The sequence below is a fragment of the Dermacentor variabilis genome, chromosome 3 (genome assembly GCF_050947875.1).
Source record: "Dermacentor variabilis isolate Ectoservices chromosome 3, ASM5094787v1, whole genome shotgun sequence".
Classification (NCBI taxonomy): domain Eukaryota; kingdom Metazoa; phylum Arthropoda; class Arachnida; order Ixodida; family Ixodidae; genus Dermacentor; species Dermacentor variabilis.
The window spans coordinates 195,058,722-195,130,810 of NC_134570.1; the positions used below are offsets into that span (position 1 = coordinate 195,058,722).

The 72,089-nt window shown below is 46.3% G+C and overlaps 1 protein-coding gene across 1 annotated transcript; it reads left to right on the forward strand.

Annotated features, from left to right (window-relative positions):
• Positions 1 to 31,151: 31,151 nt before the first annotated feature.
• On the forward strand, positions 31,152 to 33,851 carry LOC142574378 (uncharacterized). The gene is made up of 2 exons (XM_075683475.1): positions 31,152 to 31,260; positions 33,208 to 33,851. Exons 1-2 carry the CDS (start codon positions 31,249 to 31,251, stop codon positions 33,622 to 33,624), a joined length of 429 nt encoding a protein of 142 aa, XP_075539590.1. The 5' UTR covers positions 31,152 to 31,248; the 3' UTR covers positions 33,625 to 33,851.
• The last annotated feature ends 38,238 nt before the right edge of the window (positions 33,852 to 72,089 follow it).

Below are 72,089 nucleotides of genomic sequence, written 5' to 3' on the forward strand. Positions count from 1 at the left end.
CAGGAACACTAGACTGCCTATGCTTAGCCACGAGATACCAGGCCTGCCATGGCAAGTAGTAGGGCTTGATATTTTCCACCACGATGACCAGTCCTACTTAATCCTCGTGGATTCCTACTCGTTCTTTTTCGAGATTCAAAAGCTACGTCATACAACAGCGACAGCGGTAAACAATGCGTGCACGCTCGTCTTCGCGACTCATGGAATCCCGGCAAAGCTGTGCAGTGATAACGGCTCACTTTTCAACAGCGCGTGCTTCCGCTCTTTTGCTGCGCAGCTCGGAATTGCCCACGTAACTTCAAGCCCGTACTATCCTCGTGGTAATGGCATGGCGGAGCGTGCAGTGCAGGAGGCGAAAAAACTGCTAACGAAGTGTCCTTTCGCAACTAGGGAATTTTACAGCGCCTTGCTGGAGTGGTGAAACATGCCAAGGGACGAGCAACTGAAATCGCCCGTTCAAAGGTTGATGGGTCGCCAAACAAGGACGCATTTGCCGGTTCTTCCCCAGCACCTCGAACCGCAGACTGTGCCACCACAAGCCGTTCGCAATCGCCTCCAGGAAATCAGGGAAAAGCAGCGGATCTTCTACAACCGGACGGCCAAGCGTCTACCCCATCTTCGTAGTGGGTCTCCAGTATCAGTGTGCGACACCATACGCAGAACCTGGTCGTCAGCTGTGGTTGTAGGCCCTGCAGGCACACCTCGGTCGTACAACCTACTTACAGACAGCGGACAAGAGCTGCAGCGCACCAGGGAGCATCTCAATTCCAAATAAATGGAACTGAGATGCTGAATGTAGCTTCAGGGTACGTCGGACCCTGAAGCTACAGTTTCTGCAGAGTCAGTATCCCAGCCTGACCAGGTGGCGGAGCTACAACCTGAAGACACCCTTCGTAGAAGCAACCGTCTGCGTAGACCGCCACTACGTTACCGCCTGCCAGAGAGACCGCAGCATTAGGTCCCTGACATGCGAATTTGTAAATTCTTTGTTCTCATTTTTGTTTTCTCTTCGAAAAGAAGGAAGATGTAAGTATGATGAAGAAATTACGGCCACTGACCAAGTCAAGGTGAAAGAACATACAGAGACGTTTCGGGACCCGTACGGGTTCCTTGATCACACTCTGTAGGAAATGTAGTCAAGAGTTCGACGAAAGTTCGTCTGGTCAGGTAACATGATGATGAAGAAATTACGGCCACTTACCAAGTCAAGGTGAAAGAACACACAGAGACGTTTCGGGACCCGTACGGGTTCCTTGATCACACTCTAGTGTGATCAAGGAACCGGTACGGGTCCCGAAACGTCTCTGTGTGTTCTTTCACCTTGACTTGGTCAGTGGCCGTAATTTCTTCATCATCATGTTACCTGACCAGACGAACTTTCGTCGAACTCTTGACTACAAGATGTAAGTATGCACACTGTCATGTTAACACATGCCCTTACGGTACGAAGTGCGCATGCTCATATTTGTATCTGTCCCTATATATGCAGCCCCTTGTCTGATAATAAACACACTTTGTTCCCTGCCTTCCGACCGTTCACAATGTTAATTATTTGTCTAGCCATAGAAGGGGGGGGGCGCACCCTACGCTCTAGGAGTGAAAGGTCCCACAGTGTAACTACTGAAATACATTTATTTTCTCTGAGTGCGGAGCCAGTATTGATAGGAAAGGGAGCATATGAGATGTAGCAGATAAAGGAGGTGCAGCACGGTGTTGCATTATGTCTTTTTAAACGTACTAAACTCGCGAGGCACCGAGGTCGGTCAAACCAGATTATTTTTGTTAGGGCTATTCGATTCCACAACACTTTGACGATTATATATATATGCGACAAATTTGCCTGGTGTATGGTGGTGGGGCGTGTTGGTTTCTTCGTCACCACCATTTTCGCCTGCTGCGGCACCTTTGCTTGACGTTCGACAAGCGGAATGAGCTGGCCACAATCAAAAATTGATGGGGTGAGTCCAGTGCTTTATACAGCACTCAGGCGTCAAAAGTGTTAATGAGATATTACTGCAAAAGTCATGTTGTAAGCTATTTTTCTAAGCCAATGAAATGCGACGCTAGGCCCCCGAATCAATCAGCGACAACTAATGAGTTGTACCTTGGTCATAGCCTATAATCTAAACACACATTGGAGATTATCCTGTCGCTTAACAATCCTGCATATTACGTCCTTTTTTGTTTTGTGTATCTGAGAGCTCACTGTACTTTATTTTCAGGAAAGACAAATGCATATCAGAGGGACATAGCGTTCCTGACAACAAAACAGCGAGCATGTAGCGCCCAATAAAAAAAAGTATGCACATAAATGATGATGATTATCACAAAGCGACCAGAAATTTATTTATTTTTATATTTATTTATTTATTAACTTATGAGGTCCAGCAGACATTACAGAGGGGATAGTAAAAACGAAACAATATTTTAGCTACAGAAAAGCAGTACAATGTTCCTAATTATGCAATACTAGTTATTGAGAGGCAGAGTAGAACACTTTGTTACAAGGAAAAACTATAATACAAAGAAGCCGTGCAATGTTTCTAATTAAGCAGTGATGCCTATACAGAGGCAGATAAAACAATATGTTACAAAGCATTGGTGAATAAAGCAACACATTTTTCGCGATCTAAAATTGTTAGTAACGATTTTGGAAGCCATTGCAATCATTTCATGTGCGTGGTATGTACGACCGTAGGAATGATTCGATTGTACACAACGGAATGCCATCATTGTGAGCATGACCAAGACGGCGTGAAGGGTAATGGGGAGGAAGCGTTAGTAAATCGCCCAATGTAGGGATGAGCCCAGGCTTAAGCGGAGCATCGCACGTCGAGAAGGAAGCGTGCGTAGTTTAAGGTTAGCTTTCATTACCACGATGATCGCGATTTATTTGTACTTAGAGAGTCTAAATGCACTGAATTTTCTAGCAGTATTACTAGTCAATGTACCAAATTATTGTGATTAAGATTTCCAACCAACGCGACATAAGCTAACTTAGTCCGAAGGAACATTTTAAGTAATGTTCGAAAGACGAAGCCGATTCTGCAAAGTTACGACAAAGGTATCCGACAATGCGATTTTTGTTACAGATAACACGGGAGGTATGAGTATCCCATGTTAGACTAGTACTAATGCGAACTCCAACGCACTCGTATGGAGACTAAGCTGTCGAGTAGCGGGTTACTTAAGTGATCAATGGGTAAACTAGCAATCTTTCTAGACACAGGGATGAAATTGAATTCTGCAATTTTTAGTTTCATAACGCCACGATTAAGGAAGGGGTCATTTGTCACATTAAAGAAGAGCGGCGTCGTTTGGCCCTGTTATTGCACAGAAAATTACGCATTCATCGGCAAGCGAATGAACGGATGAGGTAACACGAGATTATAAATCGTTAATACAAATGAGCAAAAAAAAAATTCTAGAACAGAGCCGCGGACTGAGCGCTGCGGTTCACCAACATGGACTGTGCATTCTTCCGAATTCATAACATTAGCTGAAACAAACTGAGAGTGGTTAGCAAGAAAACTTCCAATCCAGATTTAAATGCAGGGATCAAGCTTACGTAGTAGTAATTTATAATGAGTAGCTTTGTGACAGATTTTGTCGAAGGCTTTTATTTATTTTACTTTTCACCCGCCGTGGTTGCTCAGTGGCTATGGTGTTGGGACGTTCAGCACGAGGTCGCGGGCTCAAATCCCGACCACAGTGGACGCACTTCGATGGTGGCGAAATGGGAAAACACCCGTGGTACTCAGATTTAGGCGCACGGTAAAGAATCCCAGGTGGTCAAAATTTCCGGAGTCCTCCACTACGGCGTGCCTCATAATGAGAAAGTGATTTTGGCACGTAAAGCCCCATAACTTTCTATTTTATTTTTCAATACTGTGAGCCATTTCACGCTGTTATAGGCAAGAAAAATTGACAATACTAAGGGTCAATATACTAACAACGTAATGCGAGCAGCAAGATGCAAACTAGAAAAATATGTATAAGCAGCAAACAACAGCGTAAAAAGCAGCACCATAGAAACAGCGTAGTACAAATAATAAAAATAAAGAACTTCAAAATTAAGGAATTCATGGCTTTAGCTTTCTTTCAAAACACGCAAGCGAATTTGAGCCGTCATATATTTCTGAGTTTAGTTTGTTCCGCTCTTCTTAGCATTGATCAAAAACGAATGCTTGTAATCATTAACTCTAGGCACATACGATCTAACAACGTATGAATGACTGTACCGAGGTGACACTCTGCCTGGAGGCCGCAGTAGAGTTCAGGACTTATGTTTACCATGCCATTGTCAAGTTTGAAAAATTAGCCTGGCTACTTTCCTGCTTGAACTTAGATCTAAAAGATTTGTCTGATCAATCAATGCAGCAACACATTCATTCCTCTGGTTTTTGGGAAAAAAACGCACAGCAAGACGCTGTGACTCTCTCGATGTGAGTTATTAGAATTAGTGGGTGCGGGTCCCATACTATACTCGCGTGCTCCACGGTTGGTCGAACAGTCATAGTGTGAACCTTGAGCTTTACGTCCGGAGACGCTTGTTTTGATTTCCGTCGAAGCATTCCCAGCTTTCGCTGTTCCAATCCACAAATCTTGCAACATGTTCGTTCTAGCTTAAGTTATGGGTAACGGCAACACACAGATATTTCATCTTCATTGTTCGTCAGATTTCCTTACGCCTAACTCTGTAAGTAAATTGCAATGATTTTTTTTATTGCAACACTCATGTAGACCGATTCACCGAAGATAATTTCCATGTCGTATGCTGCACTCCAATAAGAAAATATGTTTAGGGAATCATTCAGCAGGGATTTGTGGTGGATGCTCTTCGCTCGACAAAATAACAGATTGTCGTCCGCGAAACGGCGAACTTCAATCTTTGGGTCCATATATTTAGCTATATTCTTTATGTAAGACAAAAACAGCAGCGGTCATATCACAGATTCTTGGGGCACCATAGATGTAACAGGCTATATTAATACTTTAGAACAGTCAGAAAAAATTCAGTGAACCAGGAACTTATTCTTAAGAAATGTCTTTAGTTTGTGAGGATGAAGAATTATTGAGTTTAACAAGGGTATGATTTGCAAAATGAATGGGACTCCAAAAAGTGCTTTGGTGAGAAGCCAAGATTTATCTAATATCTTACAAGGTATACTAGGGATCGAAATTGTTCAGGAATTTAGAGGGGAATGCTTATTGCCTGATTTATGGATCGGAATTACCTTCCCGACTTTCCAATGGGCTGGAAGAACACCATCGTTCAGTGGGTGCTAAAAAACATTAGTTAGGCCGATTGGCGTGTACCAAACTGTACTTTGAAGGAATCTCAAATTAATCGGACCACTAGCCGGCGCAGAGGATGGTTTTAGCGACCTAATGACGAGTGCAACGCCGCCATAACTGATAATGAGAGGAAACATTCTGTCATCGTCTTATTGCCGTAGGCGGGGCAGAGTACCCTGGCTGGGTAAAGAACGTTTGTAAAACCTCCATTCTGTATTACGAGACATCGGTTGCCTGGTGTAGCGTCACCAGCAAGTTCATCGAGCCCTATTATATCATTGCCTTCTAAATTAACCGTTCGCTAAAACTTTTTACGTTTATCTTTCAGCAGGTAAGGTAACGTTCTGCCTAGGAAGCTATCTTTGTCCGCTTTTAGAGCTTGCGCATATTTATTGGAGCTGTTTGTTGGCTCACCAACGAGCACTGCTATGGCTTAGTTTAGGTTGTTTAAATGGGCACTTTCCTTAGGTTAGAGGTGATCGGGGGTATAAACAGGAGTGTGCTTATTTGTTAATTCAGTAACTTTATTAACAAAGATATTACAGGTTGAATGAACAATGGCACAGACCAATTCACGTAAGTATTCACTGAGAAGTACCTTGAATTCATTGTTGATTGAAGGAAAGTCAGCCTTTACATCATTTCTTCACATCTTCACATTTTTAATCAGCTTAGGTCACTCGACGCAAGCTTTAAATAAAACTAGGCAATGATCGCCGATAGGTGACAGGCATGTTATTTCGGAAATAACATCTGGTTGGGTTGTAAAACAAGGTCAAGTGTATTGGATTCTTCTTGATTCCTCAGCGATTTGCGTCAGCAAAAAGATGCTGCACTGTTCTAAGAAATTTTGCGCCATAGAGGGGTCAGGATACACTGTGGGTGGATCATTTTTCCACACAGGTACTATCAGATAATGAATCCATATCCAGCAAGGCTTAGATTCACCTTAGATTCTCTAGATGGAGTGAACATTCTTCAAATGTAAGCGAGCATGCTGAACTCTCGGGTAGAAGCCACTTCTTCAAGCTTGGTGAAACAATGAGGTGCTCGTTGCTCATGTGGAGAATTTTTGCACAAGAGTACTTCGTATAGGGTGCTCAAGAAGCCCTCGTTGCAATTTTTCTTCGCGTGCCTTCTCCTCGTCCTCCTCCTGAATTGCGCCATAGTTTATAAGAAATAAAATGCTCAAAATTTACTCGTGCGCCCTATGTTCAAGAGGTTCCACAGCGCAGTTGCACGGCGTAACCGTTTAGGTCCTATGTTCGCTATGAGGAATTTAAGTGCCGAAACCACATTCTCACTATTAGTAGCGTCGTAGTTGGAGGCTTCGGAATAATTTGAGCACCTGCGATTCTGTAAGCGCCATCCAATGCGTGGTACACGGGCGTACTCGCATTTCGCCCCCATCGGAGAGCGGCCGTTGCAGCTGGAATCGAACCCAGGGCCTCGAGGTATGTGACTCGAGCTAGGTTCTTTCTAGCTACAGTGGCAACGACTTCTTCTGCTGCTTCTTTCTCTTTTTTTTTGGGTCGGACACCAAACATTGAGAAAGGTACAAGGTTGCTGTACCTCATAAATAAGTCTGTTTAGATTCAACTCGGCATTCGTCAGAGTATATATAGAAATTACGACGCCACGGACATATTTCGTTGTCATGTGCACCTCACAGAGAAAAAAGATTGATCGCTACGAAGACATTGTTCACAACTCGCTCCTGAAGCTGAGAGCATTTGAGGGGCTTCCTTCCTACGTGTCAACGTCACAACTAGCTGTTCAGTCTCTATCTCAGTAGGATGGAAAGTTGGGCGAATTGGTAAGATCTTGTTTAGTATTAAACGTGAAAAGCACAAAAGCTGCACGGGGACGAAAATGAAACAGCAGGAACGCTGATTTCCAACTGCGCACTTTATTGACAGGTAAGTAATTCGTACTGGACTGCCAGTGGAGATCCGTGTGGACCCATAATGGAAGGATTTTTGCGAGGCCGTCAGACACTTTTAGCGCCATATTCATAACTTGTGAAGAGGACCTTAATAAGATAACATCGGTGTAATTCGCCCCCCCCCCTCTTTTGCGTACAGTTCAAGCGTTCAAAATGGGCTACCATGATTTTGCCTTGGCCCATGAAATTCTTTCATGTTCTTCTGTGTACGGTTCTGTTTTGCATATTAACACGCTCTCTGCCCTCGCTAAGCGTGGCCAGATTGCTGATTTCCTAGACCAATTCTCTTTACAGTATAGTATTTTGTTGCTTACTGAAACACGGTATTGCGATTGGTGGGCAATGGATCTTAATGGATACAAAAACTTTTCTATCAATCGCAGTAGTCGTAGGGGCGTTGGCGTCGGTATTTATGTGAAAGCTTGTAAAGAATATGAGGAAATATCAGATTATACATGCATTACAAGCAATTATGAGGTACTAACACTGAAACGAAATGCTGACGCCATTACTGCCGTTTATCGCGCACCACATGGGATTTTTGGGCACTTTATGAATTTTTTGAAAGCTTGCAATTTATTTCCACAAATAGTCTGAAACTAGTTTGCGGTGGAGACTTTCATATAAGTACCCTTCAAGCTAGCACCTGCGTTCAAGATTTCAACAACATCCTTTCTTCCACAGGATTTGTGAATATAATCGCTACGTTAACACGCATCACTGTATTAACTTCATCAACACTTGACTTGTTTCTTACCAACATGGAAACAATAGTCACTGATACAGGAACCATAGCCTCTGACATGAGCGACCGCTGCCCAATCGTCATGATTTTCTAACCCCAAAGTTCATAAAAATAGTCGAAGGGTCGCAATTACAGTACAGTATGTACCAGACGATGCTTTACCTTTATTTAAACGAACCATCAGTGCTCAGGATTGGTCTCCTATATTAAAAAAAAAAAACGTGAATGATGCATATTGGAAGTTTATTGAAATGGTTCTGCGAATATATGCCATACATTTTCCTTTTACAACTTTCAAACCATCAAAAAGGACAAGAACACCTTGGGTCACTCCTGCCCACAGGAAAGTTATTAATAAGAAAAAGCGATTATTTCACACCTTTTTACGTACAAGAGCACTGTCTGACTTGAAATATTTTAAAACTTTCAGAAATAAACTGAACGCCGAGCTTAGGTCGGCAAAGTTAGGGTATTATCAGCGCTTGTTTCCTGATATATGAAACAGCAACCTAAATCCGCGTAAGTGCTAAATATGGTTCTCGGTCGCAAAAGTAAAACCGAAACGCCCTCAAGGATAACGCACAACCCTCGAATAGTTTTTTTTATTGCGATAAAGACTTGCCCTTAAGGCATAATTCTTGATGCGTATATGTGTGTTATATGTGTGCTGTGAGGCCTGTGTTGTGTATGAATTGAAGTAGTGTTTTGTGGAATCTGTTGTCATGTATCCAGCGCTCATAGCTGGTTGTCACACTGTAGCGGAGGCCGGCTTGCAATAGGAGACGCGAGCGTTCCGATTTTAAACCAGTACATGTCCATATTAGGTGGTATGCATCTGCTTCCATCACAGGAACGGAGCAGTATGGACACGTAGCACCCAGTTGTAAATACGACCATTTCCACCTTGAGATAACAGCTTGTGTAAGGGCCAGCCCGGCCCGAAGCCTCCTAAGCACAAATTCCTCCGCCATAGTAAGGTGAAGGGGGAGGGAGCAGACACACGGTGGGATAAGAGCGCGTGTGTCCTGCCGGAGAAAGTTTTTACGGGTTCGGATCGAGTTAAGGGGTTGAGGTGGGAGGGGAATAGGTGGAAGATCAGGATTAGGAGGGCAGCGTGCCTGCTGGTCAGCAGCAATGTTGTGAGGGTTCGCTGAATGGCCTTGAATCCAGTGTACCTCGACGCAAGTAGCTGTCTTACTATTCATAGTGTGTATTGTCTCGCAGATTTTCATCGCCTTATCAACCTTCTTGAGTTCCTGAATAGCCGCTAAAGAATCAGTGAAAATATCTAGTTGCTTGATGGTAGGCAGCTTGGATGTCGCATCTTGCACAGCGTTGTGGATGGCTTGAAGTTCCATTACTAGAGCTCTGGCTTCCGTAGATGAATAGCGCTGGTGGCCGCTGATTAAATTATGCGTAGTACTCAGGAATGATGTCCTTCCGCCTGGGATAATGGTAGCATCCGTATAGACTTTGCAGGTGGGTGTTAGCGCATGATGTATCGACGATATTGTGTTCGTAAATAATACCTGTTGTATCGCTGCGGCGAAACTTCGTTGGCTTATTAGTTGTGATGCTGGTGAATTCCCAGGGAGGCATTGGATAGGGCTGGTTGTCAATCCGAGAGCCGCGGTGAAAATGAACATGCAACGCAGCGACAGCCGGAATAAGTTGCTTTTCCATTTCACGTGCTTTTTCACGTTGCAAAATTAGGTCTGCAATTGTGTTGAGCTGGGCATGTTCCTGTGAGGTTGGTATCGGAGTGATGCGGGGCAGTGCTGTGATTGTGCGCATAGCATCGCGATTAATCGTCTCCAACTGTGCCAGCTGTGCCACAGTCAGCCGTTGAAATTGTGCTTGGTATAAAATTCGTGGCTGCAAGACTGCACGCAACAACCGTCGAGCTACGTCAGTACGAGCTCCGGCTGCTTTTGCTGCAATGCGACGAATAAGGTGAAGTGTTTTTGTCGAACTCTGTCTGGTTTTACGGAGCCAGTGTGCACCGCTGCCGGTGTGGTGAATATCGAGACCCAGTATGCGGACCTGAGAAGCCTCAGGGATTGTCACTGCGACGACTCTAAAAGCAAAGGGGTGCTGCGTGATTCTTGTGCGTCCTTTCTTGTTGGCCACCACAACATAGCTTGATTTTTGGGCGGAAATGTCCAACCCTGCTTTCCGAGCGTAGTTTTTTAGCACATCAAGGGCTTCTTGAAGCTGTTGAGTTTGTCTAGATATATCTTTATGCACTGACCACAAAGTGACGTGATCCGCATAGATTAAGAACCACACATCTGCAATCCGATGTAGTTGCCAGGCTAGAGGTATTAGAGCAATGTTGAAGAGAAGAGCAGCCAAAACCGAACCTTGTGGGACTCCTCTGTTCGATGTGAAGTATCCTTCTTGCCTTCCGTCTACTCTAATCGCAGATGTGCGATTCTGAAGGAATGAGTAGATGAATCTTATCACCCGCGGTGGAAGTCCCAGGTCGATGAGGTTGGATATAATGATTTCCTGGTCTATATTGTCATACGCTTTCGTTATGTCTGTTGCTGCTACCGGGCGCACAGCGTGACTGTGTGGAGAAACCTGTAAAACATCGTCTGATAAGATAGAAAGTCCGTCTTCAGTTCCCAAGTAAGAAGGAAATCCAGTTTGAGCAGGATGATATTTATCGTGGCGTTCTAGCCACCAGGAAACTTGTGTGGCCAGCATCTTTTCAGCGAGTTTGCAGGCAGTTGAGGTTAGTGAAATTGGGCGTAAAGACTGCAGTCTATTTGGAGACTTTCCTGTTTATCGTAATCGCGACAACAATTGAATGCTTCAAATCAGGTGGAACGTTTCCAGTCTCCCATACTTTATTAATAGCCTGAAGACGTGCGTCGAGAGCTGCTCCTTCCATGTTCTTGAAAACCTCATAAGGAAAACCATCGCGACCAGGTGTTGTTCGTTGCTTCGAAGTTTCAATCGCAGCTATTAGCTCGGCCATGCTGAAAGGGCTGGATATTTCGGATTTGGAGGTGTCAGACTCATCAATTTGGGGGCAGTCTATAGGTGACGCTTGATCGTATTTCTGGAAGAACGCTCTAGCAGCGTGTTCTGCAAATTGATGTGGCGAACTCTGCATCGCTAACCTAACGCTCGCTGCAGGGTCAGGTTGCTTATGACCGCGTTCCATTGACCGGAACGTACGCCAAAGTGCTCTGTTTCCAATGCCCGATCCAAGATTCTCGCACCGCTCATACCATCGTGGTCCAGAAAGTTGCTTTTCGTGCTGACGCGCCTTCGCCGCTATATGGTTAGCACGTGCACGGCTACCTGGTGCATCGGGATTCCTCGACGCATACAATTCTGCCGTACGTCGCTTTGCCCAAAGTTGCGAAAGGGTGAGGTCCGGTTGAGGTTGTTCCTCGTCAACTGTGGTTACAGTGGTGTTTCTCCGTAGCAGTTCTTGCAAAGCGGGGTGAATTTCTGAGGGGTCTGAGGGTACTTTATCAATCGATGATTCCCGAAACACATCCCAATGCGTGACTGTTACTCGTCGTCGAATTTTCTTTATGCACGTTCTGTGCAAACCAATAATTACTGGCATATGATCACTGCCCTATGTATCTGGTTCCACCCGCCACTGCGGCATTCCAGGACCCAACCACCACGTGAGGTCTGGAGCGTTTGTTCTAGATACTGCGGGTACAGCCCAGGTAGCCACAGCGTGATGGTTCAGCAGCGTAAAAGTGGCATTGCTCATGATGTTTTTAACTTAGTATCCTCTTCGGGAGTTGTACTTGTACACCCCATTCTGTATGTGGGGCATTGAAGTCTCCACCCACGAGAATAGGAATTCCCGGGTACGTAGACCGGAGATTGGCTATCCACCCCAAGTTCAAACGTGTGCGCTGCGGTCTGGCGTAGAATTACACTAGATTGACAGGAGTCTTCACTGGTCGTGTCAGGACCCCGACAACTTCTTGATTACCACTACACCATGGCTCCAGATCAGTCACTGTGGGAGCAATATGCAATGTTATATAAACTGCAGCGTTTCCCGGAGCTGAAGCCATTGTAGTAGCACGTCTATCTCTAATAGATGGGTTATGATACCCATTAAATTGGACAGGGAGCATAGCTTATTATGCTCTTGAATAAGCAGTGCCCATACATGTAGCTTATTGTATTGAAGCTTGGTTTTAATTTCTCCTAACTTGGAGTTTAGGCCCCGACAATTACACTGTAGAATTCCATCCTGTGCCAGCTGCTGCAGAGAATTAGCCATGATGCAGGCAATTCTGAATGAGCAACGTTAGTTGAGCAAGTTGATCTAAAACTGCTGTCCAAACAACTTGGTTGACCTGTGGGGCCGGACGGGATCCAGGCGTAACGGTGGCATTCGCAGTGGTTGATGCGTAAAGTGTTGGCCCTATATTCTGACGACGCAGAATTACCTGGAATAGTTGGTCAGGCGCTTATCGATCACTTTATTCAAGCGTCTCTAAGACACGCTCTTCCAGATAGTAACCTACAGGTTATCAGACCGTCAATCAATTGCCCTCTCAGCTGAAGTTTGTCGAAGATTTATAGGTCTAAAGAGCAGCAAGGATTTAGATATAGATAACCGACTAATGAAGCATATAAAACATATTATCGAGTGCATTACGCCTGCGCTCCCTCACATATACAATCTCGCTATCAAGTCAGGTCTAATTCCTGATACACTGAAAAGATCCACGGTAACAGTCATTTACAAAAGTGTCAATAAAAATGCGAAAAAAAATTATAGCCCAATATCAGTGGTACCAATTTTTTTCGAAAGGCTCTGAAAAGATAGTTTTCTCCGCTGACAAACTTCCTTGACAAAATAAATCATCTTTCCTACGCGCGGTTTGGTTTTAGAAAAGGACGCTCTACCGAAACAGCTTTGTTAACTCTTAAAGAAAGTGTACTACAAAACATTGACAAGAAAGATATAACGCTCGCTCTTTTCGTAGATTACAGTTAGGCATTCGATTAACTTAACGATAACATACTTATACTAAACCTCTCATAGTACGGGGTTCGTGGTAAGCAGCTCGAACTATTCCATTCGTACTTAGCCAACTGGACTCAGTGTGTGTGCATTGGCAATTACCATTCATCTCCCTTCCATATAAAGTGTGGTGTGCCCCAAGGCAGCATTTTAGATCCTCTTTTGTTTAGCGTACATATAAACTATATTGTCGGTGTTGACACAAGCTCAAAATTTATTATATATGCCGATGATAGCACCATTCAACCCTCCGGAACTGATGAAACCTATCTAGCGTCAAGGTGTAATCACATCCATGAGAAGCTCGTATTTTGGTTACATTCACACTGTCTCAAAATTAACCCAGCTAAAACGAAGGTACTTTTCTTCCGTGCAAAAAATAACTTAATTCGGAACAGGATATATAGAGCGACGGCCACAGGATTAAAAATCGTGCCTGAATATAAAACTCTCGGAGTAACATTTAGCTCGCATCTGGCATGAGATTCGCATGTCGACAACTTAAGCAAAAAACTTTCAATAACCACAGGAGCTCTATCGCGTTGCCGTGCAATTCTCCTAGTGGAAGCAAAAAAACAAATTTATTCTGCACTGTTCGTTTCCTATATTAATTACTGTAGTCTCGTATGAATGACCACCACACAAAGAAATATTACGATGATTTGTTGATTATAAAAGAAAGTTCTTCGCAATATCGGAAATATTTGTTAATTACTTCCACAGAATATTATTTTCAGTTTTACAACATTATGAATATGTAAGATATATATGAATTTAGTTTTTTGTGTTAACTCTATATGTCTTCACCCACTATATAAACTTCATTACGACAATATCACTGCTTCAGTAATATAACAATGTTCGTACACGTTCTCCTGACTTCGGGTAATACCACGTTTCAGTACTTTTTGCGAAGTGCAATCTTTGAAACACAATCTACCATTAATCCTCAATAAATACAAAGACAGAGCGAAGCCCGCACTAGCATTACTACGTCAGCTCTTTCTGTGAATCATACCTACAAATATTGTCGTTAAAGGGAAGCTGAAGGGCTTTCCAGAAAAAATGAGTGAAGAGCTGTACCTAATGGTTTTCAACCCTCCGAATTCGAATATCGCATCGAAATTGAGCTAAAGAAAGCGCAAACAGATTTTATTTCGACGAAAAATGCAGCAGCAGACTCGCGGCATCTCGCGCGCCTCGTGATGTCAACAATAGCGTTCGCCCGGAGCGACTGCTGCCGCTATACCCATGAAGCACGGTGCAACGTGGTTTGGCGCTGTTGTTTTGCTGAGACGGTAATGGTAAATTTCAAGAACTTGCGTTTCTTTGAAGAGTTCGGCTTTACACCCTACCTGCACGAGCCGATTGCTAGGAGCCGGCTTCTCCAAGAAGCAAACGATGCTGGTGGGAAGCAGTGCTTTTGACGCGAACGAAAGCGAAGTGTTAGCATCTGCTGGTGTTAGAAATGGTCTTTGGTATGTTTGTTTGCAAAGCTGCATTCCGGGATCCAGTGAGTTCGTTTCCGGGCAAACAACTGTGCTGTTATGTTCCTGCATGCCTCCTCGTGGAAAGTAAGCGGGGATGCGATCGTCGGCTTTTGTGCGCTGCCCCAAAGCTGTCCGCAATGTGCACAGACGATTTCCATGCGGGAAACGTTTTCCGGCTCTTGTAGCAAGTTTAGTGACTCATCTTGTGTGCTTGCGATAATCTATGAAACACCGGCAGGTAATAGCGCAACTTGCGTTCAAAATGGGCTATTTCAAGTAGTACCAATGAGCGGCAGCTGCAGCCCGATCGTGTTCCCGCCATGAATTTGAAAACTTGCGATGCTGCAGTAATCCTCGCACACCGCTTTATACCTCAGGTGGCCAAGAGAGATTTGACTCCACCACAATTCCAAAGAATCGCCGAGACCTACGGCAGTGGTCTTCCACCGAGTAGGCGCCGATATTTGGTTATTTTATTTCTTGTAAAACCATGGCTGTACTTTTTTTCGGGAGTGAGCTGAAGACCTCGCGGAGCCAAATACATGGAGAGGTTCAATGTTTCTTGAAGTCGTTGTTGGGTGATATAGCGCGAACTTGAAGGGCCCCAGATGTGGGTATCATCGGCGAAGATTGTGATGTGTATTCCTCGCGGCGGGTTTCTTGTTATGTGTATCAGGGTGAGATTGAATAGCAGCTGACTCACCACAGCACCCTGGGCTGCGCCCTTCTCTGCTGCGTAAGACTGTGTAGGACCGTTCGGAGTACCCATAAATATTTTCCGCTGTGTTTAATTGTTTTCTATCCACTGGTATAACTTTCCTCCAAGGCCAACACTAATCAAAGCTGCGAAAATGACGCGATAATTCGTTTGGCGTGATAAAGGCGGTCTTCTCTCTATCTCTCTCGTTGACTTCAATTTGCCAGTAGCCCGTCTCGAGGTCTATCGACGAGAAATATTTTGCATTGGAGAGCCAGTCCAACGCGTCGTCTACCCGTAGCAGGATGTACACGTCCTTCTTCGTGGTTTTTTTCAGGCGTCGGCAACCGATGCAGAAACGCAGAGTTCCATCCTTTGTTTTTTTCACCAAGACTACTGGAGACGCCCACATCTTTTCCTCGGCTGGATGACGTCTACGTGCAGCAGTTCGGCGACCTGTTGTGTTGCAGCTTCAGTTGCGGCCGTTCCAATGCAAAGTTTTTTCTCGTCGACAGAACTCAAGACGGGCTACCGGCAAATTGAAGTCGGCGATAATGATAGAGAGAAGACCGCGTTTATTACCCCAAACGAATTATATAAATTCAAGGACATGCCATTTTGTCTTTGATCAGCACGTGCAACTTTCCAGGATGACATGGAAACGGTATTTACTGGCTTAAAATGGCAGAACTGTTTAGTCCACCTTGAAGACCTCGTCGTCTTTGGCTTAAACTTCGACTATAAATTTAAGCGGCTTGCAGCATTAACATAGGCCACTAAGTCACCTGCGCTCACGCTGAAGACGACGAAATACCGCTTCGTTTACAACGAACCTTTCCTTAGCCACACAATCAGCAGTTGAGGAGTCCTTCCTGATCCGCAGAAAATAGCTGTAATGGCAAATTTCCGCAGACTGTCGACAAGAAGTCAGTGTGCCGGTTTCTTGGTGTGCGTGTCTACAAAAGTCGTTTTCTCAAGAACTTCTCTCGCATTCCCACATCTCTGACTCTTTTCACGAAACCTGACGTCCAGCTTAGGAGGGAAACACTACAAGTGGACGCACCTAAAGAGCAAAAACGACGCCTGCAATCCCCACCAGTATTAGCCCACTTCGGCGAAGAGGCTGATTTTAAAATCCACACCGACAAGCAGCGTACGTCTACGCGCTGTCCTGTTCCTGAGGTAACGCTGACTTGAAATGGTCATATCTTACTCTATCCGCTCACTTTTCAAAGCGGAAGCCAATTATTCAACGACGGAAAAGGAGTGTCGTGCCATAATTTGGGCTACCAAGATATTTCGCCCTCATCTGTATGGCAGGCCGTTCAAAATCGTAAACGACATTTGAGCTCTGTGTTGGCTAGCCAAATTAAAGGGTCCTTCAGGACGTCTTGCACGGTGGGGCCTCCGACTGCAAGAATTTTACAGAACTGTGATACATAAGTCCAGACGAAAACACATGACGCCGACTGACTCTCCTGCGCTCCTATTGATCCGCCGCCGTGAGACGACCAGGACGACGACTCTTTCCTAGGCACAAGAAGTGTCGACGACTTCGCCGAACAGCAGCGAACAGACCTGGAGCTAAGAAGACTTGTCCACCTCTTGGAAGGGAAGAGCTACCTTGTGCCAAGGTATTTAGGCGGGGACTGTTTTTGTATTCGTTGCTAAACAGCGTCCTCGCAAAGAAGAACTTCTCGCCATTGCGTGCAACTACCTTCTGGTTGTACATTCAGCACTACGGCCAGAGGTTCTACATGTCCTTCACGATCACCCAGTGGCATGGCGACTCGTCTTTTTGCTACGCTCGCGAGGATTAAGGAAAAAATATTGTTGAGGACGCCGGAACGCCGACGTCTTCCTTTATGTGAAGACGTGCGCGGAATTTCAGCGATGCAAGACACCTCTGACAAAGACAGCAGGATTACTACAGCCGATAGAGGCTTCTTGCCGACCGCTTCAGCAGCTCGGGCTTAATGTGTTGGGGCCCTTTCCGACAGCAAAATCCGGAAGCAAGTGGATTTTCGTGGCCATGGTCTGAGCTGACGTGCTCACATCGGCTCCGGATTTTATGACCAATTTTGCAGTGCTAATTATTTTTTACCGCGGTATAACTATTACCACTGTGTCTGTGAGAGTGCGGGTCATCAACCGGTACCGGTGGCTACCAAAGGTACGATTTTTCGCCAATTTCCCGGGACTTTCCGTGGAGGCCGGCGCCGTTCCAGTAAGCCTAATCGAACAGCTTGGATCTGCCCATAGCCAGGCCCATCCTCTGCGAGGAAAGGCCGTCGTCTTCGGGCGGCGGCTATACAAACATGTCGACTGAGATGGAGACGTCCATTGTTCGGGACCCGGCGAATTCCGGCGTTAGCCAGATGTGTGTTGAAACTCAAGGGGAAGAAATTTCTTCCGAGGAATTCAACGACAATGCAGACTGGTCGCATGTAGGCCGGCGTATAAAGACCTTGGCCAGCCAGGGGACTGCCACTCACCAGTCAAGACCTACGACGAAGAACTTTGCCAGGAACGTGAAAGCTTCGGTGACGAGGGCAGCAAGGATGCCGGACACTCTACCGAGGGAGGAGACCAAGGTGATAGTGCGGCCTCGGGGAGGCCTTAACATCGCGAGGACCCAGACCGCCACCGTGGCATCAGCCATCATGACGGCGGCGAACGTATCAAGGGAGGATGGAGCAGCGGACACCTTCTGCCCCAACTTGCAACAAAACATCATGGTGGTGAGTACCCCCGACGATATACGTGCTTCACGTTACGCCGAAATAAAATCGATCTGCATTGGTGGCAAGGAACACGTGGTTGGCGCATATCAAACCGCGCCATATGGCACCGTTAAAGGCATTATTAGAGGTATCCCAATAGAGGACTCCACGGCCGCAATCGACCGGAACATTGTAAACTCGAGAAATCCCTTGGCACTTGGCGCGAAGAGGATTGGTAGCTCGACCACAGTCATCGTGGTTTTCAAGGGCCTGAAGGTCCCGAATTAGGTGTGCTATGGTCCCGTTCTCACCATGTGCAGCCTATATCGAAAACAATTCGATGTATGTAAGCAGTGCGGAAAGGTGGGCCACCGCCGCGACGTTTGTCCAAACCCTCACGTGAGGGCTTGCTTTGCTTGCGGGGCCGTTGACCCCAAGGAAGACCATAGTTGTACCCCCCCTTGCCGATTGTGCGGAGGGCCACATCTGACCGGTGACAAGGTTTGCAAGAATAGGTTCAAGGTCCCATACGTAGTTACAAGGAGACAATGGGAGCGCAAGATGGCCGAACAACAAGCGCAGCAGCAACAGCGAACATCTCTCAGAGCTGAGGAATTTCCATCGCTGATGTCAGCAACTGCAACACCTGCCGGCCCAGCTGGTCGCCGAGCGTCACGTTCCGTCTCGAAGCGCAGGGCCAGGGAGAGTAGACAGCGTAGCCTTAGCCGCAAGCGATCGCAGTCACGTGACCGCGTGAGCTGGGCCGATGCAGCAAGGCACGGTGCCAAGAAAGCACAGGGGGGTGCCACCACCACCACCACCACCTCCAATACCGCAACGACCACCGCAACGCCCATTAGCACCAGCAAGACCGTCGATGGCAACAACAAGAGCAAGGCGAGGGAAGACGAGGCGATGAGGATGTTGCAGGAAGACAACGAGGCACTCAGGCGCAAAAACAACGAGCTCGAGACGAAAGTCAGTAGGCAAGAGGCCACTATTAGCAAGATGGCAAACGAGATCATGGAAATCAAGAAGCTTCTCACGACCCGTTCCACCAATAACGAAACGCCCCAAGCGGTATCATGTGAACCAACACCCAGCATCAGCAGCGCTTTACCATCAACATCCGCTGAGAAGGAACCGGCACCCAAGAGACGAGCCATCGAGAACCTCAAGGAGCGCAAGCTCAACGACCGGGTGGACAACCTGAAAGACAAGGTCGCCCAAATCGAGGAACACCTCGATGGGCTCGAAGATTATATTAAGACAACGTTCACCACGATGATTAACGACAGGTTCGCCGCCATCGAGCGGACGTGTCAGCAGTTAACGAACGCATTACAGCAAATAACGCGGCAGTACAATCAGCAACAATCATGGCCGCTCCAGCAACAACTACAGCAGTGAAGGGTATCGTGACCTGGCACTGGAACTGTAACGGTTTCGCTAGCAAGAAGGCAGTCTTGCAGCAACACATAACACAAGTAGCAAACAAGCCTGATATAATCATGATACAAGAGACTCGCACTGATTCAGTGTCGCTACCCGGTTATCGCGTATACGCCAAGTCTCCAAAGGTCAGCGGCGGCAGAGGGATATGCACATTGGTTCGCAAGGGACTCACCTTCATTGAGCACGAGTTGCACGATAGTAAAATCGAATACACTCTCATCGAGGTCGTTACGGGCAAGAAACAAAAGAACAGCACCTTTCTGCTTAACGTCTACAGTAGCCCTTCACACTGGAAGCAAAAATTCAAGACGCTCCTTCACAGAGCCAGCACCGTGGCGGGGACTCACAGGCTCGTCGCCTGCGGGGACTTCAACGCGGCACACCCGGCATGGGGATATAACAAGCAATTGGCCAAGGGGCGAGACCTGTTCCAAGACACATTAGACCTGGGCTTCACCCTCATCACAGACCCGACTGATCCTACAAGGATTGGGAACTCTGTGTCCAGGGATACGACGCCGGACCTCACGTTCGTGAAGAACGACGAGAACGGGAATATCTCCTGGCGCAACACGGGGTCAGAGCTCGGCAGCGACCACTACATCGTAGAGGTCATCATACCGGAAGAGGTCAAGGCATCGGAGGACACCAGAAAACATTATTTTACGGATTGGGATGCCTTCCGTAGCCTGTTACCAACGGAGATGGAGGAAATCAATAACATAGAAGAATGGTCAGCTCACATCGCGGTGAAGGTTAAGGAGGCGACCAAAATCATAGAAACGGATGAGCAGGTCGACAAGGTTGACAGCCGCCTCGCGCACTTATTCGAAGCAAAGCAATCTATCCTAAACATGTGGAAGAAGCAACGACTAAATCGGCGCCTAAGGAAGAAGGTGGCGGAGCTGAATCGCGCCATCGAAGTTCATTGTCGGCTGCTCTGCACGCAACAATGGAACGAAATCTGTAATGCTGCGGACGGGCAGATGCATAGCGGCAAAACCTGGAACTTGATGCGGCATCTGCTCGACGAGACTAAAACAAAGTCCCATCAACGCGACCGCCTCGCAAAGATCATTCACAGAGCAGTCAAGGAAAACGGGGAAACTGAAGTAATCAGACGCATAAACAGCAAGTATCTTCCGGTTACACACACGGAAAGGCATCCTGAGTACGGCGGTCAAGCCAACGAGAAGCTTGACCGCGACATCAGCGTCGAGGAGGTGCGAGCGGCCCTGCACGAGCTAAACAGCAAGTCGGCGGCCGGCCCGGATCACATCTCGAACAGAGCGCTCAAGAACCTCAGCGATGTGGCCATCGAAAACCTCACCGGTTACTACAACAAGTGCTGGAGTGCGGGGTCACTGCCCCAGCAGTGGAAGACTGCCAAGACCATACTCATCCCCAAACCAGGCAAGCCGCCAAACACGGACAACCTCCGGCCCATCTCGCTCACGTCCTGCGTGGGCAAGGTGTTGGAGCACGTCCTCATGTGTAGGTGGCAGGATTACCTGGAGGAGTCGGGACTATACCCCACCACGAACATCGGGTTTCGGCGTTCCCTCGGCACCCAAGACGCGATGATTCTGTTGAAGAAAGATATAATTGACGAAGATACCCTAACGAAAGACAACAAGGCCATTCTGGGGCTGGACCTGCAGAGCGCCTTCGACAAGGTGAAGCACTCTGCAATCCTAGCCCAGGTGTCCAGACTCAACATGGGCGCAAGAACATACAATTATATCAAGGACGTTCTGACGGGACGGACTACTGAGCTCTGCGCCGGCGATCTACGGCTCCAAGAGAAGAGGCTCGGCAGTGTCGGGACCCCCCAAGGCTCGGTCATCTCGCCGCTGTTATTCAACCTCGTCATGATCGGGGTGGCCAAGCGACTCTCTCGCGTCGAGGGCGTCCGGCACACCATCTACGCTGATGACATCACGCTGTGGGTTCCGGGAGGCAGCGATGGTCACATTGAGAGCACGCTGCAAGAAGCCGTCGACGCGATTGAAGACCAGCTGAACGGTTCTGGTTTGATCTGCTCACCGAGCAAGTCAGAACTGCTGGTGTTACCACCGAAATACGTCAGACGTAAGAAGAGCGAAGCGAGGGATTTCGAGGCCATCAAGATCGTGACGAGGAACGGCCACGTGATCCCGGAGGTCGACAAAATCCGGGTGCTCGGCATGATCATAGACAAGCGACGGGGCAACGGCGAGACTATTTCCCGCCTTACAGCCAAGATTACCAACGCAATACGTCTCATCAGACGGGTCGCCAACCGCAAGGCCGGGATGAAGGAGGAAAGCTTGATTCTGCTTGTGCACTCCTTCGTAATCAGCCACGTCACCTACGTTGCAGCCTTCCACAACTGGATGCAATGTGAAAGGAATAAAATCGACGCCCTGATACGCCGAGCTTACAAGGCGGCGCTCGGACTACTCGAGTGTACGAGCACCAACAAGCTCCTGAGCCTGGGGGTACACAATACCCTCGACGAAATTGCGGAAGCGCAATGGACCGCCCAGCTGGAGCGGCTCTCTATGACCGAAGCCGGCAGGCGCATACTTCAATACTTGGGCTTCACGCCCGGAGCGAAAGCGGCGAGTAGCGACCTTTCTGTCCCGGACGGAACCCGGCGCCGGATTCGGGTGGACCTCATCCCGAGAAACATGAACCCGGAGTACAACAAGGAGAGAAGAGCGGCGAGGGCCAAGGCCCTCATCGACTTTCACGCCAAGGACGAGCACGCAAGGTTCGTGGATGCGGCAGAATACCAGGGAGACTGCGCGGCGTTCGTAGCTACCGTCATCGAGGCGTCGTCCGGCGCGACGAGGGCAGCGGCGAGCTCACGGGTCCGCGAGGCGTGTCAGGCGGAGGAGGTGGCCATTGCCCTGGCCATTGCCGACCCCGGGTGTCAGACGGTGTTGTGCGATTCCCGAAGTGCAGTGCGGAATTATGCAAAGGGCAAAGTGTGTGGTGAGGCTGTGCGCGTTCTGTGCTCGGCTGACCTGCAACGACAGAATCGGTGTGTTAGAATCAAGTGGTTCCCGGCGCACGCGGGCAACGATGCGTCCGAGAAGCACGATAACCACAACGAGACGGCACACGCAGTGGCGCGAGCGCTAACCAACCGCGCTGCTGCAACCGACCGTCCAACGTGGTGTAGTGCCAAGGACCGCATTACGACGTTCAACGAACTTACCCAGTTCCACCGCCTGGCTCGAAGGACTTTCCCACCCCCGCACCCGGGGCTGAGCCGAGCGGAGGCGGTGCTGTTCAGACAATTGCAAACTGGTTCTGTACCCACCCCAGTATTAATGACTCATCTATACCCTAAATTATATGTGAGTGATGTGTGCCGCGTGTGCCAGCGGGATAGGGCCACCCTGACGCACATCCTATGGGATTGCACCAAGTTCCCCAATGAGGCTTCGACAAGTACAACGATTCCTCCGCGACTCGCGGCTGCGGCGGAATGCTACGACCACGAAAGCCAAACCTGGGCCGTCCAGCAGGTCTCGGCGGCTCTTGAAAGACAAAGGCCGAGCGAAACCGACGGAACGTTGCCCCACAGGGCGACCAACCGCGGGAGTAACACGCGCTGGAGTTGAGTAGAGACCACCCGCTGAGAAGACGTCAGGGCCAGCGTCACGGCGCCATTTAGTCATGGTGTCGTTCTGCAGGTGACTACATGAAGTTGTCTCTCTCTCTCTCGTGGCCATCGACTACCTTATCCGCTTCACTGAAACTAAAGCCCCGCTGAAAGGTGGCGCGGCGGACGTAGCGAAATTCTTCATTAACAACATCCTGCTGCGGCATGGTGCGCCATAAGGCCTTATTACCGACAGAGGAATGGCTTTTAGAGCTGACTTTACTCAAGCCATCCTGCAATGTTGCAAAACAAGTCATCAGAGGACAACCACCTACAACCTGCAGACGAATGGTCAAACGGAACGCTTGAACGAGACGTTCGCCGACATGCTAGCGGTGCACGTCCACGTCGGGCACAAGACGTCGTAGGCCATCGTTCCGTACGTGGATTCCGCTTACAACACGGCAGTGCAAGAAACCACGCGGATTACGCCCGTCAAGCTGGTTTGCTGAAGGGACAAGGCGACGACGCACGACCCCATTCCGGCCGCACGTAACTGACGAAGAAATTCTCGAGATCACCGCCTGTCGGCAGCGCGCTGAAGAAGTACAACGAACCTGCTTGCTCATCAAGAACCAGCAAATGATGGACAACCGACTGCAGAATCTTCCATGTCGCTACGTGGAATACCAACCCCATGACCTCGTTTGGATATGGTCTCTGATTTGCCGACGAGGACTTAGAAACTTTTGCGAAGCTATATCAAGCCCTACAAAATCAACCGATAAAATGGCGCGCTGGAATATTAGGTCGTGCCAGACGGCATTACGCCGTTGCAGCGGTGCCGCTCGCTACATCAAGTGGCCAATGTTGTGCGCCTAATGCCTTTCTACCAGCGATAACGAAGTCTGTGATCTTCTTTGTTTGTTTGTTGCTTTTCTTTACTACGTGTGGTTTCGTTTTTTATGTCGTGTTTGCAGCCTTGGGATTATGGTTTTGAAGAGGGGGGCATTGACACGTATATTTATTTGTCATTTTTCCGGGGACGTTATTTCACTCGCTAACGTCCGTCTTGGTTGCTTACTGACTTTGGTGCTGCGCAACTCAGCAGGAAGTGTCGGGATGAAATCCCGGCCATGGCGGCCACATTTTGATCGGGGCCAAATGTAAGAACATCCAGGCACATAGATTTAAGTGCAGGTGGTCATAATTAATCCACCCGGTCATAATTATGACCACCCGAGGTGGTCATAATTAATCTCGCGACACCCCTCCCCACCCCCCACCCCCCAATGACATGCCTCATAATCAGCTCGTCGTTCAGTCATGCAAAAGTTATCGTTTAGAGTAAGACGCGTCTGCGTGATTTGAAACGTACTAGCATGTTCTCTTTAATTATCAGTGAATCCGAATGGGCCTTAGGTACCTTCGGCTCAAGGTCAAACACTGCGCTCTACAAGGTGCATGATTCTGGATATCACACTGAGTGGTTGGTTAAAAGAGTGAGTAACTACTTCAAAATGTGTGCTTCTTAGGACTCACATGAAATTACTTATACCCGCAAAATAGCTGATTTTTTTTAAAAGTATGAATAATCCTAATGGTACTAAACTTAACGCATCGCAAAAAAGCCTCGATTTACCACATGCCACTATAAATTACACTGCGGCCTCTTCTGCTTCTCCACAATTTAGCACAATGTGCTCAAGCTGGGTTTAAGCCCTCGAAGATATTCACGATATGATATTTCGTACAGCGCAAATGTTTCAGATGTGCTATATCTCTCTGCCGGTATTCTTGCACTTGTGATGACAGCTTCACCTCCGAGACTAGGTAGTTTATTTCCTCAGATGTGTCAAGGTGTAGCATTTGGCCGACAACAATAAAGATGCTGTCGCCGTCCGTGAATGCTTTAGGCCTTTGATGCGGGAGGTCGTCTTTGCAGATGTAGCTAGCGAAATTCAGCTTATATCTCACTGAAGTCTTGTTGCTGTGCATGTCTGATCCAATAGTTTTCTGCTCCAGGGATTTCTTCACCTTGGAGCCAGTTTGGTTGCTGTTTCTCCATCGATAGTCCTTGATGAATCGGAATATGCCTATCGTGAATGGGGCATTGGGTTGCTCAGCACGCGGTCGCGAGATCGAATCCCGGCTACAAAAGCCGCATTTCTAGGGGGGTGAAATGCGAAAACACTCGTATAGTTAGATTTTGGTGCACGTTAAAGAACTGCAGGTGGCCCAAATTTCCGGAGCCCCCTACCACGGCGTGCCTCAAATCAGATCATAGTTTTGGCACGTAAATCCCCATAGCTTGGCCTACCATGAATGGGAGCCGTACGTCGAATCAGTAGAAGCTTTCAATGTCCACAACCAACGTTAACGTCTCCTCACCGGAGATAGCAGCGTGAACATCAGTCATATCAACGATTATCCTGTAGTTGCTGTTGATAGGCTGGGAAGATTGCAGTCGCCATACTGTCTTTTGGCTCGCATTGACAGTCGGGTGCTTGTCACTACACACTGTTAAGCAGTAACTGCTCCCCTGAAACTCCATTTGCCAAAAGGCCTACGGAGTCACCAGTCCCAGACAATCCCTCCACGTAGAAGGATCGGTTCTTTCCCTCATGTCTTCAAGACTCTGTCGAATACAATCATGATATGTCTGCTAAGTTGGTGCTCTCGGAACTTCCTTTTGAGACATATAATCAACTTTTGTCAGATCCCCTGGTGGCTACTGAACAATCTCCACTCGTGCAGCTCGCCGCTATTGTCGCGTGGTATATATATAAATCTCTAAATGTTCCTGTCTGTTCGGAAATTGGCGCGGTAGTTTTCAAAGCGTCGTTACTGCGACGTACTTGTTGTTCGAGAGCACGAAATCTTCTTTCCACGTCAACGTGACTTCATGTTATTGCAGGGTGAAACTGACGGCGTGCCGACCCCGTCAACGAAGCGCGGAACTTCAAAGCGGTCGCCGTCTTGGTTGCTCCGCGATGATGGTTGCTCCGAGATTTGTTCAGGGCATTCCAATCTTTTCTATAAAATATTAAGCTCCATGGAGAGAAACTTCAACAGGCATTCCAGTTCCGCAATAGACGTTGTATTACCCCTACCAATTGTAGCTCGAGTGGCACAAGAATCGAGGCACTGTGCCATTATGTCGTGTGTGGTAAAGCCCGGAGTAACAGGGGACGCAGCCTGAGAACAAGAACGCGTTGGTCCCTGTCATTTTTTCCACTCCTCTGACGTAAATGAAGACCATGTCTTAGAGTAAGCAAAAAGCTGTCGGATCGCTTGAATGGATTCAAGGCAAAGCCTGGAGAGGTTCCCCTATTCCAGTCTTTTCCTGCGAGCGAAGCGCATCTAGGGTAGGTTGATGGCATCGTAGTAGCACGCGTCTGTTATTTGCAGGCCTAGGCCGCAAATAACAGTAGCCGAGGCCGCAGTAGCCGAGGCCGCGGCACCTCTTAGGAAGAACATCAGCTCGTTGAGCTTGTGCGTCGATGTGAGGCTTCCATCGCGCTAAATTATCCGATAGAACTGTTCACAGAAATCGTTTCATAGACAGAAATCTCAAGGAAGAGGGGAGATGATGCGCTTGGCTAGCTTGGCGCGACATGCTGCTCGGGTACTGGCCACCGACGAAGTCCGAAGTTACGGTGTTGATGACGTGTGCTGGCTTCTAGGTTACTGGCCACCGAGGAAGTCTGATGCTACAGAGCTGATAACGTGGCATGCACAGCGCGTTCACGCTTGCTAAGCAGCTAACTCATGCTCCTTGTAACGTTGTCCTCGCCCTCGAGAACGCTGCTCCTTGTCAATTTTGTTCACGTCATCGTTGTTCGCCTTGAGACGTTCGTAAATAGTATCGAGCTGATCTAAGGTTGCGGTTTTACCTCCGAGGAGAGCTGTTGCCTCGCTGATAGTCCTGGTGTTGAGAGATAACGCGACGTCCGCTTCGATTTGAGTCCCTCCATGATGGTCGGTTCACTCGTAGCCTTCTGTGGATTTCGGTGGTACCTCCAGGCTCTTCGGCACCAAGTGATTAAGGTGGCATGTGGTCCACCGGCGAGATGCGAGGCTTCGCGAACGATATTTATTCTTATCACAACAAAGGAATTAAATCAATTATTCAGCCATTTCGGTAGATGCTGGTTGTGCGAGCTCGTTCGCGCGGACACGCTCGTGCTTCTTCTTCTATCCGAGAGAGTGTCCAGTGTAAGGCAACAGTGCTAAAGAGCGTTACGACACAGCCTGAAAGCTACGTTATTGCCTAATGTGGAGCGTCACACCTGGAGCCTGCCCGTAAGAGGAATTCATTTTTGATGCGTTTGCCCTTTCATCGGTTGTGCATAAATGACATTGTAGACTTTTACTAGTTCTAATTAGACCTGGCAGCAATGTTCGGGCGATATCTTGGCATATTGTTATACCAAGGGAACATGGCCTATTCTGCATGGTAACACGCAGGTGAATTGAGGTTTTCATTGTCTTGGATTGGCGCGGCTTGAAGCAGCGCGCGCTGTCTATTTGTGGCCGTACACATAGGCAGAAGCCTGTGAAAACATTAAATTTTCAATATATGCAATGCTTTGAAATGAACAACGAGTAAAGGCACGCGCCCTAGGCTCTACACGTCTCAGTAATGCTACAATAGGGTCAAGGACGCATATGAGGAACGCATATCTAAGTGTTAAGCTTTCGGCTTTCAGTTCCATGTGGAAGCGAGAGGCTTGAGACTATTGAAAGCTTCATTTGCGTTCACATATGCACAGAAGTGTCACTGGTGATCCATTCCCTTAGATTAAGGATGGGATTGGCGTTTCTTAAGGCAGCATATTAACGCGTGTAATTGTTTGTAGGGTGACCACGAGTCATGATCTAACAAACGTTCTTGCGCAGCGCAGGATGGGCCTTGAAGTATCGGAAGTTTCTGGAATTTTATCGATGGTTCTATGCGCCGACTGTTGTCATGTTACCTTGTGTAACCTGATTGCACGCATGTGCGACACGAATGGCGTGGAACTTTCTGGACAACACACGCGCACTAACGACTGCTCTGGAACCTTCGATGATTGATGTTTAAAAGCCGACGCGCTTGACCCGCTGATGAGATTTTCGACGATCGCCGACCGTGTTCGCCGTTATTGCTTTGCTTTTAGTGTAACATGCTATTGTGGGCACAAGTTCCCCCTATAAATGTTAGTTTCGTCATTCATAGTTTTACCGCTGTATTATTCACCCTCACTAATACGCAACAATATACCAGGATAAACGGTGTTTTCTTGATCGGTAATCAAAATTTAAAAAAAGTGAAACAACCAGGGCATGTAGCACAGCAGTTCTACATTACGAGCTAGATAATTCGCGCAGGCGGACATCATTTGCGGACGGACGGACGGACAAGACACTTTATTTGGTCCTAATGGACAACGTTGTCGTAGTAGTGGGCCGCACCCCCGCCGGGGGCGGACGACTGTGATCTTCAGCCCTACCGCAAGCCCTTTGGACAACCCGAAGCTGGACTTGTAGGTCGTCGCTTATGACGGCATCTTCCCACTCTTCTTGCCTGTTGAAAGGCGAGTAGCACAACGCAGAAAATTGCCACAGCATTTACTAAACACCTGTTGTTCTTCCATGTCAACTCCATGCATGGTACACGGCCGTTTTGCACTTCGCCTTCACCTAAATGCACCCCCTAAAGAGAAAAACCAATGTACAACTTAGCAAGCAGGGGAAGTCGCATAACGGGCAAACTAGCCGCTGCTTTATTGATTGCGCGTCGTAACATGAACTTTCCATAAGAAACAGCGGTTTTGCTCATTTGCCTGTGCATTGTATATTTTGGATGTACGCTGCCTTGCTTTGGAGAATCAGGATTCTGAGGAAAATCGAGAATTAGAGTGTAACATAAATGACGGAACCGTTTTATATTGCATCGAGATGGAGCGCATATGTATTAGTGAAACTTGTTTGTTTAGCATGCATGACATGTTGCGGTAACATAATCATCATACACACGCACGCCATTTAGAGATGAACACATTCCCACGTCGCACGCTAAGTCACGCGATCTAAGCCACACATTTTTCATACACTCGTGCTGTAGCACACCAGCCACGTTTTACCCCGTCACATGGGAATTCCCAGCTTAGGAATTCAATACCATACAAACCCTGCATTAACGCAAAATAGGGAAAAGCTTTTTTTATGAAGTGTCGACTTCATGGAGCAGCTTGATCTTGTGCACCTATCAAGCTTCTCTCTTTCTCTTTTCATTCCGCCTCTTAGTGCTTGTCGAGTAGAATATAAGGCCATTTGCTGTAATAAATGTTCTTGCATTTTACAATACATACCCTTGTGTGTGCATTGGTAGTTGCTTGACGGCAGGTATTATGTAAATATTCATTTAATTTTCTATTCTTGTTTCTAGCATAGATTTGACCAATGGGGACGATAAGAAGCGCGAGTACATTATAATATATTATAAAGTTCGGAAAGAATGCTTTGGTAACACTCGCTGCGACTATCCTGCTCGCACGTCACCGATACAAAGCGTTCTATACTCTATAACAGGCTACGCCAGAACTAAGTGATCCTCTGTTCCTCACCACACTTCCTGGCCCGCCATGGTAGTGTAGTGACTTTGGCGTTGCGCAGCTAACCCATAGGGGGAGGGATCAAGCTTAGGCCGCAGAGGCCGCATTTTTATGGGGACGAAGTCTGCATACGCCCGTGTACCGTGAATTGGGTGCACAATACAGAAACCCAGATAGTTAAAAAATATTCCGGAGTCCCCCATTACGGCGTGCCTCATTAACATGTCATCGTTTTGGCACGTAAGAACCCGTAAGTTAATTTATTAGTGAGAAAGCACTATATACCCCACTGAGCGAAACTCCATCGCAGTAGGCGTGACCGGAAGATGGAGGTGGATGACTCCGATGAACTATCCGCCCAAGCCGCAGAAGAACACAGCTACTAGAGCTCGATAAAATTTTCACTAACAAACTCCCAAAATGGCCGACAGCGCAAAGAAGAAAGACACGTAAAGAAAATGCTGAGATTGGCGTCAAATTTCACAGGAAGTTTCCAGCAAAAAATGTAAATTTATGACTTTGGAAATGAAATTTGGTAGATTTCGGTCTGGGTGGGAATCGAACTGCAGCCTCTGGGGTACGACGCGGGCACGCTCCTGCGACTCCACGGCAGCTCCGCGGTTCTGCTTCACTAAAGGTGTGCCTAGTGCGTCAATGCACACGTCACGTCGTAGTCATCTGGCTGATTAAACGTGTGGCCTAGCATGCGCGTTATTGGACAGGTGATGATGCAGCCAATGGGGACAAATTGGCGCCATGTTAAGAGCGTGTAACATCAGCGCGTTCGTGGCGTTCCGAGGTTTATAGACTTTATAATGCTTTCGCACTCCCACACGTAAGCCCTTTGAAGTGTCACTGCCGAGTGTTTTCTTTACAGATTTTTTGTACATTTCTTAGTAACTGCAGTTTAATTCTGATGTTTGGGACAGTGGAATCATCATTGAAGAATTTCTCACTTGCTCATCACTGAATAAACAGCAAACAAGAATGGAGAATAAAACGAGCTGATCAAGAATTAGGCCCTTGGCGTTGTAGCAACGCGTGGCACGTTTGCCGTTTTTCACGTCAGTAGAGCAAACTCCCCAGGCTCGCGGTAAAACTAAAACTTCCTCGTGATATCTTTCTGGCACATGCTTTGATGATACAATAAGGCTTACACTGTAAATGTTCCATTTGATATGATTCCTTCGTGCATCAGTACCGATAAGTTTTCCTCCTTCCATACTGCTCAGTGAATGAAAATCCTTTTAAGCTTCCGCACACGTCATTGGGCGGGAAGGGCCCAAATGTGCGTTCTTTTTGCCTGTATTATTTGCAGTGATGTGCCCCTAGGGTTAGATTAGGAACCAATGCCCCGCCCCCTAAGCGATGCAAGCCGCACATTTTGGCAACCGCGTCTTCTGCTTCCGCTTGCGCAGCCCGGCGAGCACCGTAAGCCTACGGGAATGCCCTACAAAAGAAAAGATGGCACTGAAAACGCGGCTGTTCTTCCTCCGATTGGAGCTGGGGGCGAGAGCACGGTGCACGAGATAACACAGCTGGCCGGAACGCGTCGCCGGCTACGTGACCCCCGTTGCTGCCGCGCCATGCCTTCCTTGAGCAGTGCAGCGTATATAAGGAACCTGCGAAGGCACGTAGAAACATTGTCTGTTAAGCAGCAGCCGTCGCACCTACAGCCACCATGAACGCACTGGTGAGTTCGTCAGCGACACCGTGTTACAGTGCACGTGTGAATTAATTATTCCGTAGCAGTGTCATAGAGAAACATATTGGTAAAGAGTGGACACTCCAGCAGGGCCTGGCGGCCGTGTTACTGTTCTGCCGCCAGCGCTATGAGCGGCTTGTCAGATCACTAATTTTTTCTCCCGAGATTTTAAACACGTGGTTTAGCTTTGTTTTGAGTTCAGTTTCGATAAAAATGCTTTCGATTCTGGCTTACCATTGGCTGCAAAAATCTTCAATACGTCGTCTCTAGTAGAGCACAAGAGTTTTCATATTTCTTTTTGATGCATGTCGTACATATCAATCTAATAAAACGCGGATCGCAAAGATCTTACTGGAAAAGCCGCCAAGCTTCTCGAAGCTGCCAAGAACCAGCAAAGCTGAATTACCTCGTGCAGATTCGAAAAATAAACTGATCAGCGCTCTCTTTATTTCAATTCATTTGTACCTTCTGAGCTACTTTACTGTGTTGCACACAATAGGAAGCAGTGCCTACATATAAAAAATGTTATTTCTTTTTCTTGTTTACATAGGGAATTGGACAGAAAGAACACTGGATCATACACTTGATAAGTAAACAAACTACAAACAGAGTGTTTTAGCAATAACAAGCAACGAGTCAAGTAAAAGTGATCCTTGCGAACCGGTCCAAGCGCATGCAGCGTGCAGTGAGGTAAACGTCCTTCAGAAAACGATACCAAATGCGCATTACAATGCTCGAGCCACGCCAAAGGAAACGATTGTCAGCTACGGTGCGGATTAACCGCATATAAGAAATTCTTTGCTTCAAACCGAAGCTCTTGCGAGTGAGTTTAGGAAAATTACGCGTTGGAAGTAATGCAAATGCTCTTCCTGAAAAGAAAGGAGCCAAAACAAGCGGGGGGCTGCGCGGTAAACGGGTGCCACGGCTCAGATGCTATGTTACACGTACAAAATACGCCCACCCAGCATAAGAAACGTCTTGCTAACAATGTTCTTAACGCAAGAAACAGCAAAATTATCTCTGCAGATAAAAGGAAACTCCTTACCGCACGACCGAGGCGGCGTGTGGAAATGCGCAGTAGGGTGGGTGTAACCAACGGACGATTACTGGCGGAGCACCAACGTCTCTATGGAAACGGGATGCGTGGACCTAACCGCACAGGCGCATGATGAGCTGTCTACGTATGGGGTGAAGTGGAAGCGCGAATCGCTACGCTACCATGCGGTTGGTAAGACCCTTACTTGCTGGGCCGCAAACCGGATCGAGTGCCCGTTGTTTACTTGGGTATGTTTCTCTATGGTAGTGTTCTAAACGGGAATGACACCAACAAGATAAAAACTTTAAAATACGTTTTTCGGTCATGAGACATATGCAGTTTTATATTACGCAAATAATACAATAAGAATGTACAAATGCATATTTCTAAAGCGAAATCTGGCCGGCAAAAAGAAGTGTGCCTGTGAAGAGCGGCGAATTTCGGCCGCCTGGGATTACATAACATGCACCTGAACCAGCGCTCTTGTATTAGCGATGAAACTGTGGTGAGTTGACGTAGCTTCGGAGTGGGGATGAACCACATAAAGCGCTGGACGCAAGACTACTCCATTGTCTCCAGAAGCGAAGCGTCATTGCTGCTGGGTTATCTGGCCTAGTCGCCTAATCTTTTCTCTGGCATCATTCAAACGAAAAAAAAATTATTCAAAGTGGCTAAAGGCATTTACTTTGGCAAACTGCCTGCACGTAGCACGTATTGTGAAGATAATCACGGCTACGCGAGGTTGCTCATAGCTCAGGCCGACCGCTTTAATTTGTTCGTGGTAAATGTTCCTCCTCATCCTCCTTTAGACTCACATGGAAATAGCTAAGGGGGCCACAATGTGCAATGTTTTTTTTAAGTAATTATTTTCTAACTTCGCTCACTTACCTCTCATGCAGAGCATCGTCGTCGTTCTCTGCGCCGCCTTCGCCACCGCCATGGCTGGTAATGTTGCCCTTGGCTCTGGTCTCGGCTCTGGTCTCGGCTCTGGTCTCGGCTCTGGTCTCGGCTCTGGTCTCGGCTCTGGTCTCGGCTCTGGTCTCGGCTATGGAGGCTCCGGTCTCGGCTACGGGCTCGGTGGTGGTTACGGTGTCAGCGGCGTCGGCATCGGCAGCAGCGTCGCCCTCGTTCACGGTGGCCCTGCCTTCGCCAAGGCCGTGGCTGGACCAGCCTTCCTCGTGAGGACGGTGCACCACGTCAACAAGCTGCATAGCGGAGGCGCCCTGGTTGCTCACTCAGGCCTCGGTAGCGGATACGGAGTCAGCTACGGTGGATACGGAGGATACGGTTATGGCGGCTATGGCTACAAGGGCTGATGCTCACGCAATGTTTTGTTGTTCCGCTAATTGCACTCCACGCGATACAATATGAAGCCTCATCCACCGCTATCCCTATGTTGGTCCGCATATCCTGTTGCCTCAAGTACACAAAAGCAGGTGACCTAAAACTGTAGCTGCTGTACATAATGCCAGCTCGTAGTAACATAAATCAAAGAAGACACAACAAGCAACCTCACAAGAGCTCTTCGACGCCTCGTTTCTACCTCAGGAATCAATAAAAAGATTCTTTATACATGGCTTCTTCTGATTTTTAAGGACAGAAGACCAGTTTTTGTAGATTGCCGCTTGCAAAAATCATGCAATGAATTTCAGAAACAACAGAAATGTATGGGCAATGACTGCCAACTGGCGAATATTCGAAGAGACTGAAATGACCATATAGTGCTGGAAGCTAGAGCTATAACAACGCAGACGAAGTGAAAGGCTAGATGCTGCATGAAACGCTTCCCGAAATATTGATAACTTGACCCACGAACGACAAGTTATAATATGTAAGCGCCGACAGGGGGCGGGGGGGAGAACTTGTAGATTACCAACCACGACAAGACTGTAATGGAAAATATTGTGAACCTGCAACAAGAGCAATAAAAAAGGAAGAAGAACGAAAGTAAACGTGAAAATGGCTGAAGGTTAGCGAATTCTACTAGACACTTACTCCTATTATAAATCGTAACGGAAGGTTTAGTACGCCGCTCACTGAGAATTCCTAGTAAGTGAACCTTATCAATAATGAACGAGCATCCGCATCAACTACGACGAAAAGCAAGGGCACTGACAAGTGTTGCGTTGAGTAAATTGGGTTCATCGCGCAAGCGGTCATTTCGGCACGTTTCATTTTGTTGCGTGAAATATAGATATATAATAATGATGAGATATACTATAATGCATGAATAGAGGTATGTAAAGAACTAGCATGCGCGCATCTTCTTTCTGTGTAACCATTAATTTTGTCTTGCGTATTTTCTTTGCTACAATTCAAACGTTTCGCCCACTGCCCCATCAAAACAGCACGACGTGCCAGCTGTTGCTGCTGCTGCTTCGGTAACGATATATTGCTAATCGCTGCGCGCACTTTGCAATTCTTCATCTCCAAGTTGTTGCCACTCTAGTTCTTTATTAGCGGTGTGATATGTCCTTTTCATCACTATCACCCCCCCCCCCATATTTATGTACGCTCAATTAGAGGGCCGGCAATACCGATTAATGATAACGCGATTTCCCGGAGAACAGTAACGTTTTCCGTGTCTGTCATCTGCAGTTTGAATGGTCACTAACCCCCTTTGTTTAACTCGTGACATTTTGTCGACCATGTAGTATCTTACTATCCAATTACCAACTGGTATATTGCGCGCGGCCTTGATTGCATGTATTATATTGCTAGATCCGCTATCGTTGTAACACAAAATACAGCAATCAAAATGCGTAATTTCTTATCTGCTAAGCCAGGTAGGCTGGCTATTGCGTAAAATTTTCTCGAAGTTAGCAAGGAATATTGATAGTGCCGTGGCCATTTTGGTCCTTTTATAAACTTCCGGCGCGATTATCACATCCACACCACAATGGCACTTCTATCCCCTTCAGGCGCGAATAAAATCTTTGCATTAAAGAAAATATATGAGCATCATTTTGTGCTCTTCACGCTTCAAATGACGAGTCTTGAAGAAGCTACAACAAAAATTTTATTTCATTGTATTTCGCGCTGTCCCCGTTCGGGGACAGCGCGCCTCAATACAGAAAAAGTAAAGCACAGCAATAACAGAACGTACGGTAGTGTTCTTAGCAAGATATTTGGAACAGAATGCGATTAATGGATTATGATTTGATTGGTAAATTAAAGCAAAGCCTACTTGGCGTGAAAAAGGTAAAAACAATTGATGTGTGCCGACACGCACAAAAACACGTGGCATTTTCGACAGCGAATCCGGCACTTCGCTTTGCATCCCTCACGGCGACAGCGTTGCGAGTTCGGTGTGCTGACATACTCCGGCCAGTGATTGTAGCCATCATACCTGATGGTTACGGTCGGTAGCAAATGCGGTCTTGCCTTCTTCGCAACAGGCTCAGGGTATTCACTGCTTGGCCGACCACGCTTTTTTGGAGGAGCTCTGCTGCATGCGATTAGGCTGTTAGCAATGTGTGTTTGGAAGGCCATCATGTCCAAAGTACTTTTCTGTGCAAGGTTCTCGGCACTTGCGTCTCTCAGGTATTCTATCCAGCTGTTGCACAACGCAAAAGACACAAAGTGAGAAATGACCCTCACTGGCCACTTTCTGGTTCTTGCCGTAAGGGGGTACAGCTACATTAGGAAGTCGAGTTTATCGACCCCTCCCATGTACAAGTTGTACTTTAAAATCACTTCTGGGCAGTCAATTTCAATATGCTGCTTTGTTGCCTCGCTCCATCGTTTCACTTTTCCAACATTACCAATTCCAATTTGTGTGGATGCCATGTTTACGACTCCGTTATCTTGCCATCTCACAATAGCAATGTCTCCTTTCGTGGAAACCTTCTCATCCATGCTTCCCCGATATTCTTTCTTCAGTTCTTTGTCACTTTTTAAGCAACACTTAAGGAAGCGGTTGGCTCGTATCGTACCACTGGCAAGAATGCCCATTTCCTTCAGCTGCAGGATGAGTGGCACTGAGGTGAAATAGTTGTCCATGAGGCACTTCAGGTTCTTTTCTTTAGGCATTGCCTCGACAAGACGCATGACGACTGGCCCGCCAAGTCCGAGATGTGCATGTTGCGCACTGACTCCTGTTCCCTTACCCTGGTACAGCTCAAGGTCATGAGCTAAGCCATCGGCGCTGCAGCGGAGGAACACCTTCACCCCTTCTGGATTTGGCTTTCACTTCACTAACTGTTTTGCAGGACACGGTCTGTGAAAGGAATCATTTGCTCATCTATACTATTGTGCTCCAAGGGTTCCAGCTGCAAGCATCGTGACCTGACGGTTTCTATGACAGGGCGCACTTTCCAGAACTTGTCCTGGCTGGCTGGGTCACGAGGAGCATTTGAGTCCGTAATGTGCAATGCGGCTCTAATTCTAAAAAATCGCTTTGCTGTCATAGATTCCGCTATTGCTGGAATTCTTGTCGAGGCTTGCCAATACATGCGAATTCTCGGGAATTTTAGAATTCCCATCAGCATGAAATTTCCACAAAAAAACTGATTTCTTCTGCAGAAGTTCCTAGCACACTTACATCTGTCTGGAGCACGTACATGTTAGTGAATGTTGCTAGATCACTAAAAAGCGTGGGTGAAAAATACCGAGTGAAGTATGCCATGGGCTCTTCAGGTACTGTTCCACCTTGAGGCTTGTAGGTGCAATCGGTGTTCTTAGGCTGAAAAGCTTGGGCCACCCAATTCAACGCAATCATCTTCTTCGATGATGCATCTGACACTTGCTTGTCCTGCGTGCAAGGTGCCCTAGGCGATGCTCCTGCACGCTGCACAGTGCTATCTGTAGCAGAAGTCTGAAAAGAAGCACAAAATTATTTCTTAACCTGGGATCACAAAACATGCACCATTACCGTATGCCGTGTCTCTTGCTCGGTGTGCTCGTCATCAGAAAGATCTGCGTCAGAAATATCGCCGTTTTGAATTCTTCGAGATATTTTTTCAGCTGTGTCGTCATCCAGCTTCTTTCTTTCTAAACCATGATTGGAATTCCCTGGAAAAATGAGAGGTTTTCTTCATGTCAATGAGGGAGCGACACCGCGCACTGAGAAAAGGAGCGTGTTGGCAAAGGCGGGTTTGAGGCGCCATGTCCCCGGGGAAGGACGCCAATATTCGGAAGCACGTGCAAGGCTGAATATGTTGACGATAAGAATGACAACGGTTATATCGCATACATAGGACCTTCTTATAATAAATAAATGTCAATGTGTCACTCAGCGTACACTCTTAACAGTGAAAAATGAAAGAAAACAAGAAGCACTTACGGTTCACTCCGTAGAAGATAGTCGCATCCATTTTTCCCGCGCTTCTCCGGCAGCATTTTGTTCACTTGGCGTGGGATGGCGCCACTTGTCCATTAAAGTGACTGGGGGGAGGCGTGTAGCGGCGCATTCACGACGTTTTTCTTTGCACTTTTACGCGACTGGGCGCGCGAAGTTCACGTCCCAGCGTGGGGACACGGCGCCCGAAGGGGCTATTCGGAATCACTTTAATACGGGATGGTTAAAAACTAATTCGAGGGGGATTAGGACGACAGAAAGCTGAGCTAGTTGGTAAGGATCCAAAATGCAAAAAAGGGGTAAGGCGTGCAGACACGGACACAAGTGGACAACACGAACGTCGACTATCAGCTGAAGGAAGCACCAAGCCGAAAAAAGAAAGAAGACACAAGACTCATCTCCGCATGCAGATGGGGGATCCAGAGGGGGATAGCATGATAAACCCGAGAAGTTTAAGTAAGACTTTTTAAAATGTGAGAGCGGACAATTGAGAAAGTAAAGGTTATATTTAGCCACGAAAACTACACAATGATAAAGCTTAGAAACCAAGAAAGATCCTTGATAGACAAATCGATAATGAAGCTTACACACTAAGAAAAAAAAAGTATCTCTTACTCTTTTCGGGGAGTCTGGACTCGCCATGTATACGAGAAACTTTGCGGGAGACACCCGAATTCTCTTTCGGCAGAGTCCCGAGACTATCTGTGCTCGATACAAGGTGGTTACGTGACCCCACACACTATAGTCATGCACACTCTTGTAGTAGTCTCCTAACCCTCTCAATAGGGTTACACGACTAGTGCTGAGGGAGTCCTTAACTATTCTGCATGAGTAAGACGACTCAAGATAAAGGATCACATGACCACTGCTGAAGGATTCAGGTTACTATTCTTGATGAGTCTGATGACTCCAGCAGTATGTGTCATTACCCGTAGTGCGCGGTGCAGGACTCTTGCAATTAGAGTAAAATAACTAATCCATGTAAGTCGTTTGACTCTCCAATGGCAGTGTCGAGCTGCTTTTCAAAATGTGTCACCAACTTTGGCTGTAAGTAAGCACGAGTACGGTTAGTTCTCAAGATGACTACTGTGAAAAGACCACATATAAGAAAGAACCCATAGCAAACTTGCCAAAAAGGACATCGCAGGTTAGCAACAAAAACTTAACATTTCATCACCCTTTGTTGTCTTGTGGAAAATTCAAATCTATTAGTCTATTAGCACAGAATCACCATGAAAGCAAGACAATTCTAATTACTATTAAACTGGAATCCATAGCCAACCAAGCAAAACAGTCTTAAATAAACATCCAATATGTAGCCTGCAGGTGCATATGCATGACACTGCAATGCAACTCAGAACCATAATGAGACCACAAAATATTATGTAACTCATGTAGAAGTTCAATTCAGCACTTCACAAGTCTCTAATGTCAAAACATTTATAAGTTAAACCTATTTTGCTATTCTTCGAGACGTGTTTTTATTTAGAAATCACGATTTAACATTTTAGGCAAGTAAGCTACACATAACAAATAAAAATTGCTGCACTTATGTACAAAGGAGACCCAGATAATGAAGTGCAATAAAAACAATATTACAACTTAGATTACATAATCTATGCGTTGTACTATGCTTGCTGAAAAAACTGGTTGGCAATTGATAATCCAATCTAACAGTAAAAACAGCTGCCTAAGCTTATGGTAATCTTGTTGGCACTTTTCCCCCACAACTTGTGCGTGTTAGCGTCAGTTGAAAATTGATTTGAAAAATACCATATCAGAAAGTTGTGCACCAATTTCATTCTGTCATACAACATGCAACAGTGTATAAAAGCTTCACAACAGATAATATTACAAAAATAAATACAGCATACAAACATAAATACATAAATACAAACATACTTTTCCAAAGACGAAGTATAATAGCTGACACAGACAATTTCACAAATTACAATAACCACTAATATAAAACTTGCCATAATGCAAACACGCTGTCAAAATATGTAGCACAGATAGCTGTATTTTGTTACGGCAAAGCTAGCACATGAATAATGAGGACAATGGAGGAAGCAGAACACATAAACAAACTATACCCAGCTGCATGCATGCAGCTTTAACAATACACATGGTGCACCAAGATACAAAAGAAACAGAGGAAGATGTGAGGAAGGCTTCTTTTACTCATCACAAGCTATCTTGTAAGAGCAGATTATGCGCTGGCTGTAATCTACCCTCAGCACATACGTAAATAAGTTACATTAGCTGCCACATTTACATATCACTCATACGATGTTCTTGTCATTGTCCTTATTCCGATTTTTAACTTGGAAAGCATGACTGAGTTACGCAAAGCCTCCCTACGGCTTGGCACATATACAGAAAGAAGTGTTTCTATAAACACTGGAGGTCTTGGAAGGATGTCTGACACATACCTCTTTTAATTCTTTTGTCTTTGTCTTTATGATTATCTACCACAGTAGTCTTTTGTAGAGTGAAACACATCCAGATAATACACTGTGGGCAACAAAGTGTGAATACCTGTTCTTGATTTCTACCTTTCTCTGGTGTCCCGCTAAGGTAAGATTGGTGCAAAAAATTGTCTTCCCAATGTATGCGCTACCACAAAACAAAACAGGAGCAGATGATAAGCCACATTAATGGTGCATGAAATAAAACATCTGTTCTTAACTTACCACTGCCATTCCAATCCGGTGGGATTTTCTGCTTTGTTGTGTACTCTAGCACAGGCGCTACGCAGATCACTTGGTGCCCAAAGCAACTCTCACACCATAGCAGGATGTCAATTTTGTTTTCCAAATTCTAAGCGAAACTCTGGTTATGGGGGCAATTGCAAACTTATAGTTTTGCTTTGTATCTTCAATTATGTTGTAGAGCAGGGTAGAAAGCAATAACAGATATTTATAATTTGGGTTCCCACTGTGCATTGCATGGATATGTTTCAATGAATGATAAAACTACTTGGTAGATAAACATATGAAAGATAAGAGAATTAAGCTCGAAGTCTACTATATCAGTAACTCGGAATTTTATGTGTAATTGAAATTTTGCGCTTCCCAGTGATGAATAAACAGTTTTGACAATATGTGCCAAGGCAACTAAGTCACTCAAGCTCACAAAGGAAACAAAAACAAGCAAGATTACAAGAAGTTCGAACTTGCAACCTAAAGTGAGACACCTCCCATGTTTGATTTATGTATTTACTGAGCATAAATTACATCTGGCACATAATCTGCTTGTATAAGGTGACGAACAATAAGCTACTGTTGCTTTCTCTCTGGGGCATTTGGCTCTTCTGAACACATGCATATTGTGTGGCACAGCTGCTTGGACGTAGCTGGGCACAGCAGTTATTCAGCATCAATCTGTTTTTAAGGTCCTGTACTATTATCGTCGTAATTTATAATTAGCAAATAGCCTAACTGTTGGGTTGATCAGCTCCATTTTAAACAAAACATATTGACAGATTTCCCTGTTTATTGCTAACAAAGAGATGGGTAAATCATTTCAGATTTCAAGAAACAGCTGTGGAACAGAACAAATGCTGAAGACAGAAAATCTACAATGACCAGTACCTTTTTTTATTAAATGCCATATCCTAGCTCTTTCAGCAATGAATACCATTATTACCAAAATTTTAGCCTGAAAAAATAATTGGGAAATATTTACAAAAGTGACAGAGATTAGAACTGCATGTTAATTTCAAATGTCTTCTTACACAAGATCCGAATAATTGAAGTTTAATTAATTTCAGCAAAATGCTGACATCCCATTATTGAAGCTAGTCAGTGCTGAAGGTATTGTTCGTTTGTAGGAGTCCTCAGACTGGCAGCTCTGAAATATTTGTCACAATACTTGATGGAACATGCTTTGCTCTTTCAGATATTACTTTGCCAAAAAGCCTTTTGTAATCCTTGTGGGACAATTCTGTGTGGAAGAGAAATCTACTTGAGCATTACTTTTTGGCTATGTGTATCTCACAACTGGTGCTAGGGTGAGTTCTTACAGAGTAGACGTTATTGAGTACTGTAATTCTAATGCCTGTCACTGCGATAAATTTCTGTTAGTGAAAATTGTCGCACTGTCATGAAGCAGTTATGTTCAATAATTAGTGGCAGTCACCACTGAAACACTCACTTAAAAATACAAAATATATATATTGAGTCAAAATTTAAATGTCCAACAAAGTTATAATCAAGTCTGCAAGTCTTTCTGTTAGTGTGCCGATATCAATTGCACATTCACAAACATTTTAGTATTGCACTTCTGGCAAATGCATGAAAATTCACCGTCTTTAACAGAAGCCCTTGGGAAGACAGCCCAGATTCGCTTCGACATGAGGACTTGCCTTAAACTTTGCGTCGCTATGTTATAGGTCACTGTATCAAGGTGAACGTTTTGCTGATTGAATATTCCTCGAAATATTTTTATTGTTCATACTAGAGATTTGAAAAGAGAGCCAATTGTAGAGTTCTTCATGCAGATTTCATATATTACTTTAGTTTTTGTTTAGCTGCTTCTTGAGTTATGTCCTACACAACGGCAAAATACGTAGTGATATTTGCGGGCACTTTCTTGTGTATTAAATCTTCACAAGAAGCAGTGTGCTGCAGCTAACTCAGCTCCCTGTAGACTGCAAAGTGTCAATATCCATTCAAACAGCCTATAAAATTACTAGAAGTATGCAAGATTAGTAGGCAGGCAGGCAGGCCTGCCTACTAATCGCGCCTACCTTTCATGTATCCTGAAAAAAATTACTGAGAATACTTCAATAATTTTTTCTCACAATAGCATGAGAATGATCAAGGCAGAAAGCTGGGCTAGTTGGTGTGTCATCATTATTCAAAAGACTAGCGCAAAGTAGCAGGGACAAAGACAGAGAAGACGACAGGACGAGCGCTAATTAATTAGCGCTCGTCCTGTCGTCTTCTGTGTCTTTGTCCCTGCTACTTTGCGCTAGTCTTTTGAATAATGAAAGCATGAGATGACCTTGTGCACTTATAATAGTCCTATACAAATGAAATTTGGCATACATACTCTTCAAGATATGCAGAATACCAATATCTAATTGAAATTGCAATCTATAAAAATTATTTAAAATGGCCTAATATTTTTTGCATAGTTCCAGTAATTGTACAACCTGTTTGGATAGGTATCGCCACTTTGCGGTATACAACTAGCTAAATAAGATAAAGCATGAAACTATTTGCAAAAGTTTTATACACAAGAAAGTGCCCATAAAAATATATTGCTACTATGTAGGACATAACTAAAGAACATCAGCTACACAAAAACCAATGAAACTTCAAATCTAGATAAAACTCTATGAATGGCAGTACATTCAAATCTCTCGTACAAATAATTAAAAAAAGTCGTTTCGAGGAGCATTTCCCTTTAATAAGGGGTTTTCTGTTTCTACCAAAGGGTTACAAAATTCCTTGAGGCATACCATAGGGAGTTTTATAAATAGCACACGCGCGCATCTGCCTAAAAAGCCCCATGCCCTGCTTGCATTCCTTAGACATTTTTCTGCATTCTTCTGTATGTCACCATTTGCATCCCTTAACACTGAGGGTGCAAAACCAAAAAACAGCCTATTAATACACTGAATTTTTAGCCTGTAAAGGGGTTGTGTGCGAATGGGGGCAGCCAACTCTAGCAGGGGAATAAACAAATAATTGTTCTCGCAATAATGAAACCAGCCAAAATATAGTCTCCCGAATCTGGAACTGAATGCACAAAGAACCTTGCTGATTGTTACATTAGTGTCCCGAACAAGATCTTTTGATGTTTGTAATTCCTAGTTTCATTCACTTTCCTCTAGTAACTGGGCTCTGACCTAGAATACTCAGTGTACGAGACTAACCCAGGCCTGGAAGCCAATATTTAAATCTGAAATAGACAGTCATCCCCCGACCACATGGCACTGCTGCGTCATCAGAAGAAGCATGTATCCATGGACATATAGTCTGTAAAATTTTTACATGATCTGTAGCGTTACTCTTGCACTAACAAATTCTGAAAATTAGGAAATACCTCTGCTATTTAAAGCACTGCTGCAAACCTGTGTGTTTGAGAAATGCAATATTCAAAAGGTGTAATACAACCAATGTGTGCATGAAACCTATGCTGCCTTAGACATTCTTCAGTGTGGCAAATAAGCGCTGAGAAATGCCAAGGGTATCATAGCTTTCCTGTCTCAAACCTTGTATGCGAGTACCAGTATCTTAACAGTGAAAGGAAGTCACATTATTACCAGACTTATAGGGGAACCCATGTTTCTCTAGTTCTATATTTTCTTTCTTGTGCTCCTATATCCTTGAGTTTGTCAAAAATAACGGCTGCTTGCAATAAGTACTCTATATTGCTCTTAAATTTATCCTGCACCAGAGCCCGTGTTATGTTACATTTCTTGAACAGATTCCAGTGCTGTAGACTATCAAAGGAAGAAAAAATGCCGTAAGTTCGCATTTTAGCCTTCTGTACAACAAGAATTAAGCACCTATCAATTACATCCACAAGTACAAAAGAACTACGAGAAACAGGGCTTAAAAGCAGGTATAAATTATAATAGCAGGAGTTGATGCTGAGAATTCTAAGAGAAAGAAACTATTAAAAACTAGGTACTAAAGACACATATGAAACATAATAGAAATATTTGCAAAGAATTTGAAGAGACAAATAGAATGTCTGTTCAAATCACTCCACCCCAACATTCAACCATGGTTCGATAAGCGATCACAGCTGGTGATGCTCTTTGGATAGATGGTAGTGAGGCACAGCTGTGAAATTGGTAGAACATGTAGAGGGGTCACCAAAGGTTACACGCTGGTTGCACAGCAGGTTGCCTTGATCTCCGGACTCACTCGACACTGATGCGTTCAGCCTGGTTATACGTCGTTCTCAAGAGGCCTGGCCCGAGTGTGCGGCATGGCTTGGGTAAAATTTCGAGGCAAACTGAAAAACACAAATCCATATATTTAATCACCAAAATATTCTGTACCATCGGGCAAATCTGAAGTTTACCATTTGCACATAGCAGATGATGAAAACAGACACAAGTCACCAGACTCAAGGTATATAAATGTGCGAAAGTGTAAATGAATGTGAAGAGCTGCTTATAGGATGGAATCCTTCATTTTGTCTTTTGTGGATCAATAATAGTATCTTTACATAAAGTCTAGTGTACATGACCCTCCCTATTTGTGTGGGTAGGCTATTCCATGCCAGCTGTTCCAACCTGGCATACGACCACTTGGAATTTCTTTTTGAAAACTGAGGTTCCTTCAGTAAAGAACAAATCTCAATTTCACGCAATACTTTAAGCAAAAAAAATTACTGGCGTAAACATTATGTCAAATTTTGTGTAACGCACCAAAGTATGCGTCATAAAATGGCACAGCCAAAAATTTGCTTCCTTCATTAAGAGGGCCAAATTTTTATCGACAATGAAGAGAGGCCTTACACCAAGAACTTAACTACTTATTAGCCACTGCTCAGCTTATTATGGCTGATTAGAAATGGACAAAATCGCTTATTAACTTTATTTTCACAGAAGTGACCTACAGCAAAAGCTGCAAATTTATGCAATCCATGTGTTTAGGACTTGTGCTGTGTGCAAGAATGGTATCAGAAAGATACATTATGCAGCAGCGCCGAGAGAGGAGGATGAACTTGGAAAAGAAGTCAGTTTTGGTGTACGTTTATCGGCCTACTTAGCAATGAGGCAGCCCTAGTAAATTTATGCCAAGTACCATGTATGAGAGTACATTGTATTGTTTTTAAATTGGTAAAGCTTTATCAAAGTAGTTTTTGTGTTAAGCAAGAAAAAAATTGTACAAGTGGTCTCTTGTAGTTTCAAAATTTGCATCGCATGTCGTCTAATACACATGGCCTCTTGGCAGCTAAGATAAAATGCATGGACTTGAGCATTCCTGCACAGATAGCAGGGAGTCTAAACTGCTTCGAAGTTACTTCTTTCATTGCTGAGTGACTACAAGCCATTTCTCTCAAGACGACGACGCTTAATTACAGGTATTTACCTGAATGTTTTTGTCGGCTGTCAGCCTGCTGGCATCATCACTAAGGCTGCCAACTCCCTAGCGAACGTGGTCTGGACATGTTTGTGGCAGGATGCAGTGGCTGAAGCCGCCAAAGGCTCCCAACTACCTAGTGGACGTAGTCAGGACAGGGTGGTGGTAGGACGCTGGGGTAGGAGCCGCCATAGTGTACGTGCAACAAATTTGCACAAATGTTCTTAGTCTACTATGTCACGATTTACAATAAAAATTGAGCTGTCTGTGTAACATGGCTACCAATACAAATAAAGGAAACAGTTAGGTCCTACGACACAACTAGAAGCCCGACAAAAAAGAAACGGTATTTATGTTTATGAAAATCCAAACAATGAAAAAAAATATGTGCAACCGATTTGTGCATGGAAGCTCGGTTGGAACCTAAGCTCATACCATCAAGTGATTGCTAGTCAACTGCAAGCCTGCCACCTTAAGATGTCATTGTAAATTTTTCTGACATGCATTATTTTAAGCTGCATTAATACAAGTTCAAAATCTCTTAATATAAGTATATCATCAAGCTAATTCAATTAACGAATTCCAATGGTCATTAATGCAACAAAGTGCAAGCTCGGAATGAAGCTGGTCAAACTGGGCAGTGAAAAATAACAATGTGGTTCTCTACATCCTGTTTTCCTGGCTTTCGCTCTAGGACTGGAATATACAACAATTTTGTCATTCCTGATATTTCACCTTGCTAATTTTTATGCCATAATGCATAATACTTCAGCAAGAGCAATAATGCTTTCATCTAACCGTAAATAGTGATAGAACAAGAAAATTCATTGGAGCCAACGTTTTCAGAAGAAAAATCTCCTTCTCTTTGTCGAAATATTGGCTCCAGCGATCCTTGTTCTACCCCTCTTTATCAGTTCAAGTCTCTGTCTTCCTGTGTACCTCTGTACTTTCAATGTTATGTCAATGAAATTGTCATAACGGGTCATTAATAAATGTAGCTGATGAGGAACTTGGGCTTGTTGGTAGATAACGACAGAGTAACTGCGCAACACAGAGATACAGACAAAGGAGGCTTGTGTGTGTTGTCTCCTCCAGCCATGTCTCCCCTTTGGGCGATTACTCTGTCTCAATGCAAAACTGTTACCCTTTGCACAATAATAGTAAAATGCATAAAGACCGGAAAGTGGACACAAAAATTACAACAAATAGCATCATACCACAGATATGCGAAAGTGCCTGCTACAATTTGTGTCACGCATAACGTGCTGGATAAGATGGCGACTTCTGGCTGTTGCCATTTCTTGAATACCTAAAATAAAATATATTCCAAAATTATAAAAATACACAGGACAGCAGCAGTAGCCGAGGACATAACGCATTGTTTAGTAAAAGAAGGTAAACTAATCTCTGTTACACGGCAGACGAAATTTCCTTTATTAAGTTAGTAGGAAAATACACCACACTTCATTTCATTCAATACTGTCAGCATTTCTTGGTACAGGAAAAAAGGTATTTCTGCATGGAAGCAGCAAAATAATAAATGGTCCTCTACTTTTACAAAATATGCTGCAGCGACTAAGCCAACTACAGCTGTATATACTTAATATTGTTGTATGCACATAACAATAGCCAAGACAGGATAAGCTTGGGTTCATATGCAGCTCACCGGAAGGTGCAACTTTGCAATCAACTCATTTCTGCTTGGCAAATATACGCACTAACATAAAATTACAAATAAAAGGTGCCTTTTTTTCATAGAACACTGGACTCAATATAAAAAATCCAGTAGGAATATTACAATTTCACCACATAACGCAGCCAGGTTTTGCAAGCCTAGTAGGATTTACTATATAAATGTTGCAGCATATTCATGTTTTTAAATATTTACAACCGTGAAAATAAAGATTACGTAAAAATAATACATTATATATATAGGCATAGATTGTGAGCTAATGTGTTTTCTACTTACAGCCAAATGCACATAAAATTTGTTCTGTTTCAGCGCTTTTAAAGCGGTGTGTCTGTTCGCTTGTGCATGCGGCCGCTTTACCGCTCTTAAAATATCTGTGCTGCCACATCGCCTGACACTGCCATATAGCGTTGTAGCGCTTTTATTATTCGCGGTAATATACCTGAAGCGGTAGTAAATCTCAGAATACACAAGCTGTCTTTGCGACTACCTGTCTTCGCCAGCGAAAGTCACACTGGCGCTAGTATTGCATTTACACTTCATGTTACGCAGTACTTGATATTCTACGAATTTTTCGATGCGACAGGCCACTCGTCGCTAGAGTCGTTAAGAACGGCATTTCTCCTGACAGTACAGCTTTGCAATAATTTCAGAAGCTCTCCTGAGGCTTCCGTCTGCCAATAGTATTTTCGCATACATACGCGCACGCATGCCTAAGAAACGGCTGTGAACTGCCAAGAGAAACGTGGCGCAAAATGTAGCCATACCGGAAGGGCCTTGTACGCGCCGTTTGTAAACTCGGAACAAAAGCTGATATGCTTACCTGAGACGTTAAGAGAAATATGGCACAGGTCACTCCCGGCTGGTAGTCGTTCGTATGCACCTGGCCGTCTCTGGCCGTTGCGATCTTCCATATCACAATGAAAGATGCAGTGCAAACCCAAGCACTTCGGGCGCTTGTGACGGTCCGGCGAGCTGCACTTGCTCGATGTCGGCAAAGACGAAATCGGCGACACGCTGCTGCTGGCGGCGGTCCCCCTCGTCGCAATCACACAGCACGGACAGAAGTTCCCACCGTAACTTGCCGCAACGCCTGGTTGCAGTCGCCCCTAACGCAGCGATTTCAGAACCACTCAACGACAACGTACTCGCGCGTGATACAGCGCAACTGCAATATGGCGTGATGCTATTGACGGCTTCGGCTTTGGATCATTTTGTATCTGCACAACTGAGCAAAACAGTTGCGCTAGTTTCGGTTTTGTTCCCTCGCGTTGAAATAAAAACTGTTTTCCTCAGTGATTATTTTACGTCACTTAAGTAATGTTCACGAATGAAACAGCCATGAATTCACCACGCGTCTTGAAATACCCGCTACGTTCACTTGGAAGAAGCAAAATTTGCTCGTCCGAGTGTGGTTGCGCTCGAAATTTCTATCGCTGGGCTGTCGGAGCGTGCTCGAAGTGTGAAGACGCGGCATAATTATCCTTAATTTGCTTAGCTATAACGGTGCGGCTGCCCTTGATTTCTGTCGAGTGCAGTTTGCTCTGATGTATGGTAGAACTACAAAGCCGCCCATGTTACTGAATGATCTAGTGCACCTGAAGCTGCCAGAACTCCGGTATTTCCTCCACAAGTTCTTGCGACTGTGTGCCGCTGTCACCTAATGCGAGCGTAGTCATTTGGCGTAGGTTTAGCAACACATTTCCTAGAACTATCGTTCACCGCTCTATCACGACATGGAGAAGCAGCGCGGTTGATCCTTAGTGAAATTTTCTGTTTATTGCGAATTTTGCGATAGCAATTATACGCGCACAACCGCCGAAATATATCTGTCGGTGTTGTCGTGAGCTTACGTATAAAGTCAAGTGCGATAACATCCTATCCTGCGCCGTTGGCTGCGCGCGTTAAAGGGACACTAAAGGTTACTATTAAGTCAACGTGGACTGTTGAAATACCATCCCAGAAACCTCGAAACGCTTGTTTCGTGCCAAGGAGAGACTTATTTTACGAGAAAATGCGTTCTGAAGCGTCCACGTACCTCTAGCCAGTTCAAATCGCCCGCCCTCCGATCGAGGAGTGCTGACATCATGGTCTCATAGTGAGTTGCGCCATCGGTGAGTAGAACGGCGTCCGCAGACGGCGCTACGGCTTTTCTGCGCAAAACGCAAGCGCGCGGCCAGAAACAGAGCCAAGACAGAGCCGACAGCAAAGCGAAAGCGGGAGTATGGTGGCTAGCGGAAGGAGAAAGGCGCGACCATAAGCTGGTACTTCATTCTATGACGCAAACTTCGACGCTCGTCGCAATGGACCCTGACAACGACAGATTGGCTCGCGATGGTGGGCTCAACTTCAGCGATTTGAGTACTGACGAGCGCGACCTGCTGCTGAGGGCTCTTGCTGCCGGCGTCATTCCGCACTACGACGGTGGCCTCGACACCGGCTCTCCGGATCGGGAAAGCAACGATGGTTTCCCGCGACATCACATGGACGTGGCATTCTCGCTGCTTGTTCCAAATGAAAGTTTCGCGAACCAGCAGAAACCTCACAGCACGACGCGATAACGAAACTACTGAAACTGGCGGCGCTGAGTCGAGCGCGCAGAGTCGAGCGAAAACGAAACCATTCGACCACCCATATTACTGAAGGGTAACGTCAAAATGTTATTTTTTCTTAGAATCGAATACACGTAGACAAGTAACATTTTTTTTCCTCTTATAATCGAAGGAAATGATATTTTTAATACGAGTAGTTGAGTATTAGTAACACAAATTATGAGGAGTGCTTTCGTCATCGGGCTAGTACCGGAATGTAGCTGGGGGGTCTTAAATCGTGTCATGCATTTACCTCAATTTCACGGTTACTAAAGTTCTGTTCGCCATTATATTGACGCCTTAGACGTTCTAGAACATTGCTCTACAACTTTAACTTCAGTTTCTGGTAACCTTTAGTGTCCCTTTAAAGGAAGTGTACGAGGGTGAGCCGAGATGTATAGTGCCTCGATGGGTGCCCCAAGAATCTATAGGTGGTCGCGTGATAAAACGCGCGCAAGCCGGGGGAAGGAGGTGCTGGTTTACCACGCGTCTCCTCTGGCCGTTGCTCTAGCCCGGTCTGGCGCCACTCTCGCTCTGTCTTGGAGATAAATTCCGATGGGTGCAAAGCGAGAGGGGGAGGTTGGGGGGGAGAGGGGAAGGGCGCTTTTATAGCGCCATTTCAAGTTTCGGAGACGCTTTGAAGGATGAGGCAGCAGAAGCGTTCTGTCCGCTCTTTTCGCGCCCTTTATCACGCCGACGCTGTGACAGCGAGTGTTCGCGGTGATTGTGTGAGATCTGTTCATGTTTGCACGTGCGCGCGTGACCCCGTGCTTGCTAAGTTACGGAGTAAGCGATTGTTCACTGCAGTTTATTCAGGCGATGAAACTACGAACCTTGGTTCGTGCATTTGTTCGTGCAGTGGTTCATGCAGCATTGGGGGGAAACTGCTACATTTTTGTTTTTACATTTCTAGGGGGTTGAAAAGCAGTGCTTAGTACGCTAATGTTTTTCTGTGCCGCTATATTGTAGCGATGCCTTATGCCTTATTATGTGCTACTCTTATCGTCCACCACACACGGCCGCCTGATCCCGTTGATAATGTGGGCAGACCGTCGCTCTGACCAATGGCCAAACGCGAAGAGCCTGAAAAGGCGTAGAATCGGAAAAGGCATCGCTACAAAATACCGGCCCTGGTGGCTGAACGCAACGCACTGCGGTAGCCCAGTGTCTTTGGTGTTGCGCTGCAGAGCTCGAGCTGACGGGTCCAATCACAACCGCAACAGTCGCATACCAATGGGGGCAGAAAGCGAAAACGCGCGTATACTGTGCATTCCGTGCACGTTAAATAACCCGAGCTGCTGAAAATAAATCTTCTGTTTTCTATTACCGTGCGCCTCATAACAAGATCTTGATTTTGGAACCTAAATACTCAAAATTTAATTTTACGTACCGCACTTACATTTACAGTCGACACTGTTGAGTGCGCCTACTGAACTTGTTATCTCGTTGTTGTGCTCTCTTTAGTAGCCAATGCTTTGTTTTTAGATTTACTTATGGTCAGAATCCAGCGTGACAAATGCGGGTCTTCATTAGTATAAAAAGCCAGCTATCGCTTAAGCGTGTGAGATATTAACAAACATGTTCAAGGAAAATCGATATTTAGAGTTCGATGTAATTGCCGAACATGACCAGGACGAAAGAGTGACACACCGCATTACAACCAGGACAGGAACACGAGGGCCAGCCTAAAACAGAAGGCGTCATCTGGTATTTCTTCTCCTGCATGTTAATCTTTCTCTTGCCATACTCATCTCGAATATCAGAGGAGTCGCGATCTTGCACGACGACTCTTCGCGTCCTATTAGGGGTCAAACGACCCATACACAAATTTTGTCTCTTGTTTTGTGACTCTACCCGCGCGAAAATGGGTCTTCGTAAGAAAAAGGAAAGTCAAGGTGCCGTGACTCACTTTTTACTCTCTTTTTTCTTAGAGTGTAGTTCTATAACAATCACATGCCATGTACGTGTAATGCGAACCTTCGTGATGGTAATTTAGGGCAAGACTTAGGAAATCAGAATTAAAATTTCAGCTAAAATAAGTTTAGCAAAGAACAAAAACGTTAGCATAATCGTTCAACCACAGCAATTCCGGACATCGCCTTTAGTTCACAGCTTTAACACCACGTGGCTTGCCGACCTTCAAGATTCAACATTCGCGCCATGACGTACGCAGTGTAGTGAACGAAAACAGAACACACATACAAAAAAGCACGGCCACGCCAACAGTTTTCACAAATGAGCGTGAACTGGGGATCGTTGATCGGATAACCACCGCGCGTAAAATACGAGCGGCCGGCTGGTCTACTATGAATCAGCAGTTTTGCTGAAATTGATAGGCGTTTTGAGGCTCAGTCGCACATCAAGAAGGCGGGTGCAGAACCTTCACAAAGTGACGCGCCGTCTCCCCTCTCCACCTCAATCCCATGCCTCGTGCAACTTTTTCGTTGGATCGGATTCTCGTGCGGCTTCCCCGGGTGTTTCAAAAAAAGAAAGCAAAATCAGCCTATTGTCCCTGCAGCGTTCTTAAAGGGACACTAAAGGTTACCATAAAGTCAAGTTAAAGTGATAAAGCAATGCTCTAGAACGCCTGATGCGTCAATATAATCGCGAACAGAGCTTTAGTAACCGAGAAATAGTAACCTAACCCCCCAGCAACATTCCTGTACTAGCCCGATGACGAAAGCACTCCTCATCATAATATATGCCACTAGTACACAGCTACTCCTATTAGAAAGATCATTTCATTAGATTATAAGTCGGAAGAAAATGCTACTTGTCTACTTCGATTCTAAGAAAAAATAACATTTTGACGTTGCCTTTGAGTAGTATGGGTGATCGAAAGGTTTCGTTTTCGCTCGACTCTGCGCGCTCGACATTGCGCCCCGCGCGCTTTGGAGTTTCAGTTGTTTCGTTATCGCGTCGTGCTGTGAGGGTTCTGCTGGCTCGAAAAACTTGCATTTGGAACAAGCAGCGAGAATGCCACGTCCATGTGATTTCGTGGGATGCGTGAACGGTCCGCGGAACTTGGCCAAGGGCAGTTGCAGCGGCGAATCCAACGTTACTTATCACTGTGTGTCAACGAGTGAACTTCTCCGTTCGAAGTGGTTAAGTGCCGTACCTCTGCCACAGCGCACTGGCAAAGAGCCGAAAAATCGCTTAGTTTGCTCGCTGCACTTTCGTCCAGAGGATTACCAGTTCAACGCCGACTTACTGAAGTCGCGTGGAGTGCCTTTCAAAGCAGGCCGCCGTCGTAGTTGTACGCAACGACGCCGGGAGCGCGAGCCCTCAGCAGCAGGTCACGTTCATCAGTGCTTAAATCGCTGAACTCAAGCCCAGGATCGCGAGCCAATGTGTCGTTACCAGGGGCATCCATTGCAACGAGCGTCGAAGTTGGCGTCACAAAATAAAGAACCAGCTTATCGTGGCGCGCTTTCTCTTCCCCTAGCCACCATAGTTCTGCTTTCGCGCTGCTGTCGGCCCTGTATTGGCTCTGTTTCTGGCAGCGTGTTTGCGTTTTGTGCAGAAAAGTCGTAGCGCCGTCTGCGGGAGCCGTTTTACTCACCGACGGCGCAACGTCACCATGAGACCATGACGTCAAAACTCCTCGATCGGAGGGCGGGTGATCTGAACTGCGCTAGAGGTACGCGGACGCTTCAGAACGCATTTCCTTTTAAAATAAGTCTCTTCTTCGCACGAAACAAGCGTCTCGAGGTTTCTGGGATAGTATTTCAACAGTCCACGTTGACTTAATATTAACCTTTAGTGTCCCTTTAAGCTGAACATATGATTTTCAAAAATTAAGGCAAGCTTGCTAAATGGTGGTGATGGGCGCATGTTTCGGGATAAGCAGACGCAGGATAGACGTCCTTAATTGCTAAATTAACGCAAGCTTGCTCGACATAGCGCCGCGCGCGCTTTCGAGTTTCAGTTGTTTCTTTATCGCGTCGTGCTGCGGTGGTCCTGCTGGCTCGCAAAACTTGCATTTAGAACAAGCAGCGAGAATGCTACGTCCATGTGATTTCATGGGATGCGTGAATCGTCCGCGGAACTTGGCCAAGGGCAGTTGCAGCGGCGAATCCAACGTTACTTATCACTGTGTGTCAACGAGTGAACCTCTCCGTTCGAAGTGGTTTACGAGTACATTTATGCTTTTGCATTCAGGCATCTGGTGGCGTCGCGGTTCACTGCAACTGAAATCTATTTTTTTTTGCATAGTTAGCGCGTGCGAGCCGATTAGGTTCTTTCAGGGTTTGGTAAGCGACGGGATTGAAGGCTGAAATCCACCTTTAACTGGGCGATGTCCAAAGACATGCTTTTCTGAAGCGATTAAAGTAGGGCGCATTAGTTTGAGCAACCTAGAATATCGCAAACTCGCAATAAAGAGATGCGTCCAGTCTTTTTTGTCCTTGTGTACACGGAACGCGGTTCCGCGCCCTTACCTCTTTGCTAAGCATTGGTGAAACCGTAATAAAACGGAATTTAGACTGATGTACAGCGCCAACCTAACACTCGGAATACCCACTGCGTTGGCTCAGTGGCTATATGGTCTGCGGCTTCGTATGAGGTCGTGGGTTGAAATCGAGTTATTACCGTCGTCTTCAAAAAAATCTGCGGGAACGTGTATCTTTAGGGTGCAATGAACGTTAAAAAAACCCTAGAGGAAAATTATTCCATGCGCTCTACTACGGCCCCATTTCCTCCTGTGCAGGTTGGGGTCATTAAGTTAAGTAACTAAAAAGTACTAATATTTAACTACAGGAAATATACAAGTCAAGCAATATTTTCTCTTGCTGTGTTTGTGTTTTGCGGTCACCTCACAGCCTGGAATACCTACTGCATGATTAGGCAATTAATGCAGGCCTGGCTGATTTCGCTTACCATGCCGCACCTGGGCTAGTTCAAGCAGCATTTATTCATTCATTCAGATATGTTCATTGAGTGCCCAGCGATTTGGTGAGGTGGGCCTGGACCCCGCCTAGGTTTCTGTCAAGGGTTGTTGGCTGTTGGCGGCCTCCTTGGCTCGCTGGACGGCCCAGAGTTGGTGTTGTAGGTCCGAGCTGAGCAACGCAGACTCCCAGCGCGCACGGGGGCTATCGCTGTTTGAGGCTGCTTCACCGTTATTGAGTATTACACTCTTACATTCCCATAGGAGATGCTCCTCGCTGGCTCTATGGTTGCAATGTCTGCACTTGTCAGTCGTGCATAAATCTGGGTGTATTAGGTGCATGATAGCTGGGCTCGGATAGGATCTGGTTTGTAACTGCCGCCATTCGACAGCGTGACTTTTGCTTAATTTTGCTTTCGCCGGCGGATTATGCACATGCGCAATCTATGGTGTTCTGTAAGTGTGTAACCAGCATGAATGGAAAGTTTTCCCGTTTTCATTTTAATAAATATGAACATTGAACCATTAAAATACACGCTGCATGCATTGGTAATTACACAAGAGCTGCTTTGAACTATTGTGGCTAATTTCACCTCGGCTTATGGCCAGAATTGCTATAGGCTACGCGAAAACCAGGTAAATAGTTATTCAGTTAGCTAAGACACGCCTGTCAATTCTCTGTACATGGTCCTGCTTCGAGGAGTCAAAGAGACGCCTTTGTTAACGTCAGAAATAGTATAACGATCAGGGGCGTAGCCAGGGGTGGGGAACATATGGGTACTTTGCCCCCCCCCCTCCCCCTCACTCTGAATACTTTCTCGCTGTCCATGCACTGCCGACCAAAGCAACCCCCGGCGCTGGAAATCATTCTGGGTTTTGTCTAGACTATCTTTTTCACGCTCGAAAAGACATTTCAGCGCGTGCATAGCGAACTCGCGCTGGATTTCGCGGCAACGTCCACGCACTGGGAGTCGCATAAAGCAAAGAGTTCCATCCGAGCACAAAGTTTCAAGGGCGTTTTGATGGTGAGCGGGCTCTTCGCGGCTACTCACGGAGGTCGCGTATATCTAAGGTGGACATGGATTTCAATTCCGATACTTTATGGGTATGAAGTTCTCATAAACTTTTCTTGCGAAAGGTGTACTAACAGTTCCAAAGTCGTACTGCAGATTTGAAATTCCGGAAACCTTGTGAGTTTAATGTTATAAACCTTTGACGCGAAAGGCGCATTGACATATCTAAAGTCGTACATAGGAACATACAACGAGACAAGCCAAGTCAACACACTATCAGACAAATTGACAAAGCACGCAGCGAGGTCCGATCAGACGATGCTTTTTGGTGGTTCATTTGTGCCGTCTTGCCACACAAAAAAAATATTAGCATTTTTTTTTCACCTGAACCAAAGCATCTATGTCAATAAACTAAAGCTAGCAGAGGTAACTACGTTCTTATTTATTTTTGGACTTTGAATTTTATTTGCGAGGACGCATTGAGCCTCACCACTTTTCATCTTCTTGCTACCCGCGGGCTGCCAGATCCAGCCAGAGCGCATGCATTTTTCTCGTGTCGCCCCGACCACCGCGCGGTGCACTTCGGTGCGCTTTCGTTTTTCTCTGGCCGATTGTATTTTCGACCTGGCAGAGCTTTAGACGGCTTCTGGCTAGCAGAGGGGAAAAAAGAAACAATAATGGCTGGCCGCCATCACTGTGGGGACTCGACGTATTGCAATGCGTTTGCGTGAGCGCAACCTCTCCGCAACGTCTTGCCTCGCCGGTGTAGGATGCCGAGCAGGGTGCGCGATAACGTAAACTATTCCAAACCTTTCTATTACAATTCTGCAATCAGCCCACCGCGATTGGTCAGTCAGTCAGTCAAGAACTTTATTGAAGTCCTGAGGAGTTTCAAGCCGTTGGAGATCCCACGCGGGGAACTCCTCTGGCAGACACCGTAGGCGACGCCCAAGTCGGAATCGGTCAAAAACTTTTTTGGACCACCCGCACTTCATCTGTCTGTCACGCGACGTCACGAAAACCGCGATAGCTCCCCATCTGATATGACGTGTACACACTGATTATGCATAATTTGACCGAACAAAACAAAAATTGTTATTACTGATTCGACGCCTTTTTGCCATTAGCCCTCGGTTATTGGTCAAAAGTTTTCGGGCTGCACCCACTTGACCTGCCTGTCGCGCGACGTCACAAAACCGCAAAAACTTACCGCGTCAAAGTGACGTGTACGTGAGATTGCATTCCGGGAAAGTTGGTAATCCAGTGCTGAAATGGTATTGCGCTACAAAAAGAAAGAAAGAAACGACACGGACGTCGCCTTCTCTCACGTCCGCGTCGTTTTTTTTTTGTCGCGCAATATCATTTAAGCGACGGGTACGTGTTAAAGAAGCATTAATATGCCGAAAAAAACTGCATTTTTCTGAATAGCCGCAGGCTGCCCCGTTTCGAAAGGAATAAAAGATGGCTACCACCGATCGCTCCGGCACTGGCTACTCGCCCCTGCCGGAGAGCATGGGTTTATTTGCGTACATGTAATAAAGCTTTTTGCATGACCATGTAACGTTTTCGAGAACTTTCGGCACGTTTACGACCTCGTTCTGCCAACTCTGCTGAGGATCCATTTTAGCGTCATTCTTAAGCTTCTGTCGTATCCAGCTTTTCTGGACATGAGGGTTTAGTTCGCGTGAGTGCCACCACGTGGCGTACTAACCTTAAGCTTTTCAAACTTCCCGCGGTGACGCGTGATGACGTCAACCAAACAAAATAAAAAAAAAATATAAAAGCTATCCCTGCCCATTGAACTTCGCCACAATGCTTGTCCCACCGGTGTTATCAGTGTTCTTGATCAAGCGTATTCGCTCGTCGCCTAGAAATTACTCGTCATCCTAAGAGCGTTTAGTCGCGACGAGCAATGGTTGATTCTGGGCTTTTGATGCGGTTCTTTTTCTTCTTTTTTTTTTCTTTTCCTTTTCTTTTTTTTCATTCTACGTAGTAAAGAAGCTAGCCTAATCGTCAGAAGTACTTCGGGGCAGCCTTTCTTCAGTCGGCATACATTGTTAACGTCCGAACATCGCACAGCGCCTACTAGAGACGCCGTCGTGGACGGATTTTGATTTTCCACTATCGAATTCGTTAAGGTGCACAAAATTATTTCACTAGCGACATTGCAATGCGCACACATGGGCCACCGCCGCAGCTGCAAATCTAGATGTGCTTAAGCATTAAGACATATGCATGGATAAGTTGGTTTTTCACCTTAACACAAAAGTCACGATACAAGAGTTGAGCAAACTGTCCCTGTGTCGTCGCAGGCTGTGAGACCGGGCTAGTTGGTATTCCATGCTAAAGTGACTAGCGCAAGAGTGGACACGGGACACTAGAGGCGACAAGGATAAGCGCGCAAACATCCAACTGGGCGCTTGTCCTTGTAGCGTCTTTAGTGTTCCCTGTCCACTCTTGCACTAGTCACTTCAGTTTGTGTCGTTGTCCGTTAGCACGCTATAGCCGAAGCTGTTCGCAATATTACGTCTCCATTTACTGGCCACCAGGCCAGGTACACCATTGGGTACGACATATACAGTACTTGCAGTTAGTTTCCAAAGTAGTCTCCTATGGCGGTTGTCCACGTGCGTGAAGCAAGAACGATATTTAAAATTATTGTGCAGTAATATATGCGGGATTTGTGTGTTCTCCCCATTATCTACCATGTTGCCGTTCCGCCTTTATTATATAGCCGCAATGTAGACTAGCAGCTATCGAACGCCATAAAGGCTATCCACATACTCAAAGACCTCGCGCACAACTCCTGACGCTTAATTGTACTCAAGAGTTGTGCGACTGCCCAGGACATCCTTAACGAATGTTACATAACACATTATGAGGTTTTACTTGCCAAAACCACGATTTCATTAGGAGGCACACCGTAGTGGAGGATTCGAAAATAATTTAGACCACTTGGGATTTTTTAACGTGTGCCTAGCCCTAAGTACGCGGGTTTTCGCATTTCACACCCATTGAAATACCGCTGCCGTGGTTGGGATTCGATCTCGAGACCTCGTGATTAGCAGCCGAACCCAATAAAATCTAAGCAACTACGGAGGGGAAGGAATGTTGGCAGTAGGAGAAAGGTGACAGCCGGAAGGTGAGACAATTTGTTCCAATCCTCATTACGCGAAAATCGGTACCATCTGTTTTGTCGAAGAATGACACCGTAGAATGCACTGTATTCAATGAGTGAAAAAATTATGCGAATCCTATGTATGTGCGAATCGATGTAAGCAAAGCTTTCTGCGTTTGATGTCATTGTCATGCGTAATCTCCACAGAGTACGCAGGCACTCTCTAATGAAATGCTGTCAATGTTTGCCTGGTTACGCCTGCCATTGTGATGCAAATAAACGGGCGCCTTCAACTCTTTTTCTCAGAAAGAAACGCTGAATGAAATGCTGACGTGATCCTAAAGAAGATCAACAAGCGCCGAAGTGCTCGATCTTACGACGCCCATATTCGTAAGCTTATATTCGTGATTTTTTTTTTGGGGGGGGGGGGGTTGTGCTCTTGTACCCTAGAAATGTCCCTCGGACGTCTCTGACGTGCTCGTTTTTATTCTCAAGTACGCAATGAAAACTCTCATCACTGCAAGTTCATGATGTATTGGTGGCAGGCCACCATGGCGTGTCGCGCAAGTATGACCACGCTGATTCGTTTGGGTTGACATATACTATTTTGTGCGTCATACTTCCCCACATTCATTTTTCAAACTATGCCAGAGCTCGAAAAGGGCGGCCAACTCACTACGTCCCTTTCCTCTGTTTACTTCCGCAAAATGTGTGTTTATCGCTGTGGTTACCAAATACGCCCAGCGGTATGCTACGACACAAGCCTTTCTGGCGGCTGAGCAACTGAAGTCGCAGGCTTTATTCAACATGGCGTCGACGTTTTATATGGCTATCCTCAATTACTTTTCGCGGACTTCGCTCACCGCCTTCTCTCCAGTGTCATCTCTTACGCTACTAGCTCCTGCTAGACACAACACAAACACGCAACGACCTTAATGAAGTATCAATTACACGCTAATTGACACACTGTCGACGTATATTTCCGCTGAGCACCAGGATGGGAGCGTTGTCCTGTCTATGGTGACATTATCCGTCTACAGCCTCGCTCAACAACACCGCTCGTTACTCATCACGTTTTTTTTTTTTTTGTCGGCAAGAGTATAGTGTATTTCCTCCGAATGTGCTTTCGGCTTTAGACGTGACCTTGCACGCCCGCTTATTCTGTTACGTTGACGGCGACCGTTGTCGTCAGGATGCCGCCTCATTCTGAGCTTCGCAGTCACCAGAGACCACAGAAAGCTGTCTTCACAAACAAACCACCGAGATTCGAGCCCATCTCCCAAATGCTCCATCTTGCATTTGGGAAATGGGCACGCTAACCATTACGCTACCACCTGCCTCCACCAATTTCTGTTTATCTATCTGCCTGGAGCAATTGCCGGACTTGTTCGCCAGGCTAAACCCGCCTGCTGCTACAATTCACCACCACCACCACCACCATCCCACTTCACGTTTTTGCCGCAGACGCAGGCAGAATGGATGCAGAAACGAAAAAAAAGTAAAGATTGCTTGAGCGGCCAGCTGACACATGACCTTAACTTTGGCAGGTTATTCTCAGTGGAGCGCATGTAGGCTTGCGGCTGTGTGCAGATTGTGGGTCGCCTTAGCTTTATTGTAAATTTGCTTTCACCGACTCTTTTCAGCTAGAACTCAAATGCCGGACAAAAATGATACCTACCGTTGAATATTTTTTTCTTGGTTTCAACCAAAAACGCTGATTTACACAAATAGTGATCTTTTTAAGAAATGACATAAGGATACTACATTTCGGGTCATGTCGTTGTGTCAGTACGGGCCGGCACCACGTATCGACGAAAGGGCATCACAATGCCGATGCACGCGGCAGGTTACTGAATGAAGAAATCAGGAAGCGACTGTTTTTCAGTTCTCGCAACACATTGTAACAGACACGAAAGGCACGGACAAGAAGAGAAGAAAGAGAGGACGAAGAAAACGAGGAGTTAGAGAGGCCGGGCTGCGCTACGATCACGCTACCATCATCGTCCAATTCTCCTGTAAATAAAACCATTTCTTCGCAACTCCTCGTAACAGTTGTGGTGAAAGGTGCTGCGTAATCGACACCCGAAGACGGAGGCTGAACCACAAGTTCTTCGACGGAGCCGTCGCCTTGCTGGACTCCCACCGAATCTACCGGAGTTGAATATGTCCCACGACGCAGACGAACAGCGGCCCATTCCGACTGCTGCCCCAAGTTCTGCTCTGCAACTGAGAGATGCGCGTCACTTCGCCGGAAGATCGGAAGAAGACGTCGAGGAATGGCTCATCCATTATCACCGGGTGAGTGCCGCCAACAGGTGGAACAGCGCTTCTCAGCTTTCGAACGTCGTGTTCTTTCTAACCGATACTTCATTGGTGTGGTTCGACAACCACGAGGAAACATTCACAACATGGGGAAGATCTGTTTCGGAAATCAAAGAGCGATTCGGTGACTCCGCGACGAAAAAGAAAAGGGCAGAACAGACGCTACTGCAACGTGCGCAAGTACCAGGCGAAACCTGCACGACCTACATTGAGGCAGTAATAAAGCTGTGTAGGATGGTGGACTCTGGAATGTCCGAGGAAGACAAAGTCGGGCACATCCTAAAAGGAATTGCCGAGGATGTTTACAATTTCCTCATTGCAAAAGACAGCCTGGCTTCCGTCGCGCACATCATTCGGCACTGTCGTACTTTCGAGCAACTAAAGACGAGGCGCATAACGCCGAAGTTTGGCAGGCTCGCCAATGTAACGACAGTTGCAAGCGTGGACAGCAACCAGCCCCTTGATCTTGAATCAACGATCCGACAAATAGTTCGGGAAGAACTCAGCCTGCACGCGCAAGTGACATATCCAGGCACTCGTAGCTTCCGCCTACCACCAGATTTTGAGCCAAACGTGGCATCCTTCTCCCCGTATCCTGCGGCAAGGGGCACTGAGGATTATGAACTCCCGCCCCGACAGCAGTCACGTCTCTACGACAGAGGCCCTACTTATGGCGCTCGGCCACAACAAGAGCAGCCGCGTTTTTACCCCCGAGGCCCTGCGACTTCTGTCAGGCCACGACAAGAACAGCACCGACCCTACTACCACGACGCGACTTATGAAAGATATAGCAGCAGAGACACGTTATCCACATGACCACGAACTTTCTCGCCGCCCGCAGCCGTCTACCATTCGTTTCGAGGTAGACGCTGTGAACCGCGACCCTCCCGTGTGCTACAACTGTCGTTCCACAGGCCATATAGTTCGGTATTGTCGCCAAGCCCGTCAATCACGTAGGACACCATCGATGTTCTCGCCACCCAGAACCCGTACTTCATATGACCTGCGGACGACCGATTTGCTTCCAATGGATCACTTCTCACACGAGACCAGACGCAGCGATTCGCCAGCATCTGAGCAGAGTTTGACGCCACCAAATAGCCGTCCCCGTCACTCTGCGTCCCCTCGGCGCCGTTCTTCCTGACCGCCCCCGGGAAACTAGCATCCGCGGCCAGTGGATGTGTGGTCGCCGGATGGTCTTTGCAAGAAATACCTCTGCCTGTTGTGATATTCAAAAACACAGTGAATGTCTCGATTGACGGAATACCGACCATGGCGTTAGTTGATACTGGGGCGACTGTGTCTGTGATGAGCCTCGCTTTGAAAAACCGGCAAGGCCACAAAGTTATGTTTTCTTGGAACGACGGTATTACCTTTCGTGGAGTAGGCGGCGAGTGGTTTTATCCCCTTGGTGTTTGTGCTGTGAGTGTTTTCTTGGCTGGGAAAGTGTTTGTGTCGGAATTCCTTGTTCTTTCTCGTTGTTCGCACGACGTTATTCTTGGTATCGATTTTCTTGAACAGTGCGGCGCTTCCGTGGACTGTGGTTGTGGCGAAATCTCATTGAACAAGTTATTTATATCAGCACATTCTGAACAAAGCTTGGGTAGTGAAGACAAGGACACAGACACAGTCAGTGTTCTTGATGAAGTGATTGTACCATCGTGGTGCCTGACGCCCGTTCGTGTTTCTACAACTACTGTTGATACTGATTGTGTTGACCTTGTAGTTAGGCCTCTCCGCATAAACGGTGCTAAAAATTATACTTGTGCCCTGCTCTGTCGTGTGAATGACGAAAGGAGTCGCCACATTGTGGGCGCTGAACTCTTCCGCCACGCCGGTTGTCCTTCCTCGCGGTATGAAAATCGCTCTTTTCGATGAAGCCGCATGTACTTCAATAGCGGCACTAACTACGGACGTTTCTACAGCTTACTTTCATTGCGATAATCGCCATTCTGAAGAGCTAATGCTTGGCATGATCAGCAAGGCTCTCGGTACATCGGAACGGCAAGCACTGGTACAAGTCCTTGCCAGGCATGAGGCCGAATTTGATTTCACGCATGGAGATGCACCCCTTCATTTACCGTCATACCGCGTCCTGCGGTCGTCACAGAATAGATACTGGCTCAGCACACCCCATCCGCCAGAAGCCCTACCGAGTGCCATCGTCCGAGTGCAAAGTTATTGCCGAGCAAGTCAAGGAGATGATGAACAAAAGTGTCGTTCAAGAGTAATCTAGTCCATGGGCAGCCCCAGTAATCCTGGTCCGAAAAAAAGATGGCTCCTGGAGATTCTGCGTGGATTACAGACATATAAACGCAGTGACGAAGAAGGATGTCTATCCACTACCGCGAATCGATGACGTCAGTGATTGCTTACACGCTGCTTCTTACTTCTCAACACTTGATTTGCGATTGGGGTACTGGCAAATACCTATGGACCCTGCCGACAAGGAAAAGATCGCTTTCGTGACTCCAGAGGGCCTATTCGAATTTAATGTTATGCCTTTTGGCCTTTGCAATGCTCCTGCCACCTTTGAAAGATTCATGGACACAGTACTACGCGGTCTAAAGTGGGAGATATGCATGTGATACCTCGATGATGTTGTAATCTTTGGCCGCACGTTTGAAGAACATAACGAACGCCTCAGCCTCGTTCTCGACTGCATTGAGAAAGCTGGACTGGTCCTAAACTCAAAAAAGTGTCGGTTCGACGAACGTCAAACACTGGTCCTGGGACACTTAGTCGACAAGGATGGCGTCAGACCCGATCCTCGTAAGATTGAAGCAGTGAGCTCCTTCAAGCCACCGCAGTCAACACGAGAACTCCGCTCATTCATTGGCCTATGTTCGTATTTTCGTCGTTTTCTTCCCCGGTTTGCCGACATCGTTTACCCGTTGACAAGTATTTTGCGACAAAATGCATCCTTCAATTGGACGCCAGAGTGTGACGCATCATTCTCTCAACTGAAGTTTATACTAACGTCAGCACTCCTCTTGCGTCACTTCGATCCATCTTGCCCGACTGAAGTTCACACTGATGCGAGGGGAATCGGGATAGGAGCGGTGCTTGTACAACGTCACAGTGGTGCAGAACAGGTTGTCGCATATGCCAGCCGTCGTCTGAGCAAATCTGAACGCAATTATACGGTCACGGAACAGGAATGCCTGGCAGCCGTTTTCGCCGTACAAAAGTTTCGATGTTATCTTTACGGTAGACCATTCAAGATTATCAACGACCATCATTCTTTATGCTGGCTGGTCGGTTTGCGTGATCCCTCTGGTCGCCTCGCACGTTAGGCGCTGCGCCTCCAGGGATACGACTTTGTAGGTACAAGAGTGGCCGTCGTCACGCTGACGCAGACTGCTTCTCTCGGATTCCTCTTCCGACTACCGACTGCGATGCAGAGAATTTTGACGACTGTCTCGCTGCTGTTACTCCTACGTTCCCTGACGCGGCAGACTTTCAGCGAGAACAACGGGATGATGTTACCCTTGATCCGCTTTTTGTCGCCGCCCGTACTTCTAAAGGCAGCGGTCGCTTTACTGTCCGTGATAAATTGCTGTACAAAACTAATTACTCCGGGCATGGAGCGCGTTTTCTGCTTCTTGTCCCCGAGAGTCTCCGCTCCGAGGTTCTACGCGCCATGCATGACGATGTGACATCCGGCCATTTCGGCTTCGTACGAACGCTGCACCGCACGCAGGAGCGCTTTTACTGGCCCAAGATGTACGAAGCAACCAAGCGCTATGTCGCTATGTCGCTAGTTGTGAAACGTGCCAACGTCACAAGCGACCGACCACCGCTGCCCCGGGTCCCCTTCGGCCATTGACACCACCCAGTACGCCGTTCGAGCAAGTAGGCATTGACCTTCTGGGTCCATTCCCGCCATCTAACAACAGGAACCGCTGGATAATTGTCTGCGTAGACCATCTTACACGGTATGCAGAAACTGCAGCCATACCGTCTTCCACCGCTGCTTGCGTGGCGGCCTTCCTTCTCCGTTCCGTGGTCCTTCGTCATGGCCCACCACGTGTCATCATCAGCGACCGTGGTCACCGTGGTCGCCAGTTCACGGCTGATGCCATTGAAGAGTTACTTCGTTTGTGCACTTCACAGTTCCGTCATTCCATGCCATATCATCCAGAGACCAATGGCCTCGTTGAAAGGACAAACAGAACGCTGACTAACATGCTTGCTATGTACGTCTCCTCCAATCATAAGAACTGGGACGACGTGCTGCCCTTCATCACTTATGCATACAACACTGCGAAGCACGAAACCACGAATTATAGCCCATTTTACCTCCTGTATGCAAGGTTCCTGCGAAGCCCTCTGGACACTTTCCTACCTTTCGTTCTGCACAGTGATGATTCTGTATCGAAGACTTTGTGTCTCGCTGAAGAAGCGCGTCGAATAGCTCGCCTTCGTACTCTGGCCTCGCAAAGTCATTCGAAAGAGCGATACGACGACCGTCACGTACAAGTATCGCTGCAAAAAGGTGACTTATTCCTCCTTTGGACACCGCAACGCAAGCGTGGATTGTACCAAAAGTTTTTGTCACAATATTCAGGCCCATTTGTAGTTGTGGACCGCTTGAGCGAACTCACTTACGTCATAGCTCGCCTCCTGTGCAATGGTCGGCGATCAAGCAGAACTCAGCTGACTCATATTGCTCGCCTGAAGCCTTTCTACCCTGCTTGTACATCCTGACTCGCCCCACGGGCTTCGTCTGCTTGCGGGGAAATTTAACAGATACGAAAGGCACGGACAGGAAGAGAAGAAAGAGAGGACGAAGAAAACGAGGAGTTAGGGACGCCGGGCTGCACTACGATCACGCTACCATCATCGTCCAATTCTCCTGTAAATAAAACCATTTCTTCGCAACTCCTCGTAACAATATTGTACACAGCACACTAGACAGCCACCACCATGACATTTTATTTTTGACAACTGCGACACCAAATGGCGGACTGATATACTTCCTAAAGGGGTTTAACTTTATTTTTTCATCGCAGAACCGCAAGCACAGGTTGCGTCGCGCGTATACCGCAGCCACGTACTGTGGCCGCACTCCTTTTCCTCTAACAATGTGGCCCCCGGCGGCTTCACGCGCTCCCGTAGGTGGCGGATTGGACTGTCACTCCAGAAGTTTAAATACACAACCTCTTTGCATAGAAACGACGGCATGATTGTTAACATATTGTTGGCTTGGATATGTTTGGCACGAGGCCCAAGACCCTGTCTTCTAACACGTTCTTATGTTTGCGTTCGCGTCTCTGTCTTGAAGGGACTCACACCGTGACATTCTAGAATGGTGCTTGCGTTGGGCGTATGTAAGGCGAAAAACGCGGTTCTAAAATGTCTGTTCACTAACTTGTGCAGTAAACCCATGTTTATAGTATTCGCGCAGTATAGTAGTAGTATAGTAAGAGTCACGAGTATGGCATCCGTAACCGCAAGTGCCACGTTATGGTCGTAACTTGTCGGGACAGCGTAGATGTAATCCACAGACCCTGCCACTAAGGAATACGTGGCTAGGCATGGCTGATGAATAAGTAATTGCGAAGGTTGGTTTTCAGTAAAGGTTTGTTACCAAGAACGGTGGGAGCTTATACTGCCGCAAAGGACGGATGCTGGGCGGTGACTCCAATCATTTACTCGGCACATCACACATCTACACTGGAATTCAACTGGTTTCGCCAACTCTTGCTTATATTCTCTCGCCTCTAAGCTGCGACTTCGCCTGCCACCCAGGCCCCAGCTTTTCCTCTTTGTCCCCCGCTTCTTTCCCAGTCTGCTGAGACGTGCTTCCACTGAGTCTTGCTCCTCCTTTTTCTCAATAAATAAAGGCATTCATCCATGCATGCCTAGGTTACTGCAGAAAATAGCGTGTCTTTATCTCCATAACCACCCCGTCTCTCACCTGGACTCTCCCATCGCAAAACAAAGTTGCTGTGTTCCAAATGGCTGGGCGTCACATATACAATTTTCTAGGAAAGGCCAGTAGCACGGCGGGCAATTTTCGGTGGGTGACGAGACATTATATAGAACACCTTCTCTGCCATATATACACTCAGTGCTCTGCTTCGTGAGCTACTATTAGCCGCTACGACGATGTACGAAATGAAAGAAACCTAGCTGGGCTGGTCGCGCGCAGCTCTTTTTGGATTCGTGATGCGTCGGTTTAAAATAATAATATTTCTTATCTAAGCCTAAATGACAGCGATATAGGCGAGGTGAGTTACGGTAGCTAGTTGGCTTGGACTAACGACGCTCTTCAAGCAGCACTTTCGTGTTATGCGTGTTGGCGAACGGGAATGAAAGACAGGAGGGTAACACGCCTTCCTGAAATGAAACATTCGGAATGACCCTTTCTTTGGCGGTTGGACATATGTCGAGGGTGCCCAATACGAACAATCTGCAAGTCTGTATTGCCTTGCAAAGGGGAACTCAGATGAAACGCTGTCAAACAGATAGGCTTTTAATTATCGTAAGTAGATCTTTATTGGAATTCTTTACCATGAAGTGAAAGCCGACTAATAAGCATTTAAATTTTCTTTGTTAATAAAACATCCTGTTAGTAAAAGGTTGCTGTGCTTTACAGCCGCCTAAATTAAAACGTAAGTTATGGAAAATAAATTGGTGTGGTTAATGTGTAAACGCATACGCAAGAAAAGGCCTAGTCCATTTCCCAGTATTCTCTCAATGAAGATGGAGCACCTCTATACTCTCACGTTGTAGTGATGTGAAGAACAAAACACTTCCAAAAGAGTCAGTCACGAATGTTACTCATTATAAGATGAGCTTGCGCTGGAAAAGAAAATAACACTCAAAGATACCGATGGCTGCGCGCAAAGTGCTTCCTCTGATTCCGATCTACGGATCAAGGCGTCGGTTCGTCAGATTGGAATGCTCGTACATCGCAGCGCAATCTCGGGTCGGCAAATGTGATGGAGAATGTACGCCAGTATTCGCTTCACGCGCGCAATCTGATAAGATAGCGCTCTTTCGCTATTGAATCCGTGCCAACATACTGGATATTAGAAACACATGCAGGCGCATCTTGAGCTAACTGATAACTTTTGAACTGTGGTTAGATGCTAAACCCCCCCCCCCCCCTTAAAAGAAGGAATACAGTTGCTTTCAATATTAGCTGAAACATAGTGCTGGTGGTATAAAAAGGGCCCACAACACTTCACAGCGGCGCCGATTGACATACAGGAAATTCAAGAGCGAACCACTTTACAATTACTGGTATTTATCAAACCAGCATATCGTGGTTTAATGTAGCCCTGTATTCCAGGGGCCAGTTCCAACACGGGTACTGTGTCGGAGCTCATATTTCATGTCAGCATTATTTGTCACAAAATCAAAGCATTTTTTCTTTAGATCGTAACATTAGACAGCCAAAATACATGCAGCGAAACCCTCACCTTAATATTTCAGTACTTTTCGTTCTAACGTACATATCCGTGCTGATCCATATGTTACAAAGTGCTGAAAATGTACCCAATGCTTTCCTCCAGGAAGCTGTTTTTATTCCTTATGATGCCAGGAAACCGAGTCTGATGCCACCAACGCTCAGAAACCTAGTCGGGAGCGCGCACCATGTTCTCGCACACCTTGTGGGATGTACCGTAGCGCTGAGGTGCTTCTTGTATAATGTATGAGAATCGGTTGTAAAGACAGACGTGCAAGGTTGGGTCATGTGCTTAAGCTCATGAAGTTGATTTGTGCCAAGATAACCTGTCCAAACTTTCACACTTACTTTATAAGAAGTCTACAGCACCATCAATATGCCGGCTGCTTTTAACTGCACAAAACAAAACCATTCGAACGATGCAAACAATGTTAACATCATTTTATCATTCAAGTGCTCAGATTGGTAACCTCTAGATGCGGAGTAAGTTGAGAAGTTGTTTGCGTAATTAACAAAGCTACGTAATTAAATTTTCAGTAAGGGTTTTTACGTGGTTAAAGAAAATGAGCAGTTTGGAGCCCGTCCTCGAGATTAAGCAGCCAAACGAACAAATTTCGACTAAATATGCTTCTGTAAGAGCAATGCGAACAAAATTTTTCCAAGTAAACACTCTTGGAAGACGTAACTGACGCAGAAAAAGAACATCTGTGAAGTCAAAGAAAGAACAGCACTTCACGACGGGACACACACAGGGGGAACCACACACAAACTGCGCTAACATTAAGTGCTGTTCTTAATGTGATAATGAAGCAACTAGCCCGTCTCTCTTTCCTTCCAAACCTGTAAAGTCAACCTGAACACATCTAGCCTTTTGTGGTGCTGTCATCAATAGTATGGCCCCGTGAACATGTTCCCCATGGTCACATAGTCGCGTTCCATTTTTATTCACGCTGCTTTCTCGAAGGCAAGCATTTTGAAGTTTTAGTGTCAATACGGCAGTGAACGTGTGCCGCCGAAAGCTTGCTTGGTCGCAGAAGCGATGCATGACGGAATGATGGTGCAGATTTAGCGTGTCGTCGGCATCAAGACAGTGCACTGCCGCCGAGCGAAGGAAGATAACGAAAGGGAACAGCTTGGTAGCTGCTCAGGAAGCCGTGCCGATGGTGGCGGTGCCATCATGACAAAATCTGAGGCGGCGATATTGACGACTGAGGCGATTTTTTTTCTTTTATTCTTTTATTACTTTTTTTAAAACGAAGTCGTTAAGAGTATGCTTTAACTCGGGCCCAATTCCGACGTGGCCTATTCACATAAATGTAAAACGCCGAAACGATTTTCTGAGATAACCCCTGGGCCGATTTTAATAAATTTTGCTGGATTCGGGAGAGAAAGGTAAATTCTAGTGACTATTAGAAGCGCAAATTTCTATTTAGGGCTTGAATTCTGGTAAAAGATTTTCAAAAATTCAAAAGTGCGAAAAATACAGAAGCACGAAGTTTACAAATTAATAACTCCGCATCAAGAACTGATATCGCGGTTATGTAAGCAGAATCCTTTAGACAATTCAAAGCGTACAAATCCAATATGCCGATTTATATCTTACGTGAAGTCGTTACGTTGTGAACAAGGGTTGTGGAAAAGCTGCATTTCCACATTACTAAATTTTTTTAGATTCATGCGTATTATATCAATTTTGTCCGCTTTAGATGTGCTGTTAGATGCAATGTACAGAATTGTGATATCAGTTTTGATTGCCGAAAGACAGAGTTGTAAAGTTGGTTTCGTTTTCTGAAAATTTGTGATTTTTGCCAATTTTGAATAAACAAATGATGACCCAAATAAAAGATTTTAAACCAACAGTCACTAGATTTTAAGTATTTCTTTCAAGTGCAACAACCCTTGTAAAATTTGATGCAGTGGTTGTGGAGAAAAACGAGTTCTCCTTTTACATGTATTTATATAGGACCACCAGAGCTAAAGGTTCCTCTTAAGGGCTACTTTCCCCACTATCGCGTCCGCGTATAGAGCAAAATCCCGAAGATAGCATAATACCGGCCTGACCCGCAGCAGAGGTGCAGCAAACGTTCAGCTCTCCCCATACGTGGGCTGATCCCGAATGTAACGCCATGCCAGGCCGACCAGCGGCGGAGGTGAAGCAGGCATTAAGCACTCCCCATACGTGGGCCGATCCCGAAGACAGTGCAACGCGGTGCCGACATACGGCGGAGGTGCAGTTCGCCATTAAGGGGCCCACATACACAGCTTTGCGGGTCGTATTTCTTCAGAGAGTGGGAGGGCACTGAGATTTTTTACTTATCAAACATCAGGTCATCGACGGCGAAACTAGGGACACCAAAGCCGTCCTCGGGCTCCACCTAGAAAGCGCCTTCGACAAAGTTACGCACTCTGCCATCCTCGCGCAGGTATCGCATCTAAACCTAGGCGAGAGGTCGTACGAATATTTCAAAGGCATCCTCACCGGCAGATGGCGGAGCTCAGACTCGGCGACCTGAAGACGGACGAGAAGACATTAGGGAGCCAGGGCACTTCCCAAGGCTCCGTCATCTCACCCATGCTATTTATTCTTGCTATGATTCAAGTTGCCAAAAGACTACGCCAGCTTGAAGGACTGAAGCACACGATATACGCGGACGACATTACGCTGTGGGTGGACGGGGGCAGTGATGCCCGCACAAAATCCACGCCACAGACGGCAGTCGACACGATCGAAGAAAGCTTGGAAGGTACGGGACTGCGTTGCTCCCCAAGTAAGTTGGAGCTCTTGCTTTACCAACCGATCAAAACACACAGAATCAAGAAGCAAAGGAAACACGAAAAGATCAAGATCCGCACCAGGGATGGTAACACAATACCGACGGTCAGCAAGATCCGAGTCCTGGGCATGACGATCGAAGCGCTCGGCAGGAACGGAGACACCATCACCCTCAGCATGGGTGAGGCGTCCAATGCCAGCAGACTGCTCAAGCGCGTTACCACCAAGAAGGGAGTCATGAAGGAGGAAAACTTCATCAGGCTTATACACTCCTTCGTACTCTGCCAGTGTACGTGGCAGCCTTCCACAAGTGGGTGAAAAGCGAAAAGAACAAGCTAGACATCCTAATCCGGAGGGCTTACAAGACACCCCTCGGTCTACTTGAAACTACCAACATGAAACGTCTCCTCCAGCTGGGCATACACAACACGCTCGACGAGGTCATCGAAGCGCAAAGAGCCGCTCAGTTGGAAAGATTGTCATCAACAAAGGCCGGCAGAAAGATCCTGTGCAGTCTAGGCATCGGTTATCATGAACAGCAGGGACCAAAATGCCCCGTCCCCGACCACGTACGATGAAACGCGCGGGTTGACCCCTTGCCGAAGAGCATGCACCCGGA